Below are 72,089 nucleotides of genomic sequence, written 5' to 3' on the forward strand. Positions count from 1 at the left end.
AACTGTATCTACCAGTTTGTTCATCCTAGGCCTTGGAAGTTACTGTTTGTCACCAGTCATGACATCATAAATGTACAATGTGCAGTGACTTCTGAGACCTAGTCATGGCCGGAAGTCCAAACTGTGAGTGAACTGACGAGAGCTATGACAGCATAAAGAAGTGGCCCTGAGGACTGGATGGTGGGCAGTAAACAGTTTTCACTTCCTTGACCTATTCACTCAAGCCTGGGACTTATGGTCAAGACCAGGCCTCAGAGGTCACTGTCTGTTGCATGTCCGTGACATTGGATGGGAGATGCAGTTTGTGAGGGGAAAATAGGTGGCTCTCAGCACGAGACGATGGGCAATGAGCAGTGAAGTGGCCAAGCAGGTGACCAGTGAGGTAAGGTTTTTTTTTGCTTTTTAATCTTTGGACACCCGTCTACATTTCAGTAAAATGGCAACCAGCAAAGAGACTTTGCAAAAACTCTGTATTCTCAAACATGCAGATTCTACATTACGAACTGTATCTACCAGTCTGTTCATCCTAGGCCTTGGAAGTTACTGTTTGTCACCAGTCATGACATCATAATTGTACAATGTGCAGTGACTTCTGAGACCTAGTCATGGCCGGAAGTCCAAACTGTGAGTGAACTGACGAGAGCTATGACAGCATAAAGAAGTGGCCCTGAGGACTGGATGGTGGGCAGTAAACAGTTTTCACTTCCTTGACCTATTCACTCAAGCCTGGGACTTATGGTCAAGACCAGGCCTCAGAGGTCACTGTCTGTTGCATGTCCGTGACATCGGTTGGGAGATGCAGTTTGTGAGGGGAAAATAGGTGGCTCTCAGCACGAGACGATGGGCAATGAGCAGTGAAGTTGCCAAGCAGGTGACCAGTGAGGTAAGGTTTTTTTTTGCTTTTTAATCTTTGGACACCCGTCTACATTTCAGTAAAATTGCAGCCAGCAAAGAGACTTTGCAAAAAATCTGTATTCTCAAACATGCAGATTCTTTGTGTATTCAAAAAATTCAATTTCAATCAAATAAATTTGCTTATCTCTACTAATCAGTGCTTGGGTGTTATCACTATTTCTGTGGTTTTGTTTGTCCACCTGCTTTTTCAGGATTGACCACAAGTTCCCAATGTGTTTGAGATCTTTTGAGTTTCATTGTAGCTCTAACTCTGTAATCCTCACATGATAATATACAAATTACTAAAATTGCAAATATTTAGATTGTATTTTAATAGAAAGAATAGAATATTGAAATGTGTTCCGCTTAACTTTTTATAAAAAAAACTTTTTTAATTATACATTTTCTTGAATCGCACATTTTTTAAAAATGTAAGAATTACTTAAATATATTCGAAACATGTAGTGCATTGAATTCATTATCTCTAGCATTAGTAAAATGTTTCCATGTCTACCCAAACTACCTTCTAAGGCAGCCATCTTGACACCAAAGTGGCAGAACTACTTGTATTACCCTTCCTGCTTCTTTTGACCATGCACATATACAGGTTATTTATGTCTTGTATACATTTGTAACGTCAGTCATTTACGTAAAAATCTGAAAAATTATGATTCATAACTAGGGTTGAGCGAGTATGTTCTGTCCGAGTATGCTCGGGCCGAGCTCCGAGTATTTATAGCTGCTCGGTGATAAGGTTAAAACGCTCCCTGTGCATGATTTGCAACTGTTTGACAGCTTTATTACATGGGAGGAATGTGTAAGAAATAGACATTCCTCACATGTAAAAAAACTGTCAAACAGTTGCAAATCATGCACACGGGAGCGATTTAACCCTATCACCGAGCAGCTATAAATACTCGGAGCTCGGCCCGAGAATACTCGGCGAAAGGATTAATAGAATATACTCGCTCAACACTATTCATAACCACTAAATAATCCAGATTCATGTTATATATAACTTGTCCGTTTTCACGCATTCCAGAGACACGTACACACGCACACCCATTATAATCTATGGGGCTGTACACATGTCCATGTTTTTACCTGAACCGTGTGTCCGCGTGACCTACTGGTAGACATGTCCATTTTTCCTTGCAGTACGGATGACAATATCTGTACCGCACACACGCAAATGGATGATATCCATGTGTCATCTGTGTGCTGTCCGTGTGACACGTACCGGAATAGAATGCAGAATAAAAATTACAAATGTTTAGGTGTTAAAGATGTGAAAGATATAGATAGATATAGGGTAAATAGATGATAGATACATACACTACCGTTCAAAAGTTTGGGGTCACCCAGACAATTTTGTGTTTTCCATGAAAACTCATACTTTTATTTATCAAATGAGTTGCAAAATGAATAGAAAATATAGTCCAGACATTGACAAGGTTAGAAATAATGATTTTTATTAGAAAGAATAATTATCTCCTTCAAACTTTGCTTTTGTCAAAGAATGCTCCCTTTGCAGCAATTACAGCATTGCAGACCTTTGGCATTCTAGCTGTTAATTTGCTGAGTTAATCTTGAGAAATTTCACCCCATGCTTCCTGAAGCCCCTTACACAAGTTGGATTGGCTTGATGGGCACTTTTTGCATACCATACGGTCAAGCTGCTCCCACAACAGCTCAATGGGGTTGAGATCTGGTGACTGCGCTGGCCACACCATTACAGATAGAATACCAGCTGCCTGCTTTTTCCCTAAATAGTTCATGCATAATTTGGAGGTGTGCTTTGCGTCATTGTCCTGTTGTAGGATGAAATTGGCTCCACTCAAGCGCTGTCCACAGGGTATGGCATGGCATTGAAAAATGGAGTGATAGCCTTCCTTATTCAAAATCCCATTTACCTTGTACAAATCTCTCACTTTACCAGCACCAAAGCAACCCCAGACCATCACATTACCTCCACCATGCTTGACAGATGGCATAAGGCACTCTTCCAGCATCTTTTCAGTTGTTCTGCATCTCACAAATGTTCTTCTGTGTGATCCAAACACCTTAAACTTTGATTCGTCTGTCCATAAAACTTTTTTTCCAATCTTCCTCTGTCCAATGTCTGTGTTCTTTTGTCCATATTAATCTTTTCCTTTTATTAGCCAGTCTCAGCTCAAATATGGCTTTTTCTTTGCCACTTTGCCCTGAAGGCCAGCATCCCGGAGTCGCCTCTTCACTGTAGACGCTGACACTGGCGTTTTGCGTGTACTATTTAATGAAGCTGCCAGTTGAGGAGCTGTGAGGCGTCGATTTCTCAAACTAGAGACTCTAATGTACTTGTCTTGTTGCTCAGTTGTGCAGTGGGGCCTCCCACTTCTCTTTCTACTCTGGTTAGAGCCTGTTTATGCTCTCCTCTGAAGGGAGTAGTACACACCGTTGCAGGAAATCTTCAGTTTCTTGGCAATTTCTCTCATGGAATAGCCTTCATTTCTAAGAACACGAATAGACTGTCGAGTTTCACATGAAAGTTCTCTTTTTCTGGCCATTTTGAGAGTTTCATAGAACAAACAAATGTAATGCTCCAGATTCTCAACTAGCTCAAAGGACGGTCAATTTTATAGCTTCTCAAATCAGCCAAACCATTTTCAGCTGGGCTAACATACTTGTGCAAGGGTTTTCTAAACATCCATTAGCCTTCTTACACAGTTAGCAAACACAATGTACCATTAAAACACTGGAGTGGTGGTTGTTGGAAATGGGCCTCTATACACCTATGTAGATATTGCAATAAAAACAAGATGTTTGCAGCTAGAATAGTCATTTACCACATTAACAATGTATAGAGTGTATTTTTGATTAATTTAATGTTAGCTTCATTGAAAAAAAATGTGCTTTTCTTTCAAAAATAATGACATTTCTAAATGACCCCAAACTTTTGAATGGTAGTGTAGATAATAGATAGGTGAATAGATATCAGTGAGATATATAATTAATGCCTTGTGTGTGTAGCTTACTGTACATGTATTAACCTAATAAATGAAAAAAATGACGTGGGGTCCCCCCATTTTTGGTATCCAGGAAAGGTAAAGCAGACAGCTGTGACCTGATATTATAAAGCTGGGAAGGTGCATGGTTATTGGGACCTTCCCAGCCTAAAAATACGAGCAATCGAGGTAATGCCGCTTGGAGTTAATGTCAGCTGTCATTATCGTTACAGCTCATCAGAGTCTCCGGGTCACGTTGTCCTCTGTGAGACTCAGTGACTCTGATGAGCAGTAACGTTACTGATGTCATCATTGTCCAGAGCCACCTGGTCTCACGCAGCACAGTGGCTGTTTGTAAAGACTATGGAGCCTTAGAATGAGGTTCCATAGGTTCTGCACGGTGGATTTGGTGGACTTCGCTGGATTCGCTTGGACTACATCAGATTGAGTGGACTACAGTGGACGTGCGTGGGATTTTTTTTCTTTAATAAAGTGGTGAGCCAAGGAAAGTGTCAGGGAGTGTTTATTTAAATAAAGTATTTTTTTTGTGTGTGTGTTTCTTTTTATTACTGCTTTAACAATGGGGGTGTCTGAAGACACCTTTCCATTACTAACACCAGGGCTTAATGTATTTTTTTGTGTGTGTGTGTGTGTTTTTTATTACTGGGTTAGTAATGGGGGTGTCTGAAGACACCTTTCCATTACTAACACCAGGGCTTGTTTTGGGACAGTTCACAGCTGACATCAACTCCAAGCCCCATTACCCCAATTGCCACCACACTAGGGAAATCAGGAAGAGCAAAGGTAAAGCACCAGAATTTGAGAATCTCAAGTGATGCTCCGATTCTGGGTTGGCTGCATGCTGGTATTTTTAAGCTGGGTAGGGCTCAATAACCAGAGATCTTCCCAGCCTGACAATATCAGCTCACAGCTGTCTGCTTTATCTTTCCTGGTTACAAAGAATGGGGGGCCTCCATATTATTTTTTTCATTTATTTATTCGGTTAATACATGTACAGTAAGCTACAAATGCGAGGCACTAATTATATATCACACGGAAATCTATCTATCATCTATCTATCTATCCTCTATTTACCCCATATCTATCTATTTAACTATTTGCACATCTTCAATTTCTATTCCGCATCCTATTCCGTTATGTGGCACATGGATGTCACACAAATATCACACGGATAGTACACACAGATGGCACCCGGATGGCACACCCGTTCACATGGTTGGCACACTGATAGCATACACGTACACACAGATGGCCAAAAGAAAACCACTCCGATAGTAGAAATGGATCATCTAACAAGTACGTTTTTTAAGAGGACCTGTGAAGGGGGCCTAACATATTTATCTATCACCCTATTTAGCAATTAATGTACATTATTATATTGTGCATTTATATATTGTACATTTGTGGTAGCTATTATGATCTACAAGGCAATTTTAAAAATAAACCAATTTTCTCAAAAATTCATTAGATAAAATGTGTGATGAACTGCTTCTCTTTTTTACTGTTTAGTTATGCTGTTTTCTTTTCTACTACAATATATATTCATCATAGATTGAAACATTTTGACTTCTAGATTTATTATACATTTTGGGAACAAATAAATTAATCTTTCTTTTTTTATTGGACTTTAGCAACCAATGGTGAATTTTTTCATTAACATTATGAATAAATGTATATTCTTTAAATATATATATATTCAACTATATATATACAGGGTGGTCCAAAAGTAGGTGGCCAGAAAATAATAACATTTATTTTGATTTATACATAAAATTATATTTACTAACACAAGCATAAAATTGACAATTAAATTTTATTGTGAACAATAATACAAAAGCCCTTAAATTTTATCAATGCAGGTGCTCAAACTGTTTTCCATTACAATTTGCTCAGCTTTGAAGTCTGCCTCTTACGCTTCAACAAACTTTTTTGCAGAAGTCTCTTTGGGTATTAATTTCTTGAAATACATCTCTTATGTAACTTTTCTAATGACTGACACTTTTTGGTTTTCGACTATAAACTTTGTCCTTGAGTACTTCCCAAAAGAAAAATTCCATTGCGGTCAAGTCTGATGAACGTGCTGGCCAATCAAGTGGACCTCTTCGGCCAATCCATTTATTAGGAAATGTTTCATCAAGATGCTCGCGGACTACTCTTTAATAATGTGGAGGGGCCCCATCTTATTGGAAATAAAGGTCATTTGAATTAGGCTGTTGCTGTAACTGGGGAACAACTTGATTCATGATAGAAGCTTGTGAAATTCCCAATTCCAAAGAGGCTCTTCTGGTGGACTTTTTTGTATATAAATCAAAATAAATGTTATTATTTTCTGGCCACCTACTTTTGGACCACCCTGTATATATAAAGATATATACACATATATACACTGTATATATCTGAACAAAACCTCCAAACAGAATGAAGCATATATGAACATGTGTTAGCTACTGTGAATGCAGTAAAGACAAATCAAAAAGTACAGTAGCATGCTATGTTCGTCAAGGTATACAGTATACAAAAATTGAATATATGAAATATAAACTGTATATAGAATATATTTATAAAATTGAGGTACAATGCTCTGACTTTTTCTATCAGGTGAAATAAGTTTTGAAACATCACCAATTTTCAAAGTAAATATATTTCCAAAGGAGCTAATGACATGAAATTCTCACCAGATGTCGGAAACAACACATCCAATCCACACAGGCAAAGAAATCAAACCATAGACGACCATAAAATAAGATACATGTAATAATGAGAAATGGCACAGGTAAAAAGTATTGAAAATGCTTGCATTATTTTCATAACCAGCAGAGGGAATGTCGACCACAGGGTGATGATATTACTTGCCAGGGAAGGGGCCTTTAGCCCAACATGTTCCCTGGCTATTAATAACAGCTCACAGCTGTTTGATTAACCTTTACTAGCTAGATTACAGGGAGACCCAGAAATTTTTTTACGTGGGATCCCCTATAACATATAACCAGCAAAGGCTAAACAGACAGCTGTGAGCTGATATTAATATCCAGGGAAGGGGCCATGGATACTGGCCCCTTCCGAGGCTAATAATATCAGCCCTCAACGGCCCCCAAAAAGGTGCACCAATAAGATGCAAAAAATCTGGCCCTTAACCTTGCTCTTCCTACTTGCTCTGTGGTGGTGGTAAGTTGGGTAATAAGGTTGGGGTTCATGTCAACCTTGTATTGGCAGCTGACATGAAACCCAGGTTAGGAATGAGCTGCTGCAAGCTCAGCCTCTGTGACTAGTGGGGACATCATAGAGTTTGTCACCGGTCATTGAGAATGCATTCCCAGCTGGGCCACTAGCCGTGATCTCACTGAGGTCACCGCAATTCATTGCCCTGGCTGGAAACGCAGCCTCAATAACCGGCGGTGAACTCTATGTCGTCGCTGCTACTCACTGAGGCTGAGCTTGCGGCAGCTCATTCCTCAGTGGTTTTCATCCTGGACGGTCGCATCTTGGCACCGTCCAAGTTGAAAACTATGTATTCCAGACTTGGATTACAGCGTGGGACAGAACTTCAGACAGGTGAGGGATATTGTGTTTTTTTATTTTTGTTTTCTTACAAGAGACAAGGGCATTGGGGTTTAGGCATTAGGTAAGTTTAACTGTGTTTGTTATTTTTAAATGAAAACGTAAAAGTGTGTGTTTTATTTAAAGTAAAAGACTTTATTCTGGCTGTGTCAATATTTACAATGTAATTATAGGATTAGTAATGGAGATGCGTCAACTTTTTATTTCCGGTTACATCTGCGGGCTCATGCTGTCATCTGACAGAATGGGAACCACTGCATTCTGATCGGTGGTAGTAATATTACTGCCAATCAATCAGAGGCAGTGTTTGTTGCGCTGTCATGCACGTGACAGCGTGGCAAACACCTGATGTTCGGGTCCCCCATTCCCACGCTGTCATCTGACACTGTGGGAACCCAAGCTCTCTCGTCAGCGGTAATAATCTTACTTCTGGTTAGAGGCAGTGTTTGCCACACTGTCATGAAGAAGACAGCGTGGCAAACATTGGATGCTCTGGCCCCCCCATTCACGTGAATGGGGTCCGGGTTTGGGTACTGTTCTGGTACCTGAACCTGAACTTTTAATAAACAGGGGTTTGCTTATCACTAGTGATATGCAGTGCCTATTGGACAGCAAAAATGATGTGTATTATGGCATTCAAAGAGTATAATTTTGGCCTCATCTAACCAGAGTATATTCTCACAGTATTTCACAGGCTTGACTAAGTGTTGTTGAGCAAACCTTAAACGCGCTTGAACATGCTTTTTGTTCAGCAATGGAGTCTTGAGTAGTGAGTGTGCATACAGACCATGGAGGTTGAGTGCATTACTCATAGTTTTCTTTGAATTAATTGTCTTGCTGATTCCAGGACTTTCTGTAGCCACAGGTGGTCCTTGGCTCTTGGACAACTCTTCTGATAATTGTTTTCACTCCTCTGTCTGAAATCTTGCGGAGAACAGCTGGTTAAGGTCGATTTATGGTGAAATTATGACCTTTCCACTTCCAGATCATGGCCCCAACAATGCTCACTGGAACCTTCAGTAGTTTGTAAATTTTTCTGCAACCAATGCCATTAGTATGTTTTGCAATAATAAGGTTGTATAGGTCTTGAGACAGTTCCCATTTTTAAAGGCCATCAGTTGTACCAGCTGGTATTAATTTTTCACTAAGTGGCAGTATTGTTTTTTAATTATTGATAGATTTCAGCTGGTGTTATGACTTTCCTTGGCTGTTTGCATCTCTCTTTCTTTATGTGTTCAATACTTTTTCCCTGTGTCTTTTCTTATTATAACACATAACTTAATTTATGGATATCTGTGGTTTATTTGTCTGTGTGGATTGATGAGTTGTTACCAATATCAGATGAGAATTTCATGTCAATACCACCTTTAGAAATATATTTACTTAGAAAATTGGTGACACATTCAATACTTATTTCACCCGCTGTATGGCTCTCTCAGGCCAAAATCTTTTAAATTCAAAGGGCAGGAACAATCCAGTACCAATGGAAAATATCCTAAAGGCCTAAACACACATTAGACTGTCAATTGAACCTGCCGATATTGACATGTTCAGCCATCTGTCTTAGGCTATGTGGCCACGTAGCAGATTTGATGCAGAGCGTTTTTGCCTCTCTCTAGCAGAAAAAAATGCTTGCAGATTTACATGCGTTTTTTCTGCCAGAGAGAAGCGTTTTTTCAGCGTTTTTATATGCGATTTCGCATGCGTTTTTTCAAGCACTTTTCCAAGCGATTTTGAGCATCACTTGGAAAAGTGCTTGACAAGTTGGTCACACAATATAAATCCATGCAACCGGCATGGATTTATATTGTGTGACCAACTTAGATGCTTTAAATGCTGCATCTATAGTAAAAAAAAAAAAAATTAAAAAGTTAAAAATAAAAAAACCTGTATACTCACCTCTCCGGTCTTCTCCCGGCGGCGTCCTCTCTCCTCGGCGTCCCGCGATATACTTGCAGGACCTGCGGTGACGTCATTTAGTCAGCTGATGGTCACGCGACCATCACCTGACCGCTGACATCAGCGGTCGCGTGACCATCAGCTGACTAAATGACGTCACAGCAGGTCCTGCAAGTACACCGCGGGACACAGAGGAGAAAGGACGCCGCTGGAAGCAGACCGGAGAGGTGAGTATACAGTTTTTTTTACTTTTTTATTTCTTTTTTTCACCATGTGGTAGCCGGGATGAAGAGGAGTTGTAGTCTCCTCTTCATCCTGGGTACCACACGCACCGTGATTACGCTGCAAATTCGCGGCCATTGAATTTAATTGAAGCGCAGCAAATCCACATATATCTGCGGGTTTGCTGCATTTCAATGTCCCTCAATGGCCACGAATTTGCAGCGTAATCGTGGTAGAAATGGTCATGCTGTGTTTTGCAACGCAATGTGAATTTGGCGCGCTAATTAGCGCATCATGTGCACAGCACATCCGAATTCACATTGCTTTGCATGGCAGACGTTTTACAATTGTTTTCGCGGCTTTTTGTGGCCGTAAAAATGCCACAAAAACGCTACGTGGGCACATAGCCTAATGTGTACTGGGGCACTAGTCAACAGGATCGCATTGTTTTCCTGGAGATAAGTTCTCATAGAGAAGAGAGTAGCGCTTGGCTGAGTGAACACTGATGAGTATAGGAGAGTTGGCATCTAATGTTTATGGCCAGCTTTATACTGATGGGAGGAGTGTTAACTATAGGGACAGTCACAACCTCTAACTGTTTACAAAAAAGAAACAAAAACTGATCACCGACTAACAGAATGAAATAAGTATTAGAAGTTGTAAACTACTGTGACTGCAGTAAATACAATGCAAAATACAGCAAGATGTATGAAGACATTGAACATATGAAAAACATATTGCATTACTGCCATATAGAATACACTTTAAAATTAGTACTTAATGCACTGTGCTATCCACCACTCTGTCCGATACTTGGTATTGTGCTTGGTGATGTAAGTCTTGCATTTAATTTCTCTGCCATGTTACCTTATGGAGCGCCTTCTGCACAGTTTTTCTGCTTATGTTTATGCCAGAAGAGGTAAGGAAAGAGGAAGAGGAGATGTATGTGGCCTGCCACTTCACGGCTGAGTTGCTGTGGTTCCTAACCACTTTGACTTTTTAATAACACCATTTATAGTTGATGGTGGAATATTTAGGAGGGAAGAAATTTCACAATCTGATTTATTTCTTGAATTCAGTACACTCGTTAGAATGACCTATACTTTTACAAATATTGGTAAAGACAGACTACATTGCTTAAGTGCCTGATTTTATACACCTGTCACCTTGGGACAGAATGAATAATCTGAACTTGCTGATTAAAGCACCACTCCAGCTTTTTTTTATTCCAGCACTGGAGTGGTGATACTGACCTAAGTTCCTTGACCCTAGTATTATACTCATCAGTGCCCATCTTCAGCTCTTCCCGACACCGCTTTGGTCCCATGCCGCCATCTTGTGAACTCAACTTCTGACTCACCGCAAGTCAGAAGCTCTCAATGTAGGTCAATAAGAGCCTTGTTCTGCTTTCATAGACTTACATTGAGGGGTGACTTCCAGCTTGTCCAGCAAACACTGGAGTGATCCGACAAGTCACAAACTGCTGGAGATCGAAAAGAGTGGCGCTGATAAAAGATGAAGACAGCGGCTAGTAAGTATGAAACTGGGGCATGGAACTTAGATAAGTAACACTGCTCCAGCTCTAGAATAAATAAAGGAATGCTACATTGATGTTTTAAGAGATGTGTTTCAATCATTTTTTCCATATAGTTTATTTTCATGTGCTTAATAGCGTTAAATATAGTACATTATATGGCCCCAAAAGTGGTGTTTGCTTCTAAGTGTGCTTTCCAACTTACGCAAACTTTGTAATTTAGATAAAAAAATCCTTCTTTTATTAATGAAGATCATGCAGTACACAGTTTACTAAGGAGTCATGCAGCTTCCATATACTGTAATCCAGACTTTGTGCAGCTTTGCTGTGTGTATTGGGTCTAAGGTTCAGAAATTAGTACACATCAAACAGAAAACTAGAATATACATATAGTACATAGAAAGTTCAATATATCAGTGATTAAACACAATTAATATATTCTGTTTTTTACTTAACAAATATATATTTTTTTGAGAGATCAGAATGCGGAATTAAAGACATTAGCAGCATTTATTGTAAATGTTCATAGTAAATGTACAACGACTTTGTAGAGACATCAAATATTTGTTCATTTGCACTAGAAAAAAGTAATTGATTGTTATGAATTGCTATGATTCAATTATACTCTACTATGCCTTGTAGCCAGGGTCTTTGGGTGCAAAAGACATTAGGAATAACCCGATTCAACCTGCTGTCAGAAATAGACAAGAATAGTATTCCCATTACTCTGAACCTTTAACCACTTCACGCCAGAGCCTGTTTTTGCCTTCGTGACCAGGCCAATTTTTTCAATTCTGACCACTGCCAATTTATGAAGTAATTACTCTGGAACGCTTCAACGGATTCCCCTGATTCTGAGACTGTTTTTTCGTGACATATTGTAATTCATGATAGTGGTAAAATTTCTTCGATATCACTTGCGTTAATTTGTGAAAAAATTGGAAATTTGGCGAAAATGTTGAAAATTTTGCAATTTTCAAACTTTGAATTTTCATGCCCTTAAATCAGAGAGATATGTCACACAAAATAGTTAATAAATAACATTTCCATCATGTCTACTTTACATCAGCACAATTTTGGAACCAAAATTTTTTTTGTTAGGAAGCTATAAGGGTTAATAGTTGACCAGCGATTTCTCATTTTCCAGCAAAATTTACAAAAACATTTTTTTAGGGACCACATCTTATTTGAAGTGACTTTGAGGGGCCTTTATGACAGAAAATGCCCAAAAGTGACACCATTCTAAAAACTGCACCCCTCAAGGTGCTCAAAACCACATTCAAGAAGTTTATTAACCCTTCAAGTGTTTCACGGGAATTTTTGGAATGTGGAAGAAAACAATGAACATTTAACTTTTTTTCACAAAAATGTTATTTAGACCCAATTTTTTTTATTTTCACAAGAGTAACAGGAGAAAATGGACTACACAATTTGTAGTGCAAATTCTCATGAGTGCGCTGATACCCCATATGTGAGGGAAAACCACTGTTTGGGCACACTGCAGGGTTCGGAAGCAAAGGAGAGCCGTTAGAATTTTGAATGTAAAATTTTGAATAATTAGCGAACGCTATGTTGCGTTTGCAGAGCTCCTGATGTGCCTAAACAATGGAAACCCCCCAAAGTGACACCATTTTGGAAACTAGACCCTTTAGGGAACTTATCTAGATGTGTGGTGAGCACCTTGAACCCCAAGGTGCTTCACAGAAGTTTATAATATTGAGCTGTAAAAATAAAATTTTCACATTTTTCCCACAAAAACGTTTTTCATCCCTTAATTTTGCATTATCATAAGGGTAATAGGAGAAATTGCACCATAAAATTTGTTGTGAAATTTCTCCTGAACACACTGATACCCCATATGTGGGGGAAAACCACTGTTTGGGTGCACGGCAGGGTTTGGAAGGGAAGGAGTGCCATTTGACTTTTTGAATGTAAAATTTGCTTGAATAATTAGCGGACACCGTGTTGCATTTGGGGAGCCCCAGATGTGCCTAAACAGTGGAAACCCCCCACAAGTGACACCATTTTGGAAACTAGACCCCTTAAGGAACTTATCTAGATGTGTGGTGAGCACCTTGCACCCCCAGGTGCTTCACAGAAGTTTATAATATTGAGCCGTAAAAATACAATTTTCACATTTTTCCCACAAAAAATGTTTTTCATCCCCTAATTTTGCATTATCATAAGGATAACAGGAGAAATTGCACCATGAAATTTGTTGTGAAATTTCTCGTGAGTACGCCGATACCCCATATGTGGGGGAAAACCACTGCTTTGGTGTACGGCAGGGTTCGGAAGGAAAGGAGTGCTATGTTGGCTGGGATAGGTTGCAGACACCATGTCACATTTGAAGAGTCGCTGACATGCCGAAACAGCAGAAACCCCCACAAGTTACCCCATTTTGTAAACTACACCTCTCAAGGAATTCATCTAGGGAAGTAGTGAGTATTTTTTTAATTTTAAATTTATACCATTGGGCAGTAAAGAAAACATAATTATATTTTTACCACAAAAAATTTTTTACCCTCAGATTTTACATTTTCACATAGGGCAATGGGTTAAAATGGTGCCGAAATGTGTCACACAATTTCTTCTAAACGTGGCAATACCCCATATGTGGCTGTATCGTAAAGCTTAGCTATACGGCGAGATCTGGAAGGGACGGAGCGCTATTTGACAATTGAAGAACAAATTATTGTAGAATAGGCATTTGGATTTGGAGCACAAAATTTTCTGAATTTCTTTTGGGGGGCAAGGGCCATTTCGCTTTTCCAGAGCCTTTCTGCTACCAGTAACTTGGAAGTCCCTTATATTTTTAACAGATAACGGACCTGAGTGGGGACTAGCTTTTTTTGAGGACTGAGTTGAAGCTTTCATTGGGAACATTTTACATATTGTTTATCCGACGCTCTATGCTGAGCACTTACATCGGGGTTTCATCTAAATTTCCAAGTGATGTAATTCAGATGAAACCCCTGCGGGATCCATTCACTGTAATGAGGCAGCAGAGTTACTCTGGACTCCGTCTAGCCTCTGTTTAGCGGTGTCCTTTTTTTCAGAAGTGCACAAAACTGTGGCCAACCGCACTTTTATGCATGCCTAAAAAAACTGGCACCGTGGGATCACGGACCTGACGGCATCCACAGTGGCCTATATCTGCCTCATTACAGGGAATCTTCTGCCGTGGGTTCTGTCTGAATCACGTATTTCAGAGATTTACATGGAAACTCTGGTGCAAGTGCTCAGTGCAGAGCGCAGGATAAATGTGAGCAGAGCCTTACTGCGATCTTTGGGAGACATAATAAACAATTCAGTAGCAGGTGAAGAATTGGTTTTATTTATTTTTTATGCCATTCCTCGTGTGGTATAAGTGATGAGATTACTTTATTCTTCGGGTCGGTGCGATTACAGATATACCAGATTTATATCGGGTTTTTATGACTGACAGATGTCACACACTAAAAGACGCTTTTTTTTGCAAAATCTAGTTTTTGCATCGCCATATTTTGAGAGCTATAATTTTTCCATATTTCGGCCGACAGAGTCACGTAATGGCTTGTTTTTTGTGGGACGAGTTGACATTTTTATTGGTACCATTTTTGGGTATGTGACATTTTTTAATCGCTTTCTATTCTGTTTTTTGGTAGGTAAAATTATCAAAAACCAACAATTCAGGAATTGTTTTTTGAGGTTTTTTTTATGTCGTTCTGTGTGTGGTAAAAGTGATAAGGCAGCATTATTCTTTGGGTCAGTACATTTACAGCGATACTACACTTACCGTATTTTTTTATGTTTTGGCGCTTTTACACAATAAAACAATTTTATAGAAAAAATATTTTTTTTGCATCGCTTTATTCTGAGAGCTATAACTTTTTTTATTTTTCGGCTGATGGAGCTGTATGGCGGCTTTTTTTTGCGGAACAAGATGATGTTTTCAGCGGTACTATTTTTATTACCATTTTGCTTTTTGATCGCATTTTTTTCCACTTTTTGTTTGGCGATATGATGAAAAAGCATCGTTTTTTGCTCTGTTTTTTATTCATTTTTATTAAGGTGTGCACAGAAGGAGTTAATTAGTGTGACAGTTTTATAGATTGGGTTGTTTCGGACGCGGCGATACCAAATATGTGTACATTTTTGTTTTTGCATAAATATACGGATTTATTGGTTTAATATTTTGTTTATTTATTTTTATTTATTTTGTGATTTTTTTTAACAGTTTGAAAACATTTTTAGACTTTTTTTTTACATTTTTACTAAGTCCTGTATGGGACATTAATTTTTAGTTTTCTAATCACTGTTCTCATGCAATGCAATAGACATGTATTGCATTGCATGAGAGCTTTGCTGACAGTTTCACACTGTCTGTCACCTGTTAGACTGCAGCTGCAGGCTGAGTCTAGCAGGACACTGTACATGGCAGACCCGGAGGCGGTCATGTGACCTCCGACTGCCATGACAACGGCAGGTCCTGTCAGACATCAGGGGGCCGTTGGAGAGGTAAGTGGACGACCCCCTCTCTTCTCACTATCTTCTAAATGCCGCGATCACTATAGATCGCGGCATATAGAAGATAGCAAAGGGTTAACATCATTGGGACCTGAACCAATCAGGTCCCAATGATGTCCCCTGTCAGAGCTGTCGCTCTGCAGCGCACCCATAGCACTTGCAGGACCCTGGGGGTCCTGAGGGCTGCGGGACCACCGACCGTTAATAAAAGTCGGCGCTGCACAGAGCCCAGACAGCACCAACGTTTATGTACAGTGGGCGGTCAGGAAGCGGTTAAACTGATTGACCTCAAATGGAGCTTAAGTTGAGAAATCCTCCAATATTCCAAAAAGGCACATTTTTTTCAGTTTTTGTCATAAGTGTTTCTTAAAACTTCTGTGTATTCTGAGTTTCTTAAAAACTATAAAAATACCGTAGATGGCTGCCCAACAGTTTGAGGCATCTTTGAAAGCATATGTTTTTTTAACATCTTGCCCTATAGATTTCAGAGTATATAGGGTTTATGTTCGCTCCAATACTTACCTTATATTTAATGTAAAAACACAAAATTTGAGCTTGGTTTAAGTTGGTATACATGCATGTTGCACAATGGCCATGAATCAGAAAAAACCTACAAGAAGCAAAATGAACATAAACACTGCTATAAATAAATAAAAATCAAAAGTGCATTTAAATAAAATAGGGTTCTTAGTAACACTGTTTTTGATAAAAAATAGTATGAAAGCTATCCCACCACAACAAGGTGAACCCATTCAGGATAGTACTACACTGTATAGTATTAAAAATGTTACTATGTGTCAAAGTTGACCTCTGTGTGAATAAGGACAGACAAAGGACTGGGTCCCAAACTGTGAACACCAGCCAAGGGAAGTTTTTTAAATGTATTATTATTATAGCTTTCTTACTATTTTTGATCAAAAACAGTGTTACTAAGAATCCTATTTTATTTAAATGCACTTTTGCTTTTTATTTATGTATAGCAGGATTTCTGTTCATTTTGCTTCTTGCAGTTTTTTTCTTATATTTAACATGTGCATCAGGTACGCTTCCAATGTACAGTACACACTGAAGATTGTTTTTGCAGCCAACACCTGGCCAGTATATGTCAATAATCTGAAAAAAAAAAAAAATTAAATAACATAGTCATAATGAATATGCTGCAAGTTTTTCTATAGCTGTTCATAATGCATCCATGGATGCCATTATGGCCCAAGGGTGATGGTTGCAGAATGTAAGCCGGTAAGGGCAGGGCCATCTCCTTTCTGAACCAGTCTGTCATTGTCAGTATACATATTTTGTATGTAAACCCTTCTCATGTACAGCACCATGGAATTAATGGTGCTCTAAAAGGAAATAATAATAATGTCTACATTAAAGCACCACTCCAGCAGCTTTTTTTTCAGAGCTGGAGTGCCACTTTAAATGTGAGCCTCTAGCTCCCGATCATGTACTCACCCTTCGACGTCTTCATCATTTTTGATGCCGCTGCGGTCCCACAGTGCCATCTTGTGACAGTAACTTCTGACTGGCTGGAAATTAGAAATACAAGAATGAGACTGTCATAGACTTGTGTTGAAAAGCTCCATGAAACACTAGAACTGCTGGCAGGTCACTAGATTGCTATTTGCCAAAGACCGACGGGAGCAGCAGCGACAACAGATGATAACACCGGAAGGTGAGTATCAGACAGGGCAGCGGAATTATATTTAAAGCAAGAATCTAGCGGTGCAATAAAAAAAAACCACTGGAGTGGTGCTTTAAATGGAAGTCATAGCCCAAAGATAGTAATGGCATCTATTTAACAGATACATAATGAAAAATCTCATGACTTATCCATTATACAAATCCTATATTAGTTTACAGTTGATTAATGCCACCGTTGCGTTAACATCAATGACTCTAATCAACCTTTATGTTGGAAGCTTTTCTCTGTATATACATTAAATAGAGTTAATAAAAGGTAATATGAACATAGCCTTAGAGACAAGTTAAAGGGAATCAGTCAGCAGGATTTTGCTACTTCATCTGAGAGCAGCATTATGTAGGAAAAGGGACCCTGATCCCAACGATGTATCACTTAGTTTACTGGGTGCAGCAGTTGTGACACAATCAGAGTTCTTTGATGTAGCATGAGGCAAAGCTCAAAAACTGAACCCACCCCCACCAGGCTCTGTATGTACATTGTGTTCTGCCAGTGAACTGCTTATCAGAGGAGGGGGCGTAGTCGATCTAACAGGTGTGGGAGACCTAGTCCAGCAGTGATAATATCCTAGTGATAAAACCTTCATTGTAAGTAAACAGCAGCACACAGACTAAGTGACACATCGCTGAATTCAATGTCTTAACCCCTACCTCATGATATCCTCAGATTACAGAGCAAAAACCTGCTGACAGATTTCCTTTAAAGAACAACACATCTACTGTATATTCTAAATGTGTCAAGTACTTCTCTATAGTTAAAATATCAATCTTCTTAACATATTTACATTTTTAGTTGTTAACCATTTTTTGCATTCCCAAGAAAATAATTATGTTTTTAGAAATACAACAATTACATTTGTGGTGAAAAATGCTATTATTGACATATGCATATATATACGTTTATATATTACGTACCTTAACCCCTTAAGCCCCGCGGGTGGTTTGCACGTTAATGACCGGGCCAATTTTTACAATTCTGACCACTGTCACTTTATGAGGTAATTACTCTGGAACGCTTCAACGGATCCCCCTGATTCTGAGACTGTTTTTTTGTGACATATTGTACTTCATGATTGTGGAAAAATTTCTTCGATATCACTTGCGTTTATTTGTGAAAAAAATGGAAATTTGGCGAAAATGTTTAAAATTTTGCAATTTTCAAAATTTGAATTTTTAAGCCCTGAAATCAGAGCGATATGTCACACAAAAGAGTTAATAAATAACATTTCCCACATGTCTACTTTACATCAGCACAATTTTGGAACCAAAATTTTTTTTTGTTAGGGAGCTATAAGGGTTAAAAGTTGACCAGCGATTTCTCATTTTTCCAACAAAATTTACAAAACCATTTTTTTAGGGACCACATCACATTTGAAGTCACTTTGAGAGGTCTTTATGACAGAAAATACCCCAAAGTGACACCATTCTAAAAACTGCACCCCTCAAGGTACTCAAAACCACATTCAAGAACTTTATTAACCCTTCAGGTGCTTCATAGGAATTTTTTGAATGTGGAATAAAAAAAATGAACATTTAACTTTTTTCACAAAAATGTTACTTTAGACCCAATTTTTTTTATTTTCACAGGGGTAACAAGAAAAAATGGACCACAAAATTTGTTGTGCAATTTCCCCTGGGCACGCAGATACCCAATATTTGGGGAAAAAACACTGTTTGGGCGCACTGTAGGGCTCGGAAGGGAAGGAGCGCCATTTGACTTTTTGATTATAAAATTTGCTTGAATAATTAGCGGACACCATGTTGCGTTTAGAGAGCCCCTGTGTGCCCAAACATTGGAGCTCCCCCACAAGTGACCCCATTTTGGAAACTAGACCCCCCAAGGCACCTATCTAGATGCATAGTGAGCAGTTGCAACCCCCAGGTGCTTCACAAATTGATTCGTAAAAATGAAAAAGTGAAAAAAAAAAACACTTTTTCATTGTTACGAATCAATTTGTGAAGCACCTTGGGGTTCCAACTGCTCACTATGCATCTAGATAGGTGCCTTGGGGGGTCTAGTTTCCAAAATGGGGTCACTTGTGGGGGAGCTCCAATGTTTGGGCACACAGGGACTCTCTAAATGCAACATGGTATCCGCTAACAAATTGAATGGAAAATCAGCTCAAATTGTTAGCGGACACCACATTGCGTTTGGAGAGCCCCTCTGTGCCCAAACTTTGGAGCTCCCCCACAAGTGACCCCATTTTGGAAACTAGACCCCCCAAGGTACCTTTCTAGATGCAAAGTGAGCACTTGGAACCCCCAGGTGCTTCACAAATTGATTCGTAATAATGAAAAAGTGAAAAAAAAAAACACTTTTTCATTTTTACGAATCAATTTGTGAAGCACCTAGGGGTTCCAAGTGCTCACTATGCATCTAGATAGGTGCCTTTGGGGGTCTAGTTTTCAAAATGGGGTCACTTGTGGGGGAGCTCCAATGTTTGGGCACACAGGGACTCTCTAAATGCAACATGGTATCCGCTAACAAATTGAATATAAAATCGGCTCAAATTGTTAGCGGACACCACATTGCGTTTGGAGAGCCCCTCTGTGCCCAAACTTTGGAGCTCCCCCACAAGTGACCCCATTTTGGAAACTAGACCCCCCAAGGCACCTTTCTAGATGCATAGTGAGCACTTGGAACCCCCAGGTGCTTCACAAATTGATTCGTAATAATGAAAAAGTGAAAAAAAAACACTTTTTCATTTTTACGAATCAATTTGTGAAGCACCTAGGGGTTCCAAGTGCTCACTATGCATCTAGATAGGTGCCTTGGGGGGTCTAGTTTCCAAAATGGGGTCACTTGTGGGGGAGCTCCAATGTTTGGGCACACAGGGACTCTCTAAATGCAACATGGTATCCGCTAACAAATTGAATGGAAAATCGGCTCAAATTGTTAGCGGACACCACATTGCGTTTGGAAAGCCCCTCTTTGCCCAAACTTTGGAGCTCCCCCACAAGTGACCCCATTTTGGAAACTAGACCCCCCAAGGCACCTTTCTAGATGCATAGTGAGCACTTGGAACCCCCAGGTGCTTCACAAATTGATTCGTAATAATGAAAAAGTGAAAAAAAAAACACTTTTTCATTTTTACGAATCAATTTGTGAAGCACCTGGGGTTCCAAGTGCTCACTATTCATCTAGATAGGTGCCTTGGGGGGTCTAGTTTCAAAAATGGGGTCACTTGTGGGGGAGCTCCAATGTTTGGGCACACAGGGACTCTCCAAATGCAACATGATATCCGCTAACAATTTGAGCCGACAATTTGTTAGCGGATATCATGTTGCATTTGGAGAGTCCCTGTGTGCCCAAACATTGGAGCTCCCCCACAAGTGACCCCATTTTGGAAACTAGACCCCCCAAGGCACCTATCTAGATTCATAGTGAGCACTTGGAACCCCAGGTGCTTCACAAATTGATTCATGAAAATGAAAAAGTGTTTTTTTTTTCACTTTTTCATTTTTACGAATCAATTTGTGAAGCACCTGGGGATTCCAAGTGCTCACTATGCATCTAGATAGGTGCCTTGGGGGGTCTAGTTTCCAAAATGGGGTCACTTGTGGGGGAGCTCCAATGTTTGGGCACACAGGGGCTCTCCAAACGCAACATGGCGTCCGCTAACAATTTGAGCCGATTTTCCATTCAATTTGTTAGCGGACACCATGCCGCGTTTGGAGAGCCCGTGATGTGCCTAAACAGTGGAGCTCCCCCACAAGTGTCCAAACTATACCCCTCAAGGATTTTATTAAGGTGTATAGTGAACATTTTGAACCCAGAGGTACGGCACAGAATTTGTTTACATTAGGTCATCATATTGAATAAGTTGTCATTATTCTTGAGTGCAAGTGCTCGCTACTTGAGTTTGCATTGGGTACTCAGGTATGCACCATGTACAGCGTGTGCTCGAGTGACATGTTCGAGTCCCTGCTCCGCATGTTTCACGGTTATTAGACACCCAAAAAAAACATGCGGGGATCGCTCGTGCATGGCAGGCAATCCCCGTAAAGTTTTTTGGCCGCGAAGCATATGGGGCAGAGACTCGAGCATGTCACTCAAATACCCACGATACTCAATGCATACCAGAGCACCCGATGCAAACTCAAGTAGCGAGCACTTGCTCTCAACACTAGTCGCCATATCGTCATCTTTATTTCTTACTTTTGAAAAAAATCCCAACCCCAGCCCTAACCCTAGCACAACCCTAGCCCCAGCACAACCCTAGCCCCAGCACAACCCTAGCCCCAGCACAACACTAGCCCCAGCACAACCCTAGCCCCAAACCCAGCCCTAACCCTAGCCCAATCCTAACCCAAGAGTTTATTTTTGATGCCGTTCCTTGTGCGGTATAAGTGATTAGATGACTTTATTCTTCGGGTCGGTGTGATTACAGCAATGCCAGAATCATATGGAGTTTTTATGACTGACAGCTGTCACACACTAAAAGACGCATTTTTTGTAAAATCTAGTTTTTGCATCGCCATATTTTGAAAGCTATAATTTTTCCAGATTTTGGCAGACAGTCATATGACGGCTCGTTTTTTGCGGGATGACTTGACGTTGTTATTGGTGCCATTTTCAGGCACGTGACATTTTTTGATCGCTTTCTATTCCGATTTTTGGGAGGCAGAATAAAAAAAAACCAACAATTCAGGAATTGTTTTTTTTTTTGTTTTTTTTATTCTGTTCCGCGTGTGGTAAAATTGATGAGGCAGCTTTATTCTTCGGGTCAGTACGTTTACAGCGGTACCACATTTGTATCATTTTTCTATGTTTTGGCGCTTATACACAATAAAAGCTATTTTATAGAAAAAAATATTTTTTAGTATCACTTTATTCTGAGAGCTATAACTTTTTTATTTTTTGGCTGATGGAGCTGTATGGTGGCTTGCTTTTTGCGGGACGAGATGACGTTTTCAGCGGTATCATTTTTATTTATATGCGTCTTTTTGATCGTGTGTTATTCCACTTTTTGTTTGGCGGTATGGTGATAAAGCATTGTTTTTTGCTTCGTTTTTTTTTTTTACCGTGTTCACTGAAGGGGTTAACTAGTGGGACAGTTTTATAGGTCAGGTTGTTCCGGATGCGGCGATACCAAATATGTGTACTTTTATTGTTTTTTTTTAATTTTTTTTATAATAATATTTATTGATGGGTACATTATATTTTTATTTTTGGTGTATTATTTTTTTTATTTTTTTATAATATTTTTGCACATTTTTTTTTTTTTTGCCACTTTCACACAGTTTATACACTTTATTACTTTGCCCCACTCTGGGACTTTCACTTTTTTTTTTCTGATCGCCTGCATGGCACAGGAATGGAGCACCATCCCTATGCCATGAAGGCTGTCAGAAGTGCACAGTGTGAAGATTGCTTGGAGATGCACTGCGCATGTCCAAGCAATCTTCCTGCTCTCTGGTGACCCGGATGTTGTCATGACGACATTGGGTCGTCATGGCAACACCCGGGAAGCCTTTGCAGACTGCGCTGGAAGCCGGAAGAGGAGGTGAGTATCGGCGATCACCTCCCCTTGCCCCCGCAATGCCGCGATCGACTTCGATCGCAGCATCGCGGGGGTTAATATGCTGGGAGCGGTGCAGGACCGCTCCCTGCACATAGTTCCGGGTGTCAGCTGTGACAATCAGCTGACACCCGGCGGCGATCGCGCCCGCACAGCCTGTGTGCGCGCGCGATCGCGATGACGTACTAATACGGGTCTGGCTCTTAAGTCCCAGGGCACAAACGCGTATTAGTACGTCAGATGTTATTAAGGGGTTAAAATACAAGAAGTTAAAGTAAAAAACAACTCAGTGTCACATAGGACGTCTGTGCACATGGTATAACTGAAGGAAGTATTCATCTTCTTTCACTTAAAGGAAAACAGGGTTAATCTAACTTGCCCCTTTTTCTCATTTGTCAATAGCATATAACCTACAGTATCTCAATGATAAGCACAACCTTCTATTAGTGTTGCACTTTACACATATTTATACATATATAGAATGATCTAAAATGAACTAATTAAATTGATATACATCAGCCATTTTAACAGATTATCAATTATCATATTTGATTTGTTTAAAATATGTAAAAACATGAACAACTCAATAATATAAGATTATACTGTTTTCTTGTTTTAGGTGATATATGTCACAGTTACATAGCATTCATTTTCTTTTTGTTAAATCCAATATGTTTACCATATATTTATATTTGGCATGAGCATATATCCTTTTCCACTTTACCTGTTCACTTATGAATAAGTGTGGTACGTAGGAATGGCAGTCTGCTCTACTAATGTGCATAAAGGGAGAAAAGATTCTTCAATGTGACTTGTGCCCATTAAGTTTCTACCAGTTGAAAGAAGTATGTCTCCTGTGAAGACATGGGCAATGAACTTTGTCGGCCTTGTATTGGTGGGGAAATCTATTTAGTGTTAATGCAAGTGCTTTATGCACACAGCTTTAGGAGGTCAAAAGAGGGGTCATATGTGATTGAGAGAGAGACAGAGAAAGTTCTATGGTGCACAGCAAGTTATACATCCAAGTTAGCAAATCCTGATTGTCGGCACTATACTATGTAATATGGTGACAGCATCCAATGATGATCAACATGACATATATATTCCACTTACTAGTGGGATCTGGAGGAGATGCAAATTGACTCTTCCATACTGACTGAAAGGTCTGTGCCCAGCTGGGAACATTGATCTCTGGCTGAACACCCAATTTACAAGGTATGATAATCTGACAGCAGTCACAGCTGAAGGACATTATGGGGCAGTGAGTGTAGCCACACAAAACTGCTTTAGCCCACACAACGGTGGTGCTGGGTACGTTTTTTTTGGGGAAAGCCCAAATTTCAGAAAATTCAACTTGAGCTCAATCCTCCGCATATCTATTCTCTCATCTCTACTAGCAGACACAGAGATTCTAAAGATGGCAGGATATCATCATACCAGAGGCTGATAAAACCCTGTAAATAACACCTTCTTGTAGGCTTCAGAATGATTTGTGTTGTGGCACACAGTCCTCTAGGCCTCAGCAAGGAACTGTAAATGACGTGCCCCCTGGGCCGGTCGTTGCTCAGGGATATGTCACAGTGGCGGTGACCCGGTCCGTGACCCAGGGCGGTCATTCAAATGGGGGCTTATTTACAGGGGAGTTGATAAAGTTTTATATATATATATAGTTCGTGACGCCACCTGTGGTATGCGGCTAAAGGGAGCCGCCGCTGCGGAGCAGGTCCTCTGGAGCTGATGTTTAGTGCAGCAAAGATGGTGTGGCTCTCCACAGGTAGAGCTTAGCTCCAGGGCAGTGTAGATGTTATTGGTGATGCTGGGCTTTGTAGTACAGGGGTGATGGCACAGACAATAACCACAGAGACAGTGGGGTGCAGTCCTCCGAGTTTACTCACAGTTGTTAAGTTTCTCAGGTTGCAGGACTACAACCTGCCACGTCGTGCTGCGTTCACCAGGCAGGGGTTCAGCAATCCCTCAGGTAGTTCAAGAGTGCCTGACAGGACCCCTTTCTTTGTGCCTTCCTCAGTCATCTTCTTGCGCTGGCTCTCACCCTTCTGCCCTGCGCCTCACAATCAGTGTCCCAATCCGGTAGCCTCGGGTCTTGTCGGGCGACCTGCAGTCCCCTGGACCCTCTGTGGCCACCTTCTCGGTGATATTATTGTGGTTGTGGCCACTGCACCTTGCAAGTACAGTAGCCTCCGGTTTCTAGCTGAGCCTTGTAGTTCTCCACTAGCTTAGGGGCCGGTCCCCTTTGCGGCTCGATCCCTCCACCGCCTGGCAGATTCGGGCGTACGGGTGACCTCCAGCACTTCCCGTACCCCTGGGATCCTTTCTGTTCCTGGAGCCTTTCTCCTGCTCCCTCTCCTCTCTCAGTCCTGGGCCTCACCTCAGGCCCACTCTGGAGCAGAGCTCGTGCAGAGCCCTTGCTCCCCTCACTTTCCCCCTCCAACTGAACACACTGACAGGACTGGCTCACTTCCCAAGATGGTTCCCCTTTTTATACAGCTTCCTTTCATGCTCCCCTAATCTGCTTCCTCCACCCACACCCACTACATGGTTCCCCCTCACTTGGTTCCCCTCCACTCCAGCCAGGGACCAGGGACTGTGCTCTCCCTTAGGAGCAATCTTGCCCTGCCCCCACTGAAGTGGACGTGTTGGATACAGGTGTTAGGGTCCCATGCAGCACTCTATCCTTACCTGAGAGTGGGATACCACACCTCTGGGTGAGATGCAGTACCTCTGTGGCGACTGAACCCTCAGGGGCACCACATAAACATTTCTGCCACTGTTTTACTCTTGATCTGTTAAACATTATTTATCCAGAAAGGGTGAGAGAAAAGATAATGTACCACTGAAAATAACTTCAACAACTTAGTTTCCCTGTACTACTTAAAGTGGCATTGACTGCTAATCATATTGTACCTCTTTACTGTTGCATCCATGCCTGAACGCGCCCCTACTATTTCTGCCTCTGTCGCTAGGTGGCAACGCACTTACATTGTGGATGCTATTGAACAACATTGACACTGGGTTAATACCAAGCTATGTTGGTACTTTTGGGCAGGGTCACACCCTATTTAAACTCCCAGCTCTATTCTGCAAACAGCCATTTATAATTCACTTCTTACCTGGTCTGCCTTTCGTGTTACCAATCAACTAGTTTTGTTGTTGTTACTAGATATATTTGACCTTAGACTGTTTGACCCTCCCGTTGCCTTACAATTCTGACCCTGACTACATCCTGCTTGATTTTTGCTATTTTCTGACCTTGTCCATATATTTTAATTTTGTCCTGTTTTTGCCCTCCCTGGGATGAACTGACTTGAAGACCCTTCTTTCTGCCAGCTTGCTCCACTGGCCAGCAACCACTTGTGACCGTAACTCACTGGGACCCGCATACTTGACCAAAGTCTGTCAATGAAATCCCTTTCAAAAGCTGCCAGGCTACCATATATAGCTAACCTTACATTTATAAGGAAACATTTTTTTTTTTTATTTTACCCAGAAATTGTCTGGGTCATCTCAGAATATTTTCTTCTGGATAGCTCAAAGTATATTAGTGAGACACTGAATGGATCTAATATAAAAGCGTTAAGAGTTCTAGCTTACTATCATCAATAAAAATGCGTTGTTTTTATTATTTACTATATCACCCTTTAGTTGTCTGCTTGCGGATAGCTGTAAGCATGCATGTTTCTTTGGAAACTGATCTCTTAAGTTTCCTGCAGTATCCAGGAACGTTCTGTTGAGAAATTAGATTCATCAGATTGAATTCCCTTACTACCGACGAACCAAAGTGTAAAAATGATAAACGGCTTTGGCCTTGATAATTTTTATTAAGCACTAAATGTCACATTTAACCTGCATTACTGAAAGCAATTACCCGTGTCTCAACATTGAAACAGTGCAGTGTGAGTTGCCTGAAGCTGAGGTTTTATGCTCCATCTGGGAATAAGGATTTTCAATTAGAAGGCAAATAACTGGAGAGGGGATCAAGTCCTCTGGTGACTCCCAGAGGAGGTCCGTGAGAAGTAAAGTCTTCATATCCAAGTAATCGCAGACAGTGTCAACAAAGCATTCTAAGCCATCTGCTGCCAGAGCCACATTCACTTTATCAAATCTCAATATTTACAGAACGCTGATCAGCTCCTGGGACCAGCATGGCTGTCTGCCAGGGTGTTCTGGGAAATTTATACTAAGGTGTGTTTCATCAGGCTAATTAATTTACAAGCACCTGTTTCATCACTGGAAGCTGTTGGCACAGCAGATGAGCAGCAGAGGGGGAAGGAGACTTTTTATCCACGCTAAATAGATTTCAATTGATTTTAATTTGCTGATGGCATAGTTGTATGTTTAATGGGAGTCTATCCCAGGGGTCTATTTTTTCCAAGCTGGATTAATAGGTTTGCCACTTGTGGCTTTTCCACTGCTGTGAGGCATTTGCCTGGCATTAAGTTTTGGATAATTTATACTGTCTCAATCACAAGATCTTTCAGCATAAAATCTCTATCTCTTGTGTTTAGTATAATGTTTGGAGACCAAGCGAGCACTAGTGCCGTGCATACTGAAAATTTATCTAAGAATATTTATTAGGATTAGAGATGATAGAACATAACATTATGTAACCATTCAAACTAGGCATCTTAATAGTGCCTCTGTGAAGTATTATATTCAAATAAATAATGCTTCCGGGAAGGAAAAGGTCAAATTCAGACATCAGAGATTTTCCACTTAGGCAAAAATCAATCCGAATGTCATCGATATTTTAGATCAGATTTTTATCAGTGTTTGGTCCATGTGACAGTGTGGCGCCCCATGGGCTGGTTGCCACAGTAGTGTTGCCTTCTTCACTGGAGGTGATATTACGCTTGGAAGCAGGAGGAGCTCCCCACGTGAAGTAAACCCCACATGCACAAACAGGTTTTGATCCCTGACCTGAAGAGGGAACTCTACACCCGATTTTGGGGAGCTGTTTTTCCGGCTGGGGGGAGGAGTTAGTCAATGAGTGTGAGAGGGAAGGGAGAGGGGGAGAAAGCAGCAGAGGGAGAAAGAGAAAGTTCTGGGGAGCAGAGCAAGTGAAGAGCTCATCCCAGGCAGTGGAGCCGAGGACGCCAGAGTCCTAGGTTGTATGGGCATTGCACGTCCCGGCAACCGAATCTGGGGGACAGGAGACTGCAAGTTTTCTGGCCACAGGCAAAAGCCCGGCAGCACAGTGGTATAACTAGAGTCAGGAGCTGCACCCAAGATGGCAGTACCCAGTATAGGTTCGCATCGCCTGCTAGTATGGAGCTTAGGGAAGGAGTGAAGAAAAGGGACCACATGATAGCTCACAGGCAGCGGGGCCCACAACGGAGAAGCACAGCAGGCAGACCCCCAAACCCACCTGACTGGGTGGACTCCGGTTGCTTCCAGGCTGACCGGACCCTCCTGGACCTAGTGACCAGTGCCCCAGACTCCACAGCTTCCTCTGCAGTAAAGGTAACCGGACTGCATTCCTCGTGTCTGTCTGCTTTTTCTGTGTCTCCCCGCAGCTGTGCTACCGCCATGACTATCATCAATGCTGCCACCCTGCTCTCTGCACCCTGTTTCCCCCGCCGCCATCCTTCACATAAGCTTTCTCAATTCCTGGGGGCCCGCTTCACCTGTGGGAAGTGTTTCATCCCAGCTGCTGTACCATCTATCCCCCGAAGTCTACACAGCAGCGCTGGTCATCCCTGACCAGGCACCACAGGTGGCGTCACATAAAGACTACGAATCCCCTGTAAATACTTCCTTCATCTGCTCGGTCAATGCCACGGAGCTGGGCCACTTCCACCGTGAACTCCCTGGAAGACTGCCAGCCCGGCTACCGAGTACCCAAGGCCCTTACGGCCGCTGCGTGCCCCCTGGGGCCGTGGGATACATGGTAGCCGGGTCAGTCGGTTCTATTGGGGTAGTCATGGCGGCAGTGATGCGGTCCATGGCACAGGGCAGTCAATAAGAAAAGAAAAAGGAGGGGAATAAAGTTTTGGGGATAAAGTTTTGTGATGCCACCCATGGTATGCGGCTATAAGTGGCACCGCCGCTGCTGTTCAGATCCACTGGGGCTGTTGAAGACGCAGCAGAGATAGTTTAGCTCTCCACGGGTAGAGCTATGCCCCAGGGAAGTTAAATAGGAGAATTTGGATGTTGGTGTTGTAGTGCAAGGCAGGTGACGCAGCAATTAAGTCAAGGACACAGAGGGGTGCAGTCTTCAAGTGTTTACTCACAGTTTTTACGGTGTTCCAGATTACAACGGCTCGCCAGGTTATAACAGCCCACTGAGTCCTGTGTCCTCCGGGGAAGTGATCCAGCCAACTCTCGGATAACTTGGGTGCGCTTGATCAGGACCCCATTCTTGTGTACCTTCCCGGGTCGTCTCTCTGCGCTGGCTCTCAACCTCCTGCCCTGCGCCTCACACACAGTGTCCCGAGCCTTGTTGGGCAACGTCCTCTCTGTCCCCTTTGGTCCTATATGGCCACCTTTTCAGTGAATGTGTGTGGCTTTGCTGCGGCACTTAGAGATACTGCAACCTCCGGTATGCTAGCGGAGTCTTGAAGTCCTCCACTAGCCTTGCACTACAGCACCAACATCCAAATTCTCCTATATAACTACCCTGGGGCCTAGCTCTACCCGTGGAGAGCTGAACCATCTCTGCTGCGTCACCAACAGCCCCAGTGGATCTGAACAGCAGCAGCGGTGCCACCTATAGCCGCATACCACAGGTGGCATCACAAAACTTTATCCACAAAACTTTATTTCCCTCCTTTTTCTTTCCTTATTGACTGCCCTGGGCCACGGACCGGGTCATTGTCGCTGTGACTACCCCAATAGAACCGACCGGCCCGGCTACCGTGTACTCCACTGCCCCAGGGGGCGCGTCAACAGTTTTTATCAGCAGTTTTTCTTCAGTGATTTTTTCATGTATGAAATAAATGATTTTCAAAATGTATTCTATATATTGCATTGGTAATCTCGGGCAGCACACAGATTGCTCTTGGATGCCATTCATGTGCTGTCCGTGACTTTCATGAACCTATAGACTTTTAAGGGTAATCTCAATCCATGACTCCGATCAAAAATGAATATCAGTTAGAAGTAATTGATCATGTAATATAATATAAAGTATTTGGCATTGATACATTTTTACCCATAAAGTAAAAGTACCGTAAAGTTATTTTGTAGTGTAGAGTAGTGAAGAGATATATATTGGTCAAACATTTGACCACGATTCATCATTGTCATTGCAACTTTTTTGGAGTAAAAATTGCTCTAATTGAGATTTATTTTTATTTTTATTCAATATTAAATTTGCACCTTTTTAAGTTAACTTAACTTGGCTTCGACTGCTTTTTTTTCAACAATATGTCTGTAGTTTTGGTTACCCAGAAGTTTTAGTCTAACTCATAATTTGTGACTTTGCAATGCTGCAAAATATTTGCACAATTGTATTCAATTACCTAACTGGAGTACAAAATCTAATCTTGTGCAGTTGAAGAGTAATGTAGAAGTAAAAAAGATCATGCGACTTTTTGCTCTACAAAAACGCAAAAGAGTTAAAGACAAGAAAACAGAACATCTTGTATTTTTGTGAAATATTTATGAGGCCACGTGTGCCATTTCAAAGAATAACAATAAATACCACAAGACAAAAAAAGCCACTTGAAAAATGCAACTGATGGCCTTTGTTTTACGTTCTATTCTTTGTAGGCCATATTTAAAATGTTTAAAATATACATTTTTTGAAATGTTCCTCATATATTGTGTGAAAATACAATTAACATGTCACGTAATCACCAGGTTTAGGATCTATTCATCTAGAAATGGGACTCATTAACATGGTTGTGTTGGTGGTCGATATTGTATGGAAACATGGATAGATACACTTTATGGTCAAAGCTTGGTGGTCATCATTATTCCTATATGAGTGAGCTTGTTGGACATCGCAAAATCATTGGCATTAATTTAAAGTTGGGAGCCCTTTTGTGACAAAAAAAGCCACCTCTTTTTTGGGAAAGATTTTAAAGTGTGTATTTTCGGAGATTTTGTGTTCATTTAGTGCAAAAAAAGCATTTCTGAAGTCAGACACTAATGTTGAATGTAAAGGTCTGGCTATCAGTCAGTATTCCAACTTACCTCAAAGATGGTGTTGTGGTCAAAACTCTGGGCAGGTCAGCTGAGTGCCTCCAAATCAAACTTGCCAACCTTGCAGAAGGGCACAGCCATGCTGGAACATGAAGGCTATTTATTATAATAATGCTACAATGGGGATGCATGCAATATTGAAAATGTTGAGATGTTGATTCTAGAGATGTGTCACTTATTGGGCTGCTTGCAGATGTTTTCAGAAATTCACTGTTTTATCAGCAGGAGATTATTAGTAGTGCATTAGCAAACCTGCTGCTAGGTAATCCAACTATGCCCACATGACTGATTAGCAGCTTTCTGCCTATGCACAGTGTATACAGAAAGCTATGAATCATTCAAATAACTGGTTGATCTGCAGCAGATAAAACAGTGATAGTAGCAAAACTGCAGCAAGCAACCTTGTAAGTGACACATTGCTTAAGTCCATGACCCTACATCATTCTGCTCTCAGATGGGTTAGCAAAAACTTGATAAAAGCAAATCAGATAACAGGAGAGACAAAAAAGTGCAAATAGGGTCTTATTTGGTAACCAAGTGGTATAGAATATAAAAGGTATGCTCACTTGATAGGGTGACGGTCACAAGTCATACAGAAGCATGTAAAGGCTGCAACAGGACCACCAATGATATGTGATGCAATACATGAGGAATACGGTGATAAGTTTCAAAAGCATGACCACACACAAAGGTGAAGCATGAATTTGGTTTATTACGTAAGCGCGGTTCAATGTTTTCAAACTTCTTCATCAGGACCAAACCACAATGGTTTGGTCCTGATGAAGAGGTTTGAAAACCTTGAAACACATTGATTTAATAAACTGCTTTCATGCATCATCTTTCTGTGTGATTGTGCTTTTGAAACTTAGGCAGTACGGACTCCAAACCACCATATACCTGTATATTCCTCATCTATAGCAAAAACTTGATAACAGATTCCATTTAAAGAAGCACTCCCATCAAAGTTTTTATCCTTTTAATATATTGCTGACAGCATACTATATAGCACTTTGTACTTACAATTTCTCATTTTGCCTTTCTTTCCAGTAAATTCTTCTCTTTTCTCTGTTCTATGTAGAAACAGAAAATCTCTTTTTCCTGCATTTATCATTCCCCTCTTCAGCTCCTGTTTTTACATAGAGCTCATAAGGAGTCAGCCAGTCAGTTTTTAATCCTGTGATGTCATAGACCTAATGGAAAACAGAAGAATTAACTGGGTAGAAAGGCAAAATGAGCAATTGTAAGTACACAGTGCTATATAATATGATGATTGCAATATACTAAGAGGATAACAATTTTAATGGGAGTGTTTCTTTAATAATAATCTGACTTTATTTTAGAAACTGAGTAGAACTGAACTACAATATGAGACTCATCCCACGGCCATTTATAAAAAAACAAATAATTTTTCTAGTACGAGACAACACCCTTAGGATGAATTCACACGCTGCAGATTTTGTTGCAAACATGTCTGCGGCTGTGCCATTCATCGGAAATTACTCCATTTGATTTTCTGTGACATAATCTACAGCATGTGAATCGACACCTAAGCGACTGGCTGTTCTGCCTCATTCACACCATCACCAGTGCATTGAAAGTACCCTCAGCTCTGCATTCATACATGATACAGGCTTTAATGTCTGAAATAGTCAGATGTTTTTTTTCTGGGGTAATTATTGGTGTCACTTACTAATTATCATTAATTATCAGCAGGTGCTCTGTTAATGAGTCAAAACAACTGCTGATTAATGCTTCTAGTACTCAAAGTTTTTTTAGGCTGGTAAAAACATAATGAATCTCATTCTTTTAACAAACATCTTTGCGGAATTTTTTTTATTCAAACAAAAATTTGTTGATATGTTTTAATGTCTTAAAGAGAGTAAGCTTATGGGACAATTAATAAAAAAAATGCCATACCTTGAGCATGATGCATCTGGGAAATGAACGCTAAGGAGCCCAAAACACACCAAAAGTTAAAGAAAACACTACAAAAATGCTTTTTGTATTGTTTAACATCTAATTATTGGTTGCAGGTAATTTGCTGCAAAAAAACATGGAAATAAACAGCAGAAAATTGACCATGAAAACACTATGTGTTAAAAGAGATTATAAAAAAAGAAAGAAAAAATGCAATTTTTTCTAAATACTATGCTATACTTCCTTTTTTCCGTTGAATAAAAATACTTATGGTGCACATTAAAACATGTATATTTACACTATTTTATTTTGTATCTTTTTTTAAATCACAGCTAAAGAAGCAGGTTTTGTTTTTCGTTTCTGCCTAGTAGTGTTATCTCCAGCTATTCCTTCTTATATCATAAGCATACGCCTAGGTCATTCCTGGTAGAATCATCTACCATTCATTTTACAAATCTAATGAGTTGCCTAACACATTGACAAGCGTGTTTGTAATAGCTATTACCTTACATCTGATACATTTTCTTATTATCATATAAATGCACCTAGTGTGATTTTCTTGTGACACCTAATTCCATTTAACTAGGTAATGATCATTAGCTGACCAATGTGCTCAATTTGTGAAGATTAATTAAGGGGTTATGCAATCATAATAATTAAAATTACATTTCTGCACAACATTCAGTGCACTTATTGCTTTTTGAGAAATCTGTGGGGTTTAATTTATGACAAACTGAAGGTAGTCTGATGTGATTCACCCTATAGAGTAGGTGGGATTTCTGCTTTCTCTCATTTTTTTTGTAATCTTGTTTCTTTGTGCTTGAAAAAGGATTGGGGGTTGGTGTATTATATAAAGGGAGATCTCAGACGGGCTAATTAGCATCAATTGATGAGTATAATTTTCCTCTACAGACTGCTGGCTTCAGTGGTGGTTTTCACAAACATCTTGTGTATATGTAAAGGCTAGGATTTTTATCTTTAAATAATATTTTGGCACAAAGTGAAAACCACTTTAAATTCCAGATTCTACATGTAATCTTTCTGGGTATGTTTTTTAATGCAGAAAATGTGTAATGATCATTTTTAATATACAAGTATAAGCTGAATATGGTGAACTACTAATCATAAAATTTTCAACAAAATTAAGGTTTCACACTCTTTAAACTGTATAAAGGCTTTTGAGGACTACTACAAAAATCTGGGTCTAGTTTCCATCAGATGTCAATAAATAAATATTCATGCAGCATATTTTTTTCTCCGTCGAGATCATACTTAGTTGGAGGTGTTTCCAATAGCATCTTTGTTAGACATTGTATAATTTTATGTGCAAAGGGGATTTGAATTGGCATAAGTAGTAGATATATTACATGATCAATATAAAAAATTGCAATGATCTTCTGTTAATAAATTTTGACTATAATAACTCATTATATTATGTGATCTTCAACAACAACCTTAGTAATAGAATCAATACATTTTGAAACGTGGGTTTCACAAACTTTTTGAAAACTGGAATACTGTACATTCTATGCGGCGCTGCACAGTAGCTGAAAAATGGACTAAATCCATTAAGAGGTACTTGAATCTTAATGAATTTGGCGTATCTTATTCCAGCACACCCTTCATTCTGCTTGGTCTACAAAAAGCCTGTCTTGATGACTTGTGGGCTTTTGTCTTGGTCCTGTTATTGCTCTCTGGCTCACATTTCCTCTGTATTTCCCTCCAGTCTCCAATGTCCCATGTGCACCTCACCTATGACTAAGCAAGCAGTGCACACTGGGTCCCAGCAGACAGCTGCCAGCATTGCACAGCCTCTTAGTTATATTTGATTTCCAGCTCTTGGCTGTCCTGATTCATGGGCCTTATGGGCACAGCCAATTGGCTTGATTTGGCCCACATGTCAACATTTGCCCCAGTATGCTACTGTGGGATAAATAAGACATTCACAATTGCATTCAAATCAATTACATGTCATTGTAATGCAAAGATATGAATGACAGGTCCTCCGAAGTGAAGAATACATTTTTTAGTCACTCTTCATTCTGGTTTAAAGATAATGGTCCTGAACATATTGAAAAGAAATGCAAAAGCGCAATAAGGTCTTATCCACGTAAAAAGGTTGATGATTAAAGGTAGAATCGCTCACCTTATGAGGTTCTATGAGACACAGCACTTATAAAGCCTGAAAACCCAGATGCATTAGCTTGCATGAACAGTGGATTCGAGTAGCAGGATTGGAAGTGTTTCTGTGCTCTCCGGATTACATATGTTAGGAGATCCTGAAGAAGGAGTAAGTTGACTCTGAAACTCGTTGACAATAGACCTACAATTTTATAATACCACTAATTGTGTCATAATCTGGAGAGCGCAGAAACACTTGCACTCCTGCTACTCAAGGTTCTGAACATATAATACATTTCTATCTGCCTAAAAACTCCTCCAAGATATTCTTTTTCTTGACAGTCCTTGATGGGTTTGCATGTGGGAAGACTGTGGCTTCTAAAGTTGGGGTACACTTCTCTTTATGCTGTAGGTTCAGATGCTGTGTGCAAAAATAATTCAATGTCAAATGAATTCGAAAATAAATTCACACTACTCCGTACAGCTCAGGCCTGTGCTCAGAAACTGAATCGAATATAAATTAGAGAAGTTTCGATAGATCTATTTTTCTTTTGAGCCAAGAGAAATCTCCATTATCTTTTTTTTATCCATTAGATGAATCTATATGTATATTATATAAACGTTTGCCCACCATTTTGTTATGTCTACTATTGGCTTCCATTGTAAAAATCTACCATTACCATGGTACCCAGTACCATGATCTAATTTTTGACAGTACCTAATATCGTGTTAGGTTTCACCTTTGAACAATTTCAAAAAACAATTTATACTTGTCATACTCTTTTGTAGTAAAGTACATTTGACCTTTTGAAAACTTTGAAAAAGACACGGTACATATTTTCATTCTTTTGCTTAGTAACTAGCATTAAAAATATTGTACTTACTCTATGGGAGTGAGGACAGGCCATAGCATTAGCTTCACTGTGCTACCCAATCAAACCTCAACACAAGTACTGCACGGGAGGCCTGACAGTTCACAGTACAATTTAATGTGATGTGATGATAGGTCACAGAAAGAAAATATGAAACAGAAAAGAAAAAAAACAACTAGGGCATCTAGGTGAAGAAGATCTGGATAATACACTTACAATGCAAAGTGTCATGAAGATAAGCTGACCGAATGGGCATTTATATAAACTCTGAATTTTAGCCATATATAACTTGTCCTTCAAAAATAATTGAATGTTAAATGAATGCAATAAAAAGGTGACATGAATTTGTACCATACTGATAAATGCTACTGATAATTCCATCCCACAATATCTGGCTGTTTGCAACAACAGCATAAAATTAATCACTTTAAAACCTGAATTTACTGTGAATTGTCATACTACATGGATAAGATCAACAGTAGTGTTGAGCCACCCCCATAGTGTTCGAGTTCGGTTCGGTTCGTCGAACACCCGTGTGTTCGTCGAACTGTTCGTCGAACACCTTCGAACACCGTTAAAACCAATGGCAGGCAAACAAAAACACATAGAAACACATAGAAAACACCTTCAAAGGTGTCCAAAAGCTGACAAACTGCTCAGAAGACACAACTAACACATGGAAAAGTGACAAGTACATATAGTCATGCGAAAAGAAAAGAGGTGGAGGAGTAAAAGGAGGGGGAGACACAGATATAGGCATGTCATGCCCTTCTAAAATCCAAAAAGTGAGAAGCCGACACGTTCAGTCCGCTCCTGCCCGTGCCACCTCCGTGTCGCCGGGTTTGTGCCAGAGCCGCGGTGAACCCTGACGGCCAGCCCCCCTCTCCCAAAACTGGTGCCTGTCCGCTGGTGGGTCGAGCGAGCCCCCCTGTGGTGGAGGCAGCTCTAAGCTTTTTAATTTAAATTGTCTCTCTAATTTGAATGAATACACTTTAAATCCATTTACAAGGATCTATTGGAGGGCAAGTCTCATGCCAGCAGCCGCGTAATTCCAGTTCCAGTAGCGTCCACTAAAGCTGCTGCATTTAAAAAGCTTTTATAAGGATCGAGCTCGGCTGTCCACCGCAAGGCATCCTACTGCCAGTCCCAGCCCCTATGCCTTGGGGTGCCTCCTGATGCTCTTCACTGAGCATCCCGTGGTCCCGAAGCATTTCCTTTGAAAAAATTAAGTGTCCAAACTACAGGTGGTGTAGCTTGCTTAACAGCCGGGATAATCCGCTGACTAGCAGACACTGCTACTAGGCACAAAGTATTTCCTGGGCTAGATGCAGTTAAAAATTTGTAATTAGATACTCTCGTTGGATGCTGAGAAAGCATTCCATAGAGTCTCATGGCACGGCATATATGATTCTCTTTAGAAGCTTGGGGTAGGGGTCTAGGGGACCCTTTTATAGCCAAAATCACGGCCCTGTATCACAATACGTCACCTAGGCTGAAGATAAATGGAACTGTAGCACCCTGAGGGCTCGGTTGCTACAGAGGTATTGCACCTCACCCAGAGGTGTGATATCTCACTCTCAGGTAAGGATGGAGTGTGGATCAGGACCCGACATATGCATGCATTACACCACATTGCCGTGGGGCAGGGCGACCAATATGCCTCTGAGATGGGCACGACAGTCCCTGTCCCTGGCTGGAGTGGGGGGAGGGAACACTGAGGAAGGGGAACCCTGTAGTGCAGGAGCAGGGAGGAAGCAGTTCCTGGGTGCATTGAGAAGGGAGTATAAAAGGTGGACACCATCTTAGTTCAGTGCAGAGAAGTCTGAGCAGAAGTGGCAGGGAGCAGGGGCTCTGCATGAGCTCTGCTCCGGAGGCGGGCCTAGTAACAGAGGCCCAGGCCTGGAAGAGGGAGAAGGAAGGAAGAGGAGCGGAGAAGGCTCCAGGAACGAGGAATGAAGGGATCCTAGGGGTGCGGACGGGCGAGTCGCCACCGCACGCCCGAATCCACCTGCGTGGAGGGGTCAGGCCAAAGGGGGAGACCGGTCCCAGAAACTAGTGGAGGCAGGAAACGACCCTCAGCTAGAAACCGGAGGCTGTGACATTTTATGTGGCGCAGCCCCTCGCTACACCCGCTAGGAAGGCACCACATAGGGTCAGGGAAACTGGCGCCAAGTTTACCAAGAGGAGGCCCGAGGCAGCCGGACAGAAGGGTTGGTAAGAAAGGCCAGACAAAGGACACACAAAGGGGGTCCTGTGAAGCACTCCAAAGTTATCTGGGAGTTGTCTGAGCCCCTCACCTGGTGAGCGCAGTACGACGTGGGCAGCCGTTACCTGCAGAAGTGATAAGGGAAGAATTTGTTTGTTTGTCAGTTAAACTCATTGATGGTGATGTGTGTCAGGGCTCTTTATATCACTGTAAGCAATTGCACACACCTGTGCTAATTAGTTTGGCAGGTGTGTCCAATGAAAGGCAAGACTACTTAAGAAGGCTGTCTCACATTATTAAGCAGCCTACATTTTCTGCCAAAATGGGAAAGAAAAAGGATGTGTCGGCTGCTGAGAAGCAACAAATTGTGGAGTGTTTAGGTCAAGGCATGACTACAATCAACATTGTGCGATGATCAGGATGAAGTGTCTTGGCAATCAAGAAGTATGTAGCTGATTCACAGTACACACGTGTGCGTGCTGATAAGGGCAAATTGAGGACTCTTTCCTACAGGCAATTAAGTCAGGTTAAAAGAGCAGCGGCAAAAAAGCCTTGTAATAGCAGCAGACAAGTTTTTGAAGCTGCTGGTGCCTCAAACGTCCCCCGAACAACAAGATGCAGGGTCCTTCAGAGGTTTGCAGCTGTGCATACGCCATCCTGTCGACCTCCTCTATCCACTTCACACAAGCAGAAATGGCTCCAGTGGGCCAAACATTACATGAAGACTGATTTCAAAACTGTTTTGTTCACGGATGAGTGCCATGCAGCGCTCGATGGTCCAGATGGATGGAGTGGAGGATGGCTGGTTGATGGACACCCCATGCAAACACGGCTACAGCGCCAACAAGGAGGAGGTGGAGTAATGTTTTGGGCCGGAATCATGGGGAGAGGGATTGTCGGCCCCTTTAGGATCCCTGAAGGCGCTAAAGATGAACTCCATAATGTATGTGGATTTTCTCAAACAGCACTTCCTGCCATGGTTCAAGAAGAAGAACCGTGTATTTCACAGCAAGATCATTTTTTTGCATGAAAATGCACCATCTCATGTTGCACATAAAACATCTGCATCTCTGGCTGATATGGGCATAAAAGGGGACAAACTTATGGTGTGACCCCCATGCTCCCCTGACCTCTACCCCATTCAGAACCTCTGGAGCATCATCAAAAGGAGTGTCTATGATGGTGGGAGGCAGTTCACATCTAAGCAACAGCTCTGGGAGGGTATTCTGTCCTCATGCAAAACAATTGAAGCAGAAACCATCCAAAACCTGACAAATTCAATGGACGAGAGAGTTCAGAAGCTCCTTTCGAACAAGGGGTCCTATGTGAAAATGTAACATCACCTAGAATAAAGTTTTGAGTTGAAAACTGTTTGATTTCAGTTTCTAATAACCTGCTAATGCTTATAATTTCAAAAATGACCATTTTTTTGGTCTTTATTAAAATGAAAAGGTTGATCGAAAAGTTTGGGGGATCTAAGAGTGTGGCAACCCAGTAGTCATGATTACTTCGAATTCTGACAATATGAGGGTCATGTTGCAGGTAGTGCAGCAAGAAGGCACTTATGTGTCTTGCGCATCTCGGAGCCCCAAAATTATTTTCCGGGCTAGATGCAGCTAAAAATTATTATTAATTTTAAATCTGGTGGAGCTTAGTATAGATGGCCTAATAGGATCAGTGCTGCACACTGCTACAAAGCCCAAATTATTTTCCAGTCAAGATACAGATAAACATGATTAGCAATTTTAAATCTGGTGGAGCTTATTATAGTTGGCCTAATAGAATCAGTGCTGCACACTGCTACAAAGCCCAAATTATTTTCCAGCCAAGATACAGATAAACATGATTAGTAATTTGAAAGCTTAAAACGGTTGGTAGGGTGATTTTAACCAATCATCAAGCTTTTACTCTCCCCAGGATGACACAGGGGTAGAAAAGTCGTTTCGGATCCATGATTTGTTCATCTTTATGAACGTGAGTCTGTCTACATTATCAGTGGAGAGCCGCGTGCGCTTATCTGTCAGCACACCACCAGCAGCGCTGAACACACGTTCAGACAGAACGCTGGCTGCGGGGCATGACAAGATCTCCAAGGCGTAAGTGGCTAGCTCCGGCCATTTATCCAGATTGGAAGCCCAAAAAAGAGCAAGGGTCCAGTGACACAGTCATGGCTTCAATGTTTACTTGGAGATACTCCTGTACCATCGTCTCTAGGCGTTGACTATGTGTCAGACTTCTTGTCTCCTGTGGCCTTGCAAAGGATGGGCTAAAAAAGTGGTGAAATGATTCCGCAAAATTGATGTTACCAGCAGATACTGTGGTTCTGTTACGGTTTGAGTGCTGAACACTTGACGGTCCCACGGTTGGCAAGTTGGAACTGTGAGTTTCCCTACGTGCACCACTGGTGTTTTGTGGAAAAGCACATGTAAGATTCTGCAACAGTCTCTGCTGATACTCCTGCATGCGTGCATCCCTTTCTATGGCAGGAATAATTTCTGCAAATTTACTTTTGTACCGGGGATCTAACAGTGTGGCAACCCAGTAGTCAGGATTATTTCTAATTCTCACAATTCGAGGGTCATGTTGCAGGTAGTGCAGCAAGAAGGCACTCATGTGTGTTGCGCATCCAGGAGCACCAAGTCCCTGTTGTGTTGGTGGCGAGGTAACAATCATGCTTCCTTCCTCTGTCCTCTCCCCCCAACCTCGCACAACAGAAATGTGATCAAGGTCTCCCTCATCTGATGAGTCTTCCATCAGTTCGTCCTCCACTTCTTCCTAGGCTCCTGCACCTTCCTCACTAGTTTGGCTGCTACCATGCGCCCTGGTAAAACCATCTCCCCCACCCTCACATGCCTGCCGCCTTGGTGCTGCCGACCGTCTGGACCTTGCAGATGTTAGCCCTTCCGCATACAACTCCTCCTCCTCTACTTCCTCCACCTCCTCTTGTGCCACCACCTGACTCCAAATTCTGTTTAACATGTGCTCCAGCATGTAAATCACCGGAATAGTCATGCTGATAATGGCATCGTCAGCACTAAACATCTTCGTCGCCATTTCAAAACTGTGCAGAAGGGTGCATAGGTCCCTGATCTGAGACCACTCCTCCAGCGTGATTTGCCCCACCTCTGGGTCTCGTTGGCCCAGGCTATACGTCAGAACGTATTGCACCAGGGCTTGTCGGTGCTGCCACAGTCGCTGCAACATGTGCAGAGTTGAATTCCACCGGGTAGGCACATCGCATTTTAGCCGGTGAAGTGGCAGGCCCAACGACTTCTGTAGAGATGTAAGTCGCTGAGCTGCGGGATGCGAACGGCGGAAGTGAGCACACAGCGACCGTGCCCTCTGCAGAAGGCCATCTAGTCTGGGATAGTGGGCTAAAAATTGCTGGACAACCAGGTTCAACACGTGAGCCATACAAGGCACGTGTGTGACATTGCCCGGGCGAAGGGCCGCACCCAGGTTTGCAGCATTGTCGCACACGGCCTTCCCTAGTTTCAGATCCAGTGGAGACAACCATTCATGAAATTGGTTCTCCAGAGCTGACCACAACTCCTCAGCTGTGTGACTCACATTTCCCAGACATTTCAAAGTAAAAACCGCCTGATGACGTTGAGCCCTACTGCCAGCATACTAAGGAGGTGTGCAGGATCCCTTCTGCGCAGTTAGAAAGCTTGTGGCATGACCAGACAGGCTTTGGGTGTAGTTGGAAGACCGAGAGGAGGTTGAGGAGGCAGAAGCAGTGGAGGAACTTTGACATAAAGAGGATTGACGCACAACTCGTGGGGACGGCAAGACTTGGACAGCAGCCCCTTGTCCTGCTGTCACCATAGTTACCCAGTGCCCAGTGAGCGACATGTAACGCCCCTGTCCATGCCTACTCGTCCAAGTGTCTGTGGTGAAATGCACCCTGTCACACACAGAGTTTCTCAAAGAAGCGGTGATGTTGTGTGCGACATGCTGGTGGAGCGCAGGCACACCTTTCTTTGAGAAGTAGTGCCGACTGGGCATCTGGTACTGGGGCACTGCGACGGACATAAGGTCTCGAAAATCCTCTGTGTCCACCAGGCGGAAAGGCAGCATTTCTGTAGCCAAGAGCTTGCAGATGGTGAAATTCAACCTCTTAGCTTTCTCATGGCTAGGAGGAAATTGTCTTTTACCTGTCCACATCTGAGGGACCGAGGGCTGGCTATTGGGCTTAGACGGGGTTGATAAGGGTGTCCCCGGCAAACTGCCGGTCTGTGAGGAAGATGCAGGCGGACATGTTAGGTTGCCTTGATCCAAAGGTGGTGCTATCGATGTCGGACAGCGCTCAACACCAGCTGGTGTTACCACCTCCAAAGAAAATGATGAGCTGCCAATCACGCTGGCTGTTTCGGGTAAAGAGGTGGCAGGTCTGCGCTCCAAAACAGGTGTGACTGCTGTCCCCCCAGTCACAGAGGATGAAGAGGCCGCGGATGCACAAGATATGGCAGACGGTGGTTGGCCCGGCCGGCTAGGCCGCATTGTAGCACACTGAGCTTCCCACTGCAACTTATGCTTCATGTCCATGTGCCGGTTCATGCATGAAGTACTCAAACTATGTATTTTTTGGCCTCTACTTAGCTTTTGCTGACAAATGTTACAGATAACACGAGTTGGGTCATCTTTATCGATCTGAAAAAATGCCCAGGCTATGCAAGGCTTAGCACCCATGCGACCTGAAGAGCCACCACGACTTGTGGTGAGAGGCAGAGTTGTGTTTGAGGATGCAGTTGTTGACGTGCTTCCAGTACTACGTCTCTGTCCAGGAAGGCGCAACCTGACCTCGTCGTCACTAGCATCTTCCTCCACCTCCTCTGTTGACCTCATCTCTTGACTGACTGTTGGTTGACAGTAAGTGGGATCTCCAACCTCATCATCATCACCCTGTGCGTTATCACACCCGTCGTCCTCAGAGCCAACCTGTTCCTGCCCTGACAAAAAACTAAAGTTGTCGCTCCAATCAGGTATTTGAGTCTCATCATCGTCTTCCTCATTGTCTCCACCAGCAGGAGTTACAGTTTGGGAATGAGGGTCTACATTATGGTCAGAACCTTCTGCGTCTGGTCCTGGATCCGACTCATAAAGATTCTGGGCATCAGTGCAGAGCATTTCCTCGTCTGGATTCACAGAAGCGCTGGAGTCGACCTCTTATTCCCAGGCTATAGTATGAGTAAACAGCTCTGCAGACTCAACCATCTGTTCTACCTCATACTCAGAAGGGCAGCTGGAGATTTGGGAGCTGTGAGGAAGCAAGTGCGATTGGGGTGACACCTTTGAGGACTGGAGTATTTGTGATGTTGAAGTTGATGTGGAGGAGAGCCCACTTAAAGGAGCACTTGATATCCATTGAAGCACCTGCTGTTTTTGTGCCTCATCTGGAATTTGTAGCGATTGGCGTGGCCGTAAGAAAGGGATCTTATCACATTGTCCGCTAAAAGAAGTAGACATTTTAGTTTGGCTGGAAGATGGTCTTTCTTCTGCAGATGTTACTGTTGCTTTAACACCTACCCCACAGACACAACCTTTTTTCCCCTTCCCAACACGCCTATTCCCCTTTCCACCAGCAGCAGGCCTTTTTCCACTCATTTTGGTGGTTAACTAATTCACAACTCTGGAGTTGTTTGCACAAAAAAACAATGGATGGGAACCGAGCAGAGCTGAGTGGCCAAACTGTGGCATTAGGCCAAAACTATTGGCTGGGTTAGATGCAGAAAAAAATTATATTCAATTTGCAACCTGATGGAGGTCAGTATAGATGGACTAATAGAACAAGTCCCACACACAGCTAGAAGCCCAAATATTTTTTCAGAGGTAGATGCAGAAAAAAATTGTATTCAGTTTGCAACCTGATGGAGGTCGGTATAGATGGACTAATAGAACAAGTCCTACACACAGCTAGAAGCCCAAATATTTTTTCAGAGGTAGATGCAGAAAAAAATTATTTTTAATTTGCAACCTGATGGAGGTCAGTATAGATGGACTAATAGAGAAAGTCCCACACACTGCTAGAAGGCCAAATATTTTTTCAGAGCTAGATGCAGATAAAAATTATTTTTAATTTGCAACCTGATGGAGGTCAGTATAGATGGACTAATAGAGAAAGTCCCACACACTGCTAGAAGGCCAAATATTTTTTCAGAGCTAGATGCAGAAAAAAATTATATTCAGTTTGCAACCTGATGGAGGTCAGTATAGATGGACTAATAGAACAAGTCCCACACACAGCTAGAAGCCCAAATATTTTTTCAGAGGTAGATGCAGATAAAAATTATTTTTAATTTGCAACCTGATGGAGGTCAGTATAGATGGACTAATAGAGAAAGTCCCACACACTGCTAGAAGGCCAAATATTTTTTCAGAGCTAGATGCAGACAAAAAATTATTTTGAATTTGCAGCGTGATGGAGGTCAGTATAGATGGACTAATAGAACAAGTCCCACACACTGCTAGAAGGCCAAATATTTTTTCAGAGCTAGATGCAGAAAAAAATTATATTTAATTTGCAACCTGATGGAGGTCAGTATAGATGGACTAATAGAATGATGCTATGCCCAAAAGATTTTACTTCACTAGGTGCAGTAAAAAAATTGGTATTCTATACACAGGTGGTATATCTTGCAACACAGATAGGCTACTCCACTGACTAACACACTCTGCAATAGGCCAAAAAGGATTAGCTTTGCTAGATTCAGCCAAATGCTGTGAAAAAAACTTGCACAGCACTGGCACAGACCTGCCTGGCAAAAACTGATAGGAACTGATGTAACCTAGTCCTGAAAAGGACTGCAATTACAATTAGTCTTTACTCCCACAATCTATCTATTTAAGAGCACAGACCTGCCTGATAAAAGTCGTAGGAAATGCTGTAACCTAGTCCTTAAAAGGACTGCAATCACAACTATTCCCTACTCCCAAGCTATCTGTAGATTTGTGCGAAAATTGGCTTGAAATTAACAAGGTATAGCGCACACAGCAACAGCGGTGCCGTCTAACATGCAGCTGCAGCAGTGAGAAAATGGTGGCGACGGGGAAAATGGCTTGGTCTTATAGGGCAAGGACATGTGACATACACTGCCAATGACACATGCCCTTGCTTGTGTGAAAAAAAGCACTTCGCTTCGTGTGTGCGCTGCTGATAGGCTGACAGATTGCACCTCCCCACTGTAAATGCGGGAAAGAGAAAAAAAAATGGAGATCTTCATTATTCCTGCAGAGATCCATCCCCTGCCCCTCCCCCCACCCCGCTGTACACTCAAACTGCGTATTAACATTAATTTTCATCATTACTGAGAAAAAATCCAGTTATGATTTTGGTGCACGAACAGTTATCGAACATAACCTCGAACAGCCGAATTTTTCTCAAATCGTTCATGTTCGCCGAACGGCTCGAACACCGCCCAAAACAGCTCGAATTTGAGATTGGCGAACAGTTCGAGTCGAACAACGCTCATCTCTAATCAACAGTTAAACTTATTTTTTCCAAAAAATTAGATTTCTTACTGCAAGATTTCTAGTTTTTAAATCAAATAGAGGAAACATATCAGTGGTAGAAAGTATTTCCTGTTTTTCTTATTGGATGCATTTAGCGTGGGTTGTTTTGAATTTAACTTCTATTGAATTTGTGTTGTGTTTAACTTATGATTAGTGTTGAGCATTCCAATACTGAAATATCGGGTATCGGCCGATATTCGCGGTATCGGAATTCCGATACTTAATTCCGATACTTTTACAATATCGAATACCGGAATCGGAAGTTCCCATAATGCCTGCGCTCTGCTGTGTCTCTGAAGGATGACAAGCTGGATGGCAGCGCTCAGCTGAGATCCAGCCTGTCATCAGAATGCTATCCCAGCGTGGGAGAATTCTCCTGATTGTTTAAAAGCCGGCGGGCGGTAAAAAGCCGCCGGCTTTTAAACAATCACACGGCCCCATACTGCTTCCCGGCAGCCTCCCACCTCGATCCTCCGCTCCTCTCGCCACCTCCAATCCCAATCGTAAGTTAGGACCGGGCGGGGAGCACAGCACCAAGGAGCGGGGAGCGAAGGACCCGGGCGGGGAAGCCGGCAGTGAAAAGACTTCACCGCCGGCTTTCCCGTTCTGTGCTGCGCTTTCCCGCCGGTTATTTCAAATGAACAGCTGAGGTATCAGGTGATGCTGATCAGCTGTTCATTTGAAGTAGCCGCGGTGCCCTCAGAGGGTTCACGTGAGTTCATGCTTGACTGCATTGCATGAACTAACATGAACTTTCCCACGGCCGCACAGGTCAGCCTCACCTCCCAGACGATCAGCCCGTCATGATTGGTGTGTGTGGGTGTCTGTGCGTGTGTCTGCGAGTTTGTGCGGTGTCTGTGCGATGTCTGCGGGTGTGTGTGGTGTCTGTGTGATGTCTGCGGGTGTGCGCAATGTCTGTGCGATGTGTGCGGGTGTGCGCGGTGTCTGTGCGATGTCTGCGAGTGTGTGCGGGTGTGCGCTGTGTCTGTGCGATATCTGCGGGTGTGTGTGCGCGGTGTCTGTGCGATGTCTGCGGGTGTGTGCGTGCAGGCAGACATAGGCCGATGTGACACTACTACTCCCATCGGCCTATGTCTGTCCCCGGTCCACTCGTGCCACCAGGATCAGCTCGATGGGAGTAGTAGTTCCCATCAGCCTGATCCTGCTATATAAATTGCCCTACTGTGTCCCCAATAAATGTTAAATACATGTCATTGGTGGCCAGTGGTTGCCTAAAATAAATTAGTTCATACATTACCTGTCCCCGCCGATCGCCACCTAAAATAAAGTAAAAAATAAAAAACTACACCTATACTCACCTAGACACCTAATTCCCCGAAGCCATCGGTCTCCTGTAATAAAATATAAAATAATAAACCACAACCTTATCCTTACCCCTCCGTAGTAGTCCACGAGTGTCCCACGATGATCTCCAGTTCAGAGCAGCCACATAGAATGTGACCGCTCTGAACCGTTGCCGCCGCTAGAATGATGGGGCCGTAAAGCAGCCCCGTCATTGCATAAGCGGGTTCACCGGAGTTCAGGCAGCGCAGCTCCGGTCAGCTCCTTTACGGCCCTGCTGTATCGTGAGAAATTCCCACGGCACCGCAGTGCCGTAAAGGAGGTCTCCGGAGCTGCGCTGCCTGAATGCACTCCGGTGACCTCAGTCAGGGGCTCCCGCTGCCGGGAGCGGACGTGTTCCCGGCAGCGTGAGCTTACAGCAGCCATGCACAGCTGTCACCATCTCCAGATGTGACAGCTGTGCATGGGAGATCAGCGCAGGAACGTGGACAGGTAACTATTTTTTTTTTAGTAAACTAAGAATTAAATAAAATGGTGTGTTTTATTTCAAATAAATTATTTTTTTCTTGGTGTAGTGTGTGTTTTTTCTTTTTAACACTTTGTAGGTTAGTAATGGGGGTGTCTTATAGACGCCCATCATTACTAACCTGGGCTTCATGGCAACTGGCGCTGACATGAACCCCAACCCTATTACCCCACTGCCACCGCACCAGGGCAGCGTGGAAGAGCGAGGCTAAGTGCCAGAGTTGGCGCATCCTATGGATGCGCCATTTCTGGGGCGGCTGACGGCTGGTGTTTCTAGCCTGGGAGGGGGCCAATATTCATGGCACCCTTCCTGGGCTATTAATATCAGCCCCCAGCTGTCTGCCTAGCCTTTGCTAGCTATTAAAATAGGGGGGACCCCACGTCATTTTTTTGGGGGGGTCCCCCATTTTAATAGCTAGTAAAGGCTAGGTATTCAGCTGGGGGCTGATATTAGTAGCCTGGGAAGCTCCGTGGGTATTACCCCCTTCCCAGGCTTCAAACATCTGCCCCAGCTGTGTGCTTAACCTCCGCTAGAGACTAAAATTATGGGGGATCCCACGCCAATTTTTTTTTTAAAAAAATCCTTTATTTTAACACTAAATGGCATTTGAGGAGTTAATAAAGATGCAGTCCCTAAATTATTATTTATTTTTTAATTAATTTTTCCCAAAAATTTTGACGTGGGCTTTGCTATATTTTTGTATGCCAGCCAGTTACAGCATCCAGCTTCTATGAACGCGCCATTTTCCGGGGTGGCTGTGGACTGCAATTTGCAGCGGGGGGGGGCCCAGAAAGCTTGGGCCTCCCTGCGCTGCAGATTCCATCCCCCAGCTGCCTAGTTGTACCTGGCTGGACACAAAAATAGGGCGAAGCCCCACGTATTTTTTTTTTTAAATTATTTCATGAAATTCATGAAATAATAAAGAAAAAAAGGGCTTCCCTATATTGTTGTGTCCGGCCAGGTACAAATAGGCAGCTGGTGGTTTGGGGGCAGCCCGTTCCTGCCTGCTGTACCTGGCTGGACCCAAATATAGTGCGAAGCCCCACGTCAATTTTTTTTAAATTATTTCAGGAAATTCATGAAATAATTAAAAAAAAATTGATGTGGGGCTTCGCCCTATATTTGTGTCCAGCCAGGTACAGCAGGCAGGAACGGGCTGCCCTTAACCACCAGCTGCCTATTTGTACCTGGCCGGACACAACAATATAGGGAAGCCCTTTTTTTAAAAAATTATTTCATGAAATAATTAAAAAAAAATTGACGTGGAGCTTCGCACTATATTTGTGTCCAGCCAGGTACAGCAGGCAGGAACGGGCTGCCCCCAACCACCAGCTGCCTATTTGTACCTGGCCGGACACAACAATATAGGGAAGCCATTTTTTTCTTAATTATTTCATGAATTTCATGAAATAATTAAAAAAAAAAATACGTGGAGCTTCGCCCTATTTTTGTGTCCAGCCAGGTACAACTAGGCAGCTGGGGGCTGGAATCTCCAGTGCAGGGAGACCCAAGCTTTCTGGGCCCCACCCGCTGCAAATTGCAGTCCGCAGCCGCCCCGGAAAATGGCGCGTTCATAGAAGCGCTATCTTCTGGCGCTGTACCCAACTCATCCAGGGCCCTGGTGCGGTGGCTCACTGGGTAATAAAGGGGTTAAGGCCAGCTTGGCATTATCAGCTGGCCCTAAGCCTGAAATTCATGGGGTCACGCCAATATTAGACATGACCACCATGAATTTCTAGTAAAGTATTTAAAAAAAACACAACACCCAGAATAAAGTCCTTTATGTAACGGGTCCGGGAGGCGGAACCTCTGAGCTACTATACAAGGGGGCGGCCCTTGTAAGGGAGCGGGTGGCAGTCTCTGGGTGAACGGACAGGGAGTTACGGCAAGTGATCAGGGCAGTCTCTGGGTAAGGGGTAGGTACGACCTGTGATGGCAGAGCCTCCGGGTAGGCTAGCAGGCAGATGGTAGATGTGTGCTCCCAGGTGAGCAAGCGAGAGTCTCTGGAATAGCAGGTGGTCACGGCACGTGACGGCGGAACCTCCGGGCTGGCAGGCAGGTAGGTAACGGAGAAGCGCTCCCAGGTGAGCGGGCAAGAGTCTCTGGAATAGCTGGTGGTCACCGCACGTGACAACGGAGCCTCCGGGCTGGCAAGCAGGCAGATAACGGAGAAGCGCTCCCAGGTGAGCGGGCAAGCTGGTCCATAGACAGACTGACCGGAGTAGTAAGGCAGACCGTCGGACCTCAGGCAAGCAGGCAGGTAGCTGATATGCGCTCCCAGGTGAGCGGGCAGGCTGGTCCTTTAGACAGACTGACAGGAATAGTAAGGCAGACCGTCGGACCTCAGACTGGCAGACAGGTAACAAGTATTCAGGCAGGAATCAGGCAGGTAACTGGCAGGTAACTGGCAGGAAACTGGCAGGTAACTGGCAACGGGACCTGAGGGCTGAAGCACAGGTGAGACACAGGTGCAAACAACATTGCTCGGGCACCTCCATTTTGGAGGAGGTGCCTTATATATGATGAAGTCCTCCGGCCATTGGCCGGGGACTCTTTAGGGCGGCGCGCGCGGCCCCTTTAAGAGGAGGGGAGCGCGCGCGCGCGCGCCCTAAGCACAGGGGCCGGGAAGGAGCGCGCGCTGAGAGCAGAGCAGGAGGAGGACGCCGGGACGGAGCGCGCGCTGACAGCAGAGCGGGGGGAGGATGCCGGGCACGGAGCAGAGCGGTGAGGGGAGCAGCGTCCCTGCCTAGCAGAGGGCAGGGACGCCGGCACTACAGTACCCCCCCCTTTAGGCCCCCCCTTTTTTAGGCCAGACAGAAATTTAGCTAGGATGAGAGGGGCATGGATGTTCTCCCGGGGCTCCCACGTTCTCTCCTCAGGACCAAACCCCTTCCAATCTACCAGGAAAAAGGTCTTTCCTCTTACCCTTTTGGTGGCAAGAATGTTCTCTACCTCAAACTCGTCCTCAGCAGAAACCGGAGCAGGAGGCGTACCTGTAGACTTGGAAAAAGAGTTAAGCACCACAGGTTTGAGGAGAGACACATGGAAGGAGTTAGGGATCCGTAAGTTGGCCGGGAGTTTCAATTTATAGGCCACCGGGTTGATCTGACTGATGACCTCCAGTGGGCCGATGAACCGAGGCCCTAACTTATAGGAAGGGATCTTGAGCCGGACATATTTGGACGAGAGCCAGACTTTATCCCCAGGGCGGAATTGAGGAGGGTCCAGACGTTTTTTGTCAGCGTGTCTTTTCATACGCTCGGATGACAGAAGGAGTGCGGACCGGGTACTCTCCCATATGGAGGAAAATTTGTTAACAAGAGATTCCGCAGCCGGATTGTCCGCCGAGGTGGAGACGGGAAACGGGATCCGAGGATGCTGACCGTAGACTACAAAAAACGGGGATTTGGAGGAAGACTCGCTCTCGTGATTGTTGTACGAGAATTCGGCCCATGGCAGGAGATCCACCCAGTCAGAATGGTGGGCATTAACGAAGTGCCGAAGGTAACTGGTCAGGTTCTGATTGATCCGCTCCACTTGACCATTAGACTGTGGGTGGTAAGCGGAGGGGAAGTCCAGGGTGACGTCCAGCAATTTACAAGTGGCTCTCCAGAAACGGGAAGTGAACTGTACCCCACGATCCGACACGATGTGACGGGGCAGGCCATGAAGACGGAAGATGTGGCGGATAAAGTCTTTAGCCAGCTCGGGTGCAGACGGAAGACCTGGCAGTGGAATGAAGTGAGCCATCTTGGAGAAGCGGTCAGCGACCACCCAAATGACCGTACAACCGGCAGAGACGGGCAGATCAGTAATGAAGTCCATCGCTATATGCTGCCAGGGGGCAGCAGGTACTGGCAGAGGTAGGAGGCGGCCGGCCGGCAGGTGTCTCGGAACTTTGTTGCGGGCGCAGGACACACAGGCAGAAACAAAGTCTATTACATCCTTGTGCAGGTTAGGCCACCAGTAGTGCCGGGTAATAAGCTGGAGGGTCTTTTTCTGACCGGCGTGGCCAGCTAGTTTAGACGAATGACCCCAGTGTAGGATCCTCTCCCAATCAGGTACTGGTACGAACGTCTTACCAGGAGGAAGACGATTTAGACTCACGGGAGCCACCTGCATTACTCTGGCGGGATCGATGATATGTTTCGGATCCTCCTCAAGATCAGACACCAGAAAGGATCGAGACAAGGCGTCCGCCTTGACGTTTTTGTCAGCCGGGCGAAAATGAAGGACAAAATCAAAACAAGCAAAAAACAAGGACCACCGGGCTTGGCGCGGGTTAAGTCTCTGGGCATGCTGGAGGTAAGCCAAGTTCTTGTGGTCAGTGTAAATTATTACCGGGTGAAGAGCCCCCTCGAGCAGGTAACGCCACTCCTCCAATGCCAGTTTGATGGCCAATAACTCTCGGTCTCCTATGGAATAGTTGCGCTCAGAGGAGGAGAAGAGTTTAGAGAAGAAGCCACAAGTTACCATCCTCCCGGAAGATGATTTTTGAGTAAGTACCGCTCCGGCTCCAGAGGAGGAGGCGTCAACTTCCAGGAAGAACTGCTTGTTGCCATCTGGGCGATGCAGCACCGGGGCGGAAGAGAAGGCCTGTTTAAGGGAAAGAAAGGCCTCCTCTGCTTCGGGTGGCCACTCTTTGGGATTAGTACCTTTACGGGTGAGCGCAGAAATTGGGGCCGTCCGGGAAGAGAAGTGTGGTATGAAGAGGCGGTAGTAGTTGGCGAAGCCCAGGAATCGCTGAATGGCCTTCAACCCCTCCGGTCGGGGCCATTTCTCGATGGCAGACAGTTTCTCAGGATCCATTTGTAGGCCGGTCTGAGAGATAATGTAGCCCAGAAACGGAAGCGAGGTCTGCTCAAAGAGGCACTTCTCAAATTTAGCGTAGAGATGGTTCTGCCTTAGCCTGAGCAGGACCTGACGAACGTCCCTCCGGTGAGTCTGGAGATCCGGAGAGAAGACCAAGATGTCGTCCAGGTACACCACTACGCAGGAGTAGAGAAGGTCCCGGAAGATGTCATTGACCAACTCTTGAAAGACGGCAGGAGCGTTACAGAGACCAAAGGGCATTACCAGGTATTCATAGTGGCCGTCCCGGGTGTTGAATGCCGTCTTCCATTCATCCCCCTGACGAATACGAACCAGGTTGTACGCCCCACGAAGGTCCAGTTTGGTGAAGATCCTAGCCCCCCTCAGACGATCAAATAATTCTGGAATGAGCGGAAGGGGGTACTTATTCTTCACCGTGATCAGGTTTAGGCCTCTATAGTCTATACAGGGACGGAGAGAGCCGTCCTTCTTTTTGACGAAAAAGAAGCCTGCTCCCGCCGGGGAGGTAGATTTCCGGATGAATCCTCTGGCCAGATTCTCCTCAATATATTCGGACATTGACCGGGTCTCAGCAGCGGATAAAGGATAGATACGCCCACGGGGAGGAGTAGTACCGGGTAGCAGATCGATGGGACAGTCGTATAGTCTATGTGGTGGTAATGTCTCTGCCTCCTTTTTATTAAAGACATCTGCATAAGACCAATAAGGAATCGGAAGTCCAGGTAGATTAGCTGGGGTAGGAGAGGGACGGATGGGATGGACGGGAACCAGGCAGGTTTTATGACAGTCTTGTCCCCAGCGAAGGACCTCTCCGGTTTGCCAGTCTAGCACGGGTGCATGTCTCTGGAGCCAGGGCAGACCTAGCAAGAGGGCGTGAGAGAGTCCAGGCAGAACATGAAAGGAGATACTTTCAGAATGCAGCATTCCCACCTGCAGGGTAATGGATTCGGTGATGAGTTGAATGGGGCGAGGTAAGAGGCCCCCATCCACGGCAGCGACAGACAAGGGTACAGCCAGAGGTTTGGTGGGGATGCGGTATTTCTCAACCAGGGACTGTGAAATAAGGTTCCCGGCTGCTCCAGAGTCAAGTTGGGCTAGTTCGAAATAACGGTTCTCCCCGTAGATGATCGAAACTGACAACAGCAGGGATGGAGAGGATTTATTCTTGTCTAGGTGGACCTCTCTGAGCGAACCTAGACACAGGCGTTTCCCGACCTCTCCGGGCAGGCACGGATCCGGTGCTCCTTACTGCCACAGTAGAAGCACCTCCCCTCGGCACGGCGTGAGTCCTGACGGGTTTTGACCATCTTGGTCTGGTCGACCTGCATAGGCTCAGGAGAGTGTACCTGGGGAGAGATGGAGGGAATGACGGGTTTCTGGAAAGTAGGAGCTAAACGTGGAATCCTTCTCTCACGGGTGACCTCTTTGGCACGCTCCTGGAACCGTAGGTCAATCCGGGTGGCAAGGGTTATTAGATCATCGAGAGAGGTAGGAATGTCCCGACCAGCAAGTTCATCTTTAATACGACCGGACAGACCCTCCCAGAAGACGGATACCAGAGCGTCGTTATCCCAGGCCAGCTCCGAGGCAAGGGTGCGGAACCGTATGGCATATTGGCCCACGGTGAGACCCTCCTGACGGAGGCGTAGCAGAGAGGATGCGGATGAGGTCTTCCGTCCGGGTTCGTCGAAGACTTTCCGGAAAGCCGAGAGAAAAGCAGGCAAGTTGGACACCAGGGGGTCTCCTCTCTCCCATAGAGGATTTAGCCAGGCCAGGGCCTCCCCGGTGAGATGGGACATGATAAAGGCAATTTTGGCCCGGTCGGAATTAAACTGATGGGACAAAAGTTCAAAGTGCAGGGTGCACTGATTTATGAAGCCCCGAGCCTGGGCGGAGTCGCCTCCGAAGCGAGGAGGTGCAGACAGCCGGGTACCGGGATAGGTTACCATGGTATTAGTGGGTAGCGGAGCTGCCGGGTTGCGAGTCATGGTACTGGCAGTCGCTGCAGGTGGTGCAGTCAGAGTGTCCAGGCGAGTATTGACATTCCGCAGGTGACCCAGGATGGACTCCTGTTGGGACCTTTGACGGGACAGTTCATGACACAGGTCCGTGAGCGAGGGAGCTTGGGTGCCACCGGGTTCCATGGCCCGAGCAAACTGTAACGGGTCCGGGAGGCGGAACCTCTGAGCTACTATACAAGGGGGCGGCCCTTGTAAGGGAGCGGGTGGCAGTCTCTGGGTGAACGGACAGGGAGTTACGGCAAGTGATCAGGGCAGTCTCTGGGTAAGGGGTAGGTACGACCTGTGATGGCAGAGCCTCCGGGTAGGCTAGCAGGCAGATGGTAGATGTGTGCTCCCAGGTGAGCAAGCGAGAGTCTCTGGAATAGCAGGTGGTCACGGCACGTGACGGCGGAACCTCCGGGCTGGCAGGCAGGTAGGTAACGGAGAAGCGCTCCCAGGTGAGCGGGCAAGAGTCTCTGGAATAGCTGGTGGTCACCGCACGTGACAACGGAGCCTCCGGGCTGGCAAGCAGGCAGATAACGGAGAAGCGCTCCCAGGTGAGCGGGCAAGCTGGTCCATAGACAGACTGACCGGAGTAGTAAGGCAGACCGTCGGACCTCAGGCAAGCAGGCAGGTAGCTGATATGCGCTCCCAGGTGAGCGGGCAGGCTGGTCCTTTAGACAGACTGACAGGAGTAGTAAGGCAGACCGTCGGACCTCAGACTGGCAGACAGGTAACAAGTATTCAGGCAGGAATCAGGCAGGTAACTGGCAGGTAACTGGCAGGAAACTGGCAGGTAACTGGCAACGGGACCTGAGGGCTGAAGCACAGGTGAGACACAGGTGCAAACAACATTGCTCGGGCACCTCCATTTTGGAGGAGGTGCCTTATATATGATGAAGTCCTCCGGCCATTGGCCGGGGACTCTTTAGGGCGGCGCGCGCGGCCCCTTTAAGAGGAGGGGAGCGCGCGCGCGCCCTAAGCACAAGGGCCGGGAAGGAGCGCGCGCTGAGAGCAGAGCAGGAGGAGGACGCCGGGACGGAGCGCGCGCTGACAGCAGAGCGGGGGGAGGATGCCGGGCACGGAGCAGAGCGGTGAGGGGAGCAGCGTCCCTGCCTAGCAGAGGACAGGGACGCCGGCACTACACTTTAATTGAAATAAAGACACAATTCTTTATTGTTCTAAATTAAACTATACTTACCATCACACCCATTCCAGCTGAAGCCAACGATCTCCTGCAATAAAAGAAAAATAATAAACCAACATCATCCTTACCTTTCCATGGTTCCCACGACAGCTTCAGCTCTGCTACATCGAGATGACAGGCTGGACCACAGCAGAACGCTGCCATCCAGCCTGTCATCCCGCAGACACTGAGAAGCGCAGGCATGCTTGCGCTCCTCAGTGTCTCTCTGTGACGGCATCCAGATGAGCCGAGGTCATGTCCAATGAACTCGGCTCACCTCATGCACGTCACTGACAGCGTGGGAAAATTCTCACGCTGAAGCGCTGAGTGCAGGAGAATTTTCCCACGCTGTCAGTGACGTGCATGAGGTGAGGTCATGTCCAATGAACTCGGCTCACCTCATGCACGTCACTGACAGCGTGGGAGAATTCTCCTGCACTCAGCGCTTCAGCGTGAGAATTTTCCCACGCTGTCAGTGACGTGCATGAGCTGAGCCGAGTTCATTGGACATGACCTCGGCTCATCTGGATGCCGTCACAGAGAGACACTGAGGAGCGCAAGCAAGCCTGCGCTTCTCAGTGTCTGCGGGATGACAGGCTGGATGGCAGCATTCTGCTGCGGTCCAGCCTGTCATCTCGATGTAGCAGAGCTGGAGCCATCGTGGGAAACATGGAAAGGTAAGGATGAGGTTGCTTTATTATTTTTCTTTTATTGCAGGAGATCGTTGGCTTCAGCTGGAATGGGCGTTATGGTAAGTATGGTTTAATTTAGAACAATAAAGAATTGTGTGTTTATTTCAATTAAAGGACTTTATTCTGGGTGTTTGTGTTTTTTTTTAACTTTGACTATGGGGTTAGTAATGGGGGTGTCTTATAGACGCCTCTCCATTACTAACCTGGGCTTGATGTCAGCTGGCATTATAAGGTGACATCAACCCCAGCCCTATTACCCCACTGCCACCACTACAGGGCAGTGGGAAGAGCGAGGCTAAGTGCCAGAATTGGCGCATCCTATGGATGCACCATTTCTGGGGCGGCTGACGGCTGGTGTTTCTAGCCTGGGAGGGGGCCAATATTCATGGCTCCCTTCCTATGCTATTAATATCAGCCCCCAGCTGTCTGCCTAGCCTTTGCTAGCTATTAAATTAGGGGGGACCCCACGTCATTTTTTTGGGGGTTCCCCCATTTTAATAGCTAGTAAAGGCTATGTATTCAGCTGGGGGCTGATATTAGTAGCCTGGGAAGCTCCGTGGGTATTACCCCCTTCCCAGGCTTCAAACATCTGCCCCAGCCGTCTGCTTAACCTCCGCTAGAGACTAAAATTAAGGGGAACCCCACGACAATTTTTTTTTAAATAAATCCTTTATTTTAACATTAAATGACAAGTACAGTAATCAACACTGTCACTGTACTTCATATACATGTGACTGACATGTTTCTATCTATCTAATCTATGTACGATTCTCTATTCCTTCTATTCTAAATTGTCGGGTACAGATGCTGAATTGCCGGCCGGCTTTCTTAAAGAGACGGTGCATGAAAACACTATTATTTTTTTAAATAAATCCTTTACACTAAATGACAAGTACAGTAACCAACACTGTCACTGTACTTCATATATATGTGACTGACATGTTTCTATCTATATAATCTATGTGTGATGCTCTATCTTTCTGTTCTAAATTGTCGGTACCGCTGCTGAATTGCCGGCCGGCTTTTTTAAAGAGACGGTGCATGAAAACACTATTATTTTTTTTAATAAATCCTTTACACTAAATGACAAGTACAGTAACCAACACTGTCACTGTACTTCTTATATATGTGACTGACATGTTTCTATCTATCTAATCTATGTGTGAAGCTCTATTCTTTCTGTTGTATATTGTCGGGTACCGGTGTATGCCGCTGATGAATTGCCGGCTTTTCGCATAATACATTCTACATTATTCTTAGTTGTTTTACTTCATGTAGAATTAACCTACAAGGAAAGAAAGGGTTTATTTTCATTCCGATATTTGTGTCCCATTGACTTGCATTGGTTTCCGGTATCGGAATCGGCGATATCCGATACTTTTTGAGTATCGGTCCGATCCAATCCGATACGATATTTCCTGATATCGTAAGGTATCGCTCAACACTACTTATGATACTAAACATTTCCTAAAAAAATTTATGCACAAAATAAGAAGTGTGTAAAACTGTTTAGGTATGTTCTCACCTGGCAACAAAAAATGATAGTTTTTTTTGCATGTTTTTGTAGACAACCACACCAAAATATAAAATAGCATTCTGTTCTGGTTATTGCTTTTATATTTATTTGTAATGTACTTTTCTTTTTTTTGTGTTTTAAGTTTACATTTGGTGCTTCTTTTTTGATGTATTTTTACTGCAGAAATTCTGCAGTAATGTGTTATTTTGAAGCACACCATAGAAGTCTATAGGGAAAGACATATCTAAAGTGCACAGATCTGCAGTATCTCTAATTACATATTAGGCATGGATTTTCACATCAACTTTCATTGAACTGCAGATCTACTGAACAAAAAATAACACATCAAGAAAATGCTGCATTTCAATGTATTGTGAACACGGCCTTTAAAGGGGTCGTCCACCACTCAGAAAACCCCCTTTTAATCACTATATTTTCCCCATGTAATATAATAACAGCCTGTAATCACCTCTGGTGCTGGTGCCATTTGACCGATGTTGGACTCTAGTCTCCTACTGTTCATGTGACATTATTATGTCATGTGAGCCCTGCAGCCAATCATTGGCTGCTTCACTCTCACTTGCTTTGGACGAAGGAAGTGAGAGTGCAGTGGGCTCTGATTGGCTGCGGAGTTCACATGACATGCCAAAAAGCAGCACCTGCACCATTTGCAAGTATAGGTGTTATTGGTTTACATGGAGAAATATAGTGATTGAGAAGGGGTTGTTCGAGTATTAAACAACCTTTTTAAACAAATAAATGGATGAAATTTGCCAGCTTCTACTCCATTTCTCTTAAAAACCATGAACAATGGTATTTGAGGATGCTTTACTATAAACTATAAGTAATCAAAGAACATTTTTGGAACAAAACATTTTCTACTTTTTTTTCCCATCAGATTTCATAGATTGATATTTTTTTGGGGTAAAAATTATTCTTTGTTCTCACTGTTTATTACAAGGGATTTTATCCTGTTCCTAGTCATACAAGGACAATATATTCTATCTACTATAATTAGTGTTGAGCGAATTTGTTCGGCGAATGTTCGAAAGTTTCAAATTCGGTACGAATATGGCACATTTGGATTCATGATTGCAAAAGGTGAGCAAATTTTCTTAAAATCGGAAAAGTTTGATGAATTTGCTCAATTGCAACCACTGCATTTTGAACAGTTTTGTTAGCATAGTGAAAGTGTATAATGAGCAGTGACATGTGCCAGGTGAGTGTGGGAGCTGTGGAAATCTAGGAACAGGTCAGATCAGCGGCGCACTGTTATTTTTTCTTTCCTGTGGGCGGTAACTTTAACTGAGGAAAGCGCAGCCAGCCAATCATAGCGCAGGAAGCATCTACACTGTCCAGACATAAGGGCTTCTGCAATTGGCTGCAGAAATCACATGTCCTCTCAATATGAAAAACGGCCATGTTCCCTCAGCACCATTATATCCGTGTCACTGCTGGAGACAGACGCAGCTCAGTGTTCTCCTGTGTAATGAGAGATATTAGCTAGATAAATGGGCGCTTGTGTGGTAGTCAGATAGTGTAGATAATTCCTGGCCTGTGTACCTCTGCAACCGCTGGTGCAGCACATTTTTGGTGTTTTTGTGCAAGTACTGAGATTCTGACAGAAATAGAGAGCCCATGCCATACAATAGCGCTGTGCACTGCTGGTATAGAGCTCCATGTTTCAGAATACCTTGAATCTTTTTTTGCACTTGCTAATGTGATCAAGCAAGCGCAGTGCACCTTTTCATTTAGTGGGGTTGAAATTGTGCTCTGCACAGTCTGCAGAGCTTCTTTTTGCAGAGCACAAAATCTGCTTGTTTTTTTTCTTTTGCTATTGTGACATTGAAAGTTGTGTGCACTAAAGTTTTTTTTTAGTGTCAGATACTATTTTAGTGGAGTTGAACTTAAGGTGGTTTAAGAGTAAAAAAATACATTTTTTCTCTTGCTATTCCCAGTCCAAGAAATATTTTTTCAAGTGAGTTTGAAATATTTTGGAGCATATATTCTATGTCATACTGGCCTCATCCACATTCAAAAAAATTTTTCTTCTGTTCGTAAAGTAATACAGCAGGGGACATCTCAGTTTGAAATTGTTTGGAGAATATCTTGTAGGTTTTATCGGCCTCATATACACTAACAAATTTCTTTTGTCTGTTAGTAACGTTATACGGCAGGCCATATCTTACCTTGTCATTAAGTGTCGCTGAAATTCAGGTGTGTGCTGAGCTATTGCACAGGAAAAAAACATAGTTTTCTTTAGTTAATTGCATGCTCCTACCACTGTATCTGACCAACATGAGTGGGAAAAAGAGAGGGCGTGGTGGAAGGACGAATAGGCTTGGTGTTCAAGGTGTACGTGGGGTAGGTGGTAATGTTAGTGAAAGCACTAGTGAACCAACACAAACAGGTCCTATCCAAAAACAACTGACAACTTATGTTAGTGGATGGCCTACTTCACTCCCTTCCTTTGGCAGCTGCACAGCAACACCCCTTGTTGATAAGGCCCAGAAAGAGCAGGTGCTCCAGTGGATGGCAAGCTCTGCTTCCAGTACCCTCTCCTCTTCTTCCTCCACCTCAACATCACACGCAGTACAGTCCACAGAGGTGGCACCCCAATTACCCATGCTTCCCCCCGCGTCACAACTGGCCAACTGCCCAACTGACTGTAGCGAACCACAGATGGGCGAGTCTGTAGAACTCTTCACCCATTCTACACCATGGGCATCAGAAGTGTACTCCAAACTGTCCCAGAGTCAAGGTGAGGAAAGCATCTGCACCGATGCCCAAAATTTTTTTAGCTTCGATTCGGGGCTGGACGAAGTGGGGTCCGAGCAGGTTCCTGACCCTTGTCACCAGACGTTAACCGCAGGGGAGTGAGGTGATACCGATGAGACTGTACTGTGCTGTCAGAGCAACAAGAGGAGAGAGGTCACTCTGAGGTCAAGGAATGTGATAACACATTGGATGATGACGAGGTTGAAGATCCTACATTGTGTGAACCCAGAGTCATGCAGCCGAGTAGCTCATCTGAGGAGGTGGAGGAGGAAGACGAGGAGGTTACATTTTGCCCTATGGCGCTGACGCGAAGTGATGCAAACACGAGGAGCACTGCACCCTTAACCACAACCATGGCTGTGGCCAGCAACAGTCACAGGTAGCAAGGGTTGCCTAGCATGAGCCTTTTTTGTCACTGCAAAGGATGAGCCAACTCACTTTATCTGCAAACTTTGTAATAAAAAACTCAGTAGAGGGAAAAACTGTAATAATTTGACTACTACATGTATGAACGTTCACATGCTCAAGCAACATTCTTTACACTGGGAATCTTACTGCACTGAAATGCGGACCAGCGGACGTCAACAACCATCAGCTGCTCCATCAAAGGCATCCGCTGCTTCTTCCTCCTCTGCTGTTACTGTGCCAAGTATTGTCACGCAGGTCTCCCATCGCAGAAACTCCGGTTCTTTACCCGCTCCAATCAGGCTGAGTGACAGTCCATCAGCTGTAACGGTAGCGGACACGCCTGCTGTGTTTGTTTCACCAAGCACACCGCATGTTTCTCAATCCACCGTCACATCTGCAGCTCACTCACGCTCCACCAGTTTTTCCGGTTCACCATACTCGGCCCTCTCTCAGCACCTTATCCAGACCTCGGTCCCGCAGTTGTGGTCACATAAAAGATTGTTTCATCCTATGCATGACAAAGCTAAGAGGTTGAGCGCCACCATCTCCAATTTGTTGGCCATGGAAATGGTGGTCTTAGGCTCTATTTTTTTTTAATTTAAACACTTCTGATTGAGTCTGCATATCCTGGGTTGGCTGTAGTGGGACAAGTATGAGTCTGTGTTAAACTACTTGTAGTCTGATGACTTTGATGCCACTTCGGTGGTGTTAGGCCGCCCTCATTTAGGGCAATGTGAACACTCCTGGTTAGGTCTCCATCTCCTGGGTTGGCTGTACTGGAAGAGGTGTGGGTCTTATTTACACTATTTCTACAGTAGTGCAATTGATGCCACTTTGATGGTATCTGCCACTAATGTTTTTAAATGTGGGGAATCCTGATTGGGTCTCCATCTATTTGGTTGGCTGCAGTCTAAGTTGTGTAAGGTTGCGTACCAGTCCTTGCTGCACTCCTGATACAGAATCTGCCTGCTGCACTCCTGATACAGACTCTGCCTGTTGCACTCCTGATACAGAGTCTGCCTGCTGCACTCCTGATACAGACTCTGCCTGCTGCACTCTGATACAGACTCTGCCTGCTGCACTCTGATACAGACTCTGCCTGCTGCACTCTGATACAAACTCTGCTTGCTGCACTCTGATAAAGACTCCGCCTGCTGCACCATCTAGTCTGTCCTACTGGGTCCAGCTGCTGCACGTCCGTTGGTCTGTCCTGGAGTGGCACCTGGTGTTCATCTGGAGCCAAGTCTAACCTCACCATCAGAGGCTCTAGTGAACAGTCCGGTGTTCGCATTGTCATGCCCCTTCAGGCTCTCCGGGGTCTGTGGCACAGTAGTTCCACAAACTACGTCCTTACCAGTGCGCCCTCGCAGGCAGGGTTCTCTCTCCTGTTGGACCAGTCGGTGACCCCTTTTGACATGCAAAGAACAACTAAATAAATGTCGCTGTCACAGTAATAATAATTATAGTACTTGTACTGTGTGTCAACTGATGGCACTTTCCTGGTGTCTACACCTAATTTGATGTGTTTTGGCAGCTTTTGTTCCTGTTTCTAAGTGTTGTATATGCATTTTTTTGGTCCCCGCATTGACTCCTATGGGTTTCGGAAATGTTCGAACCGAACATTGAAATGTTCGCTCATGCCTAACTATAATGACAATACAAATTTCTTACAGTGGTTTCTTCCTAATTTTCCTTCAAATTCTTCTTTATTAAATATTATACAATAAATAGACATTGAAAATATAGTTTTGAAATAAAAACGATGCTCTACTTGTTATACTAAAAAAACAAAAAACAAAAGTAATACTTACATAGTTGGCTACAACTACCATTATCATTTTGAAGTACGTTGTTAGGCTCACCTGGTGAGGTAGTTCATGCAAATCCAAGGTCCGGATGGGCAGACTAAAAACAGGCATCGATGCAACAGACAGGTGAGGTACGTGGGAAATGGGTAGCAGAGGTACTGGAAGCTGCAGGCAGATAGCTGATGTACTGGAAGACACAGGCAGATGGATAACTGAGATACTGGAACCCGCAGGTAGATAGGTAGCTGAGGTAATGGAAGCTGCAGGCAGACAGCTAGCTGAGGTACTGAAAGCCACAGGCAGAAAGGTAGCTGAGGTACTGGAAGCTGCAGGCAGACAGGTAGTTGATGTACTGGAAGCCACAGGCTGACAAGAGACAGTGGGACTGGAAGCCACAGGCAAACAGGTAACTGAGGTACTGGAGACAGCAGACAGGGAGCTGAGAACAATCAAACTAAAAGACTTAATACCAAAGCACAGGTGTTTGTATTGGTGAGCTTTATTACATGAGATTACACCAGGCCATTTGCAAAGCCCACCGGGTGAGGGAAGCAAACAGGTGCATGACAGTACCACCACTCTTAGGTTCACTCCCAGATGAGTCTATAATGGAAGAAAGCGGATGCTTAGCATTTTCTGAGCAACATTGGAGCACTTTTGGCACCCAACATCTCTTCTCGACACCGTATCCCTACCAGTCAATCAAGTAGAGGGGATTGCCATGAACCTTCTTACAGTCCAAAATTTGGTTGAACTCATACTCCGTGTCTGAATCAGAAGCGGGAACAGGGACAGTCTTGACCTAGGAGAGAACCTATTGAAGACCAGAGAACGTAGAAGAGAAACATGAAAGGCAAGAGGGATTCTTAGAGTGGGAGGTAGTTTAAGATGGAAGGTGACCGAGTTTACTTGCTCAATAATTTGGAATGGGCCAATGAACTTTGATGCCAGTTTCTTGCATGCAATGAGTATTCAATTGGATGTTTTTTTGTGGAAAGCCATACCTTATCTCTGGGTGGTTCCATGCCTGCAAGTAGAGGAATGGTGCAGCCATATGGCCAATGAAGCAGTAGTGTTGTAGTGCCCTCTGCTTGGAGAAAACGTCTGTGAAGTCCTGTTTGGGTCCAGGCAATTTAGAGGCAGTAAATGCTGTGCAGAATTTCACAGCATTAAAATATTGTTTTGAGGCAATTGTGAAAACAAGATGTACCCCATTGCATAATCTGGTCAGTTCACCAATCAATGACCGGAGCATGAAGCCGTAGCCACAGAAGTCCCAAAAGCACCAGTGCATCAGAGAGTGGTAAAATTGAAAAAGAAATGTCCTCAATGTATAGTGTACCAATTTGAAGTGTTACCTTCTCTGTCTGAAATTGGAAATGACTAGTGATGAGCGAGCACTAAAATGCTCAGGTGCTCGAAGCTCGGGTCGAGCACATTGGAATACTTGGGTGCTCGACCCGAGCAACGAGCCCAATGTAAGTCTATGGGAATCTCGAGCATTTTTCTGGCGGTCCCACCCGGCGGTCTGCAGAAGGTCAAAAATTGCCCAAATCGATGGGAACAGTGCTCAATTAAACATCAGGCAGGCAGAATATATAGGCAGGCAGGCAGGGTATATAGGACGGTGCATGAAAAACATAGCAGGGCACTCAGAACACACTAGTGCCCTCCGATTTTCATGCAACTCTCTCTTTAAAAAAGCCGGTCAGCAATTCATCAGCGGCATACATCGGTACCCGACAATTTAGAACCGAAAGAATAGAGCATCACACATAGATTAGATAGATAGAAACATGTCAGTCACATATATAATAAGTACAGTGACAGTGTTGGTTACTGTACTTGTCATTTAGTGTTAAAATAAAGGATTTATAAAAAAAAAATTGGCGTGGGGTTCCCCGTAATTTGGTCTCTAGCGGAGGTTAAGCAGATGGATGGGGCAGATGTTTGAAGCCTGGGAAGGGGGTAATAACCACGGAGCTTCCCAGGCTACTAATATCAGCCCCCAGCTGAATAACTAGCCTTTACTAGCTATTAAAATGGGGGACCCCAAAAAAAATTGATGTTGGGGTCCCCCCTATTTTAATAGCTAGCAAAGGCTAGGCAGACGGCTGGGGGCTGATATTAATAGCCCAGGAAGGGTATCATGAATATTGGCCCCCTCCCAGGCTAGAAACACCAGCCGTCAGCCGCCTCAGAAACGGCGCATCCATAGGATGTGCCAATTCTGGCACTTAGCCTCGCTCTTCCCACTGCCCTGTAGCGGTGGAGGTTGGGTAATAGGGCTGGGGTTGATGTCAGCTTATAATGCCAGCTGACATCAAGCCCAGGTTAGTAATGGAGAGGCGTCTATAAGATGCCCCCATTACTAACCCCATAGTGACAGTTAAAAAAAACACCAACACCCAGAATAAAATCCTTTAATTTAAATAAAGACACAATACTTTAATGTTCTAAATTAAACTCTACTTACCGTATTGCCCATTCCAGCTGAAGCCAACGATCTCCTGCAATAAAAGTAAATAATAATAAACCAACCTCATCCTTACCTTTCCATGGTTCCCAGGATGGCTTCAGCTCTGCTACATTGACATGACAGGCTGGATCGCAGCAGAACACTGCCATCCAGCTTACCATGCTGCAGGCACTGAGAAGCTCCTCAGTGAAGCTCTTCAGTGTCTCGCTATGACGGCATCCAGATGAGCCGAGTTCATGTCCAATGAACTCTGTTCAACTCCTGCACGTCACTGACAGCGTGGGAGAATTCTCCTGCTCAAGAGGTGCCGGCAAATGACATCAACGCGTGAGCAGGAGAATTCTCTCACACTGGGATGGCATTGAGATGGCAGGCTGGATGGTAGCAGAACGCTGCCATCCAGCTTGTCATCCTTCAGAGACACTGCGGAGCGCAGGGCTATTAATATCTGCCTCCAGCTGTCTGCCTAGCCTTTGATAGCTATTAAAATAGGGTAGACCCCACGTCATTTTTTTGGGTCCCCCATTTTAATAGCTAGTAAAGGCTAGGTATTCAACTGGGGGCTGATATTAGTAGCCTGGGAAGCTCCGTGGGTATTACCCCCTTCCCAGGCTTCAAACATCTGCCCCAGCCATCTGCTTAACCTCTGCTAGAGACTAAAATTACGGGGGATCCCACGCCAATTTTTTTTTTAATAAATCCTTTATTTTAACGCTAAATGACAAGTACAGTAACCAACACTGTCACTGTACTTATTATATGTAACATCCCTGGCGGCGTGCTTGCATAGTGCACCACCTCCGACTATGCAAGACCGCAATCTTACCTGTCAGTCCAGCCTGCAAACCTTGCTTCAGTTCATGCTGTGTGCATGTCTCTTGTCTGATTGCTTAGCTCAGCGGCCCGATTACTTCCTGATTCTTATAGCTGCTGTTGGCATGCTCCTAATGCGTCCCCAGCCTATTGCTGTGAGTCACTGGATATTTAAACCCCTTCCACCTAGAAGGAGGGGCCTGAGCAACACCTTCACTCAGTTTGTCTTTGCAACTGAATTGCCAGGTCCTGTCCTGTACCTTGTCTGTTTCTGCCACCCTGGGGGCTGCATACCCAGGCCTGTTATCTCTGACTTCTAGTCTGTTTCCGCCACTCTGGGGGCTGCATACCCAGACCTGTTATCTCTGACTTCTAGTCTGTTTCCACCACTCTGGGGGCTGTATACCCAGGCTCGTTCTTGTATCTCGTTGCAGTATCAGTTCCTGTCTGAACTGTCTCCCAGCCTGTTACCTGTTTGTCTCTATGTCCATACCTTCCCTTTTCTTGCAGTGTCTGAACCTGCACCTAACTCCAACTCGTTGTCTCTGTACTTCTGTTTGTGAATTTTGTGTCCACTCTACTTCATAGTAAGTACGTTGTGTGTATCTGGTTCTGCTTGTTCCTTTTCCCTTCCTCCGTATCTACCTCCTGTGTTCTAGCCATCTTCCTGTATTTTCCAGTCTGTTCCATGTGAACAGAGTCCTGTCCTCTCTGCCTGCACCTTCAGCCCTGTTCTGCTCTACTTGCCCACTGCTCCAGTGGCTTCTCTCTGCTCTGCCTTGCCCACCGCTCCGGCGGTTCCGCTCTGCTCTGCCTTGTCCACCGCACCTGCGGTTTCGCTCTGCTTTGTCTTGTCCACCGCTCCGGCGGTTCCGCTCTGCTCTGCCTTGTCCACCGCACCTGTGGTTTCGCTCTGCTCTGCTTTGTCCACCCCACCTGTGGTTTCGCTCTGCTCTGCCTTGTCCACCGCACCTGCGGTTTCGCTCTGCTCTGCCTTGTCCACCGCACCTGCGGTTTCGCTCTGCTCTGCCTTGTCCACCGCACTTGCGGTTTCGCTCTGCTCTGCCTTCTCCACCGCTCCGGCGGTTCCTCTCTGCTCTGCCTTGTCCACTGCTCCGGCGGTTCCGCTCTGCTCTGCCTTGCCCACCGCACCTGCAGTTTTCGCTCCGCTCTGCTTTCTCACCGCACCGGCGGTTCCTCTCTGCTCTGCCTTGTCCTCCGCTTCGGCGGTTTCGCTTTACTCTGCTTTTCTACCACATCTGCGGCTCTGTTCCTGTCTCCCAGTCTGTACTGGACCCTATCCAGCCTGCGCTCCAACCTGCTAGTACCTCCCTGTCTGCACTCCAGCCGTGCTTGCCAGTATCTCCCTGTCTGCAGTCCTGCCATGCTTGCCAGTGCCCTCCTGTCTGCATACCAGCCGTGCTTACCAGTATCCACCTGTCTGCATACCAGCCGTGCCTGCCAATACCCACCTGCCTGTATGCCAGTCTAACCTGCCTGTTCCTGCATTCCCCGGTGTGGGTCAACAGCTGTGACCGGGGTCTGACCTGGAGTTGCACCTGGTCCCTCTGCTCGGTTCCTCCTTGGTTCACAGAGTCAACTGAGCCGCCGTGCGACCTTGGTCGGATAAGGTTGATACTTAGTTACGCCCCTCCAGGCACTCCTCGGTTCATGGTACAGTGGGATAACTAATCACGCTCACGCCAGTCAGTCCGTGCGCGAGCGTAACATTATATATGTGACTGACATGTTTCTATATATCTAATCTATGTGTGATGCTCTACTCTTTCTGTTCTAAATTGTCGGGTACCAATGAATGCTGTTGATGAATTGCCGGCTTTTCATGTTTCACTGTGAGCACTGTTCCCATCGATTTGGGCAATCACTGTAATGCCACAACCACCATGGCTGTGGCATTACAGTGAGTGGCAGATAATAACTGCATGATTGGTGCTCTAAATAGCGCCAAACATGCAAGACGGGGACCCTAGCTCCCGCCCGAGCAAGTACCGAGCAGCGGCGAGCATGCTCGCTCATCACTAGATATGACCTCTTGTTATTGCAGAGCCATTTGTGGACATTAGCTTCAGATGTGTCAGCAAGGAAACAAAAGTAATTTTTAGTTTTTATTTGCCAAAGAAAAGTCCATGAAATTCTCTGCTGCTCCAGAATCAACGAATGTTTGTCCTATGAACACAGAGGAACCAAAGGAAACTGACATAGACATGAGTAATTTATCTTTAGTGGAGGGCAGAGTTACCCCCAGGGTGATACCTCCTCTCTTGTCTAGGAGCTGAAGTTTCCCTGTTTGGCCTTCAGTCTGTGCGAGAAAGATCTCGTTCACCACAATATAAACAGGGTCTTTGTTAAAGTTGATGTGATCTTTCTGCCGGTGACAATCTCTTCCAACCAATTTGCATAGGTTACAGTGCAGCCAGTCTGGGAGGAGATTTTGAAGATGCCCTTGAGGAGAGACAAAAGAATCCAGAGATTTTTCCTCTGAACTTTCTTTAAAATGGAAGTCCACATGAGTAGCAAGGGAAATAAATCGTCAAGTGAAGAAGGCAAATCTCTACCCACAGATAATCTTTGACATGATTGGACAAGCCAGAATAGAAGATAGCTAGGAGTACATTGTTGTTGCATGCCAATTCAACAGACAGGTTACAGAACTGGATGGCATATTGTCCCACAGAGCTAGTCCCTTGTCTTATCCACAGTATGAAATAAGCGGCTGAGAGAAAGAGACCTAGTTCATCAAAAACTCAATGAAATGCAGTCAGAAAGCTGGGTAGGGAATACATCATGGGGTAGTTCTGTTCCCACAATGGCGCAACCCACGCCAAAGCATCACCAGACAATAAAAGAAAATGCATGGTACGTTACACTGGTCAGAAGAAAATCGCTGAGGGCACAATTCAAAGTACGGTGCATTGATTAACAAAACCCTGACAGTCTTTGGGATCGCCATTAAATCATGCAAGTATAGGAAAATGTAGAGCTTTTTTCCAAGTAGAATGTTGCTGATTAGGGTGTGGCAGGTGTTGAGGAGATTAGAACTTATTATAAGTGAAAGGAGGACTTTATACTAACCAGACAGCAGATGGCGATAGTGTGTAAACTTATATGCTTGCTGTAAATGTGGGAGAAAAGCTCTCAATTGTTGGTTGTTTTTACTTCCTGTGTTTTTCTTTCCTTTCCTGAATGTGTTATGCAAGCAGCACACGGACTGTGTGACACTGAATTGTATCTCATGTTTAACCAGTATGAAGTTAATACTGTTTACTCAAGATATCTTGCTGATTGAAGCTCTCATAAGTACAGTGGTGACTGTAAGAAGATGCATTCTGCGACAGGTTATGGGCCCAGGCCAGAACCCAGACACTAAAGGCCAGACACTACAGGCCCGCACTACAAGAGGATCCTGGTTTATAACCCCAGATAACGGAGCACACAGATAAGCTCTGTAAACAGAAGGAAATAAATCCAGATACAGAGTGACAGAGGAATTCATGATCCCAGGAGCTGGATATAATTACAGAGAATTCAACACAAGCAGGACATACAGGAACTATCAGCAAGAAGAAAAAACAGGAGAATATCTTCAGTACAACTCTCTAAACAAGTAAGACTATATAAAGATGATGTGTAACACAGAACTGAAATTCACAGTAGCTAAACTGAATAGTGAAAATTATCAGTTATGGAAATTCAAAGTAGAGATGTTGTTATCTAAGGATAATTTATGGGAAGTAATTGTTACAGAAAGACCAGATCAAGATAATCAGACATGGGATAAGAAGAATAGACAAGCGAGAGCCACCATTAGCATATTAGTGGATGATGCTCAATTAATACATATAAGAAATGAAGAAACAGCTAAAGGAATGTGGGAAGAATTAAGAAAACTGTATGAAAGACCTAGCTTGAATTACAAGTTATTTTTATTAAGAAAGCTTTACAGTATGAGATTGAGTGCAAATGATGACATGCAGAAGCACATATTCTCAATGATGGAAGTGATATCACAGCTAAGATCTATTGGTGAAGACATTAAAGAAAGTCATGTAGCAGCTATATTATTGTGCAGTTTGCAGATTCGTATACAGCCTTGATAAATGCCCTTGAGACGAGACCAGAAACTGACATTACATTAGATTTTGTGAAAACAAGACTAATAGATGAATATCAGAGAAGAAAAGAACAAAGAAATAATTCTTCTACTGAAAAGGACAGTGAAAACGCTCTTAAAGCTACAGAATTTAAAAAACCCTATAATAAAGAGACAAGAGAATGCTTCAGATGTAAGAAAAAAGGTCATTTAAAGAAAGACTGTACCATATGGAAAGCAGAACAACAAAAATTACAACATAAAAAGCATACACAGAAAGTAAAAAACACAATTTCCGATTCATGTGAGAATAATTGGAATGGCACATTTAAAGTAACAGACAAGAAATCATCACTTGGTTGGTTTATTGATTCAGGAGCAACGAGTCATATGACAAGTGACAAGAATTTCTTTACTGATCTTGATTTAGATAAGAAAGAAGCCATTTATCTTGCAGATGGAAGCAAAATAACCGCAGAAGGTATCGGACAAGGTATGCTAAATTGTTCAAACAAGTTCGGACAAGATTCAAAGATACTTGTACAGGATGTGTTGTATGTTCCAAAATTGGAAGGCGGATTATTATCTGTGAAACGTTTAACAGCAAAAGGACTTACAGTAAAATTCAAAGACAATGAGTGTGCAATTATTGCAGGAAACAAGGTGATAACCAAAGTCAAGGCAGATGAACAAATATATCATTTTGACACACCAAAGGAACAGATGAAGGTATGTACATATGATCACAAAAACTGTATTCACATGTGGCATAGACGTCTAGGACATAGACACCCTGACAGTATAAGGGAACTACAGAGAAAATAATTGACAAAAGATTTAAAGATATCAGATTGCTCAATTACCGTAAGATGTGAATGTTGTATAAAATCCAAAGCCACAAGGATATCTATTCCAAAAGAAAGTGAGATGAAAAGCGAAAGACTACTTGATTTGGTGCATACTGACGTATGTGGACCCATGAAAATGACTACATCAGGAGGCAATAGATACATGTTGACTTTTATAGACGACTACTCAAGATACACAGTCACATACTTAATTAAGAACAAAAGTGAAGTTTTTGATAAACTTGTAGACTATGTAACAAGATCAAGTAACAAATTTCAAAGGAAGCCAATTGTCATCAGAAGTGATAATGGAGGTGAATTTACAGGTCACAGAATAGAAGACTACTTAAGACAAAATGGAATAGAACACCAGAAAACTGTTCCATACACACCTGAACAAAATGGAGTAAAAGAAAGGAAAAACAGAACTCTAACAGAAATGATAAGATGTATGCTAACGGATTCCAAACTACCAGAGAAATATTGGGGTGAGGCAGCAATGACAGCTACATATCTACAGAACCGACTTTTTTTCCAGAAAACTGACGAAAACTCCATATGAACTGTGGCAAGGTATGAAACCAAGTGTCAATCATTTAAAAGTTTTTGGATGTAAAGTTTTTATATTTATTCCAACAGAAAAACGTTCCAACCTTCAAAACAGATCCATGGAAGGAATATTCGTTGGATATAGTGAAAATTGCAAAGGATATAGAATCCTAAATCCCAAAACAGACAGAGTTACGGTGAGTAACAGTGTGACATTCATTGAAGATTTAAATGAAGACATTATGATTTCAGTTGAAACAAAAAATGAGAAAAACAATAGTGACATAACTGAAGAAATATCTGATGAGAAAGAAGTAGAAATTAATGAAGAACAAAATACTGAAAGTGAAGAATCACAACTACAAACTGACACAGAACCAAGACATTCAATGAGAGAGAACAAAGGAAAACCACCAAAACGTCTGTCATACAAGACAAGCATAAGAAAAATCTATGAGCCTACCTCTTGGGAAGACATATCTAAACTTCCTGAAGAAGAAGCTAATAAATGGATAGAAGCAACAGAAACAGAAATTAAATCCATGCATGATTCAAATACCTGGACACTAACAGATTTACCAGAAGGAAGAAAAGCCATAGGATGT

Source organism: Phyllobates terribilis, unplaced genomic scaffold (assembly GCF_046119375.1).
Source record: "Phyllobates terribilis strain yellow unplaced genomic scaffold, ASM4611937v1 Scaffold_2__4_contigs__length_985480577, whole genome shotgun sequence".
NCBI classification, from domain to species: Eukaryota; Metazoa; Chordata; class Amphibia; order Anura; family Dendrobatidae; genus Phyllobates; species Phyllobates terribilis.